The sequence below is a fragment of the Acinonyx jubatus genome, chromosome X, assembly GCF_027475565.1.
Source record: "Acinonyx jubatus isolate Ajub_Pintada_27869175 chromosome X, VMU_Ajub_asm_v1.0, whole genome shotgun sequence".
Taxonomy (NCBI): Eukaryota; Metazoa; Chordata; class Mammalia; order Carnivora; family Felidae; genus Acinonyx; species Acinonyx jubatus.
In genome coordinates, this window is record NC_069389.1 from 78,396,151 (window position 1) to 78,456,720 (window position 60,570).

At 40.0% G+C, this 60,570-nt stretch overlaps 1 protein-coding gene and 1 non-coding gene across 2 annotated transcripts; both read left to right on the forward strand.

The window, feature by feature from the left end:
• The first annotated feature begins 833 nt into the window (after positions 1-833).
• Positions 834-26,557, forward strand: ARL13A (ADP ribosylation factor like GTPase 13A). Its single transcript, XM_027053840.2, is given in 10 exon segments — positions 834-978; positions 2,679-2,784; positions 3,002-3,074; positions 3,456-3,526; positions 9,154-9,403; positions 10,280-10,385; positions 10,922-11,109; positions 11,759-11,849; positions 23,411-23,680; positions 25,866-26,557. Coding segments are annotated over 7 exon segments (822 nt in total). The 5' UTR covers positions 834-978; positions 2,679-2,784; positions 3,002-3,015; the 3' UTR covers positions 23,468-23,680; positions 25,866-26,557.
• A 20,062-nt stretch (positions 26,558-46,619) lies between these two features.
• On the forward strand, positions 46,620-46,722 carry LOC113597522 (U6 spliceosomal RNA). The gene has a single exon (XR_003418295.1). It is a non-coding gene; the product is annotated as a U6 spliceosomal RNA (small nuclear RNA).
• The last annotated feature ends 13,848 nt before the right edge of the window (positions 46,723-60,570 follow it).

Below are 60,570 nucleotides of genomic sequence, written 5' to 3' on the forward strand. Positions count from 1 at the left end.
TCTTGTGCTAACTCAGTGCCGCCCTTTCACAACCCCTCTTTCTCTCCCTTTTGTCTCTCCACAGAAAGTGTTCCCTTTCCTCCATTCCTATGCCGTTTTATCTCTTCCAATTCACATACACGCACCTCAATCCTAACAAGCTGCCTCCCCCCACCTGTGGAGCTCCTTCTGCCACTCATCAGATCAATTTCCTGAGTGTTTAAAGTGATCTGACCTCAATACAGCTGTGTTTGGGGGACGAGGAAAATCCCGGTCCCCCCTACTTTTCCACCATCTTAATTCCCTCTCCTGAAGTTTATTTTTAAAAACTTCACTAAAAAAATGAATAAGATATAGTTTGACCAGAAGAGATAGGCCCAGAGCAGAGGTGGTTTCTCTGGTACCTGAGATCATCTCACTCAGCCTGTGGAGACCTTTAACCTAAGATACAGACCCTGAAGCCAGAACATCTGGGTGTGAATTCTGGCTTTACCACTTACTATCTGGGTAACCTTGGGAAAATAAATTCTTTGTGAACCTCATCTCCAAAAAGTAAGAACAATAGCCCCTACTTTTTGTCAATGTTGTAATGAGGATTAAATGAGTTAATATGTATACTGTGCTTAAATGAGTGCTGGCACATACTAAGTTGTATATAAATAAATATATACTTTGTATACTATATATAAATACTTTGTAAACTAAAAAAAAAAAACCCATGATGACTAAAAGTTAATTTAGTAATAAGCTGTAATCATACAAGATAGGAAGATGTGGGTTTGGTTGCTATGAACCAGGCAGTGGTTGCCATAGATATGTCAGAACCTTGACAGCCATTGTTAGGCCATTGCCTTACCCCTCATAAGCAGGCAACTGAGCTGTATTAATCTGGCAAGAAAGCTATGAAGCTAAATACACCTTCCTATTACTCTACACATCTTATGTCTTTCATACAAAAAGAACCAACTTGTAATCAGATAAATAATTAACCACCTCAAGGTAAGCAAAATATATCATTATCTCCATTCTACAGATAAGAGATCTGAACATTTAATTTAGGTGATTTCATCCCAGGATACATAGGAAAGATACTGGAAATGAAAGAAAGGACTAGGAACCCTTAGTCTAATTGTTTTCTTCCTCAGTTATCCTATTTATTTATCCTTCTTTAGAATGAGTCCTTGAGGAAAAACTCGTGTGATGTCAGTTTTACCTTTCTTAGTGGCACTAACAAATACACAGAGCCTGAGATCAAGCTAGGAAGCTCTGCCAATTATCAGGAACTAGACATGAAGCTGCTACTGGCCTCATCTCAAAGGGAGATAGCTATCATGGAACCCAGGCAATCAGGCTCTGGTGTTTCAGGCTCTAGGTCTTATCAGCTTCATAAGCAAAGCAGGAGTAAGGCTGGATTTGATCACAGGCCATATATAAGATTTCCTTTTCATTTGGCATAAGCCATAGCCATTCTCCAGGGGGTCCTTATGGGGAGGCAAGTGATTTTCCTAGGGAATAAATTGTACTCTCAGTAATGCCATGAAGTGTGAGTCTCTATTTGGGGATAGCAATTCTCCAAAATAGTGAATGATTCTGCAGAACCCTGCTGAGTTATCCATTGATAAGTTGGACATGCACTGTGCTCATTAGATAGCTAAGCAAATCCCATCTGAAGTATTTGCTAACCCAAGCAGCACTTCCCCCAGCTCCAGGCTCCAATGTAATTAGTGATTATGAAAATGTAAATCAAAATCACAATTAGATACCACTTCACACCCTCTAGGATAGCTATAAACAAAAAGACAACAAGTGTTGGTGAAGATGTGGAGAAATTGGAACCCTCCCGTAGTGCTGGTGGCAGTGTAAAATACTGCAGCCACTTTGGAAAACAGTCTGGCACTGCCTCAAAAGGTTAAACATAAAGTTATCATATGATTCAGTAATTAGACTCCTAGGTATATACCCAAGAGAGCTGAAAACATATGCCCATACAGAAGCTTGTACACAAATGTTTACAGCAGCATTATTCCTATGAGCCAAAAAGTAGAAGCAATATCAACTGATGAATGGATAAACAAAATGTAGTATATCCACACAATGGAATATTATTCAACCACAAAAAGGAACAAAATACTAATATATGCTACAACATGGATAAACCTTGAAGTGATTGTCTAAATTGCCCTTTTTACTTAGGCAATGACTTCCAAATATGGATGCACTTTGAAATCACCTGGGGAGCTTATGCAGCTCTCTGGAATCTTTGAGAGTGAGGCACATGGACTGATGTTTGAAATCTATTAGACTAGGTAATCTCTAAAGTCTCTTTTTTTTCAGCTTATTCATTTATTTTGAGAGAGAGAGCATGAACAGGGGAGGGGCAGAGAGAGGGGGAAAGAGGGAATCCCAAGCAGACTCTACCCTCAGTACAGAGCCTGATGTGGGGCTTGACCCTACGACTATGAGATCATGTCCTGAGCCGAATCAAGAGTTGGTCACTTAACCGACTGAGCCATCCAGGTGTCCCGATTTCCAAGGTCTCTTAAAGAACTAGAAATTGTATGAAATCTATGAGACTGGGTCACCAACACCCACATTTTTGAAGCATAAACAGTAAGAGAACCAAGCCCAATGTACTGTTGTTACTTAGACTAGGTCTCCCAATAGGTCCTACTTGAAATCTAATGTGATTCTTTTCCAAGGCATCAGCGCATACCCTGTACCCATCCAGGATTGAATGAAGATATTCCTAACAGACATTAACTATGACTGAAGAAATAGGCCACACCTGATGTTATCATGCCCATGGTGGGTTGCTTTAATAAGAAATCCCCCACTTTGCAGGTACCTATCAGTGGAGTTGAGAATAACCAGTTTCTCCCTCTAAGACATTTATAGACAAGATTGGATAGAATGAAGTTACGGACTTCTGTTGTTTATCGGCACCTGTGTACTCATAAGCTGACAGGTTCAGTGCTAATAATGGGGCTTATTTTTCATTTACTTGTTTCACTTAATATTAAAGAACCAAGCTGAATCATGTGCCGGCTATTGACATCCTGCTGGTCTCAGCTAAAGACAGCTGAAGAGACACAAAGGTAATTTTGCAGTTATTTCTCTAGACCTATTCCACCATTTCTTCCAACATATCTTTCCACAGTCCCTCAGGGGACAAATCTTCATGATATATATTATGAAGGAAAGTGATTAAGCAACATCTGCAAGACTGGAGACAAGTTTGGGGGAGGATGGCCAATTCTACAAGGCAAGTAAATCAGGGAATAAAAGTATCCTTAGAGGTTTTGGGAAGGGGTTCCCATACCACTTTATACCGCCTTGGGTGTGCTTTTTATGGTACATGCATTGGGACTACAACAGGCAGAGCCTCAGTCAATCAAGGAAAAGTAGAATTCTTTGTTTCTCCTGAGAACGAACAGTGCTTTTTAAGGCCTTGGCTCATTTTTCTTTTCCATTTCCAGGAATGTGACCATCATTATCATTGGATTAGACAACTCAGGCAAAACCGTTCTTGTGGAGGCTTTCCAAAGACGTAAGGAATTAAGAGCATTAGATACTAGTTTAGGTCTCCCATGGGCCCCAGAGACCAATGAAATAACCATTCCTTCCCAGCTGTATTTCATGGCCCTCAGGTTCCTTCTTTTGCTCTTTTGAAGATAAACACTTCCCACACACACACTCCTCTCGTTGGGTATTATCAGCCTGTTTATGTAATGTCTGTCACCTCTCCCTTTATAAGATACCCTAATTGAAGGTCCTCTCATAGTGTAGTGTGAATGAGCTCAAACTATGTTAAGTACTGCAGTCAATTATAAAGGATAGCATGTTTGAAACAGTGTCTAGTTTCAGAACTCAATTAAAGTGGAATTTGGTCTAGATAAGAGAGACAAGTGTGGGATGATGAAGAAGTTTAATAACATGAAACTCTTTGTGACAGTTAATATAGAGGGTTGGAGCTTGAGAAATGTTGTCAGTTCAGAGACATGCAACTTTAATACCAGATCTCCAGTTTAATACCCTGACACTTCAAGAAGAAGTTACACAGAATTTCAGGAAGCTACTATTCTAGTTGTGAAGACCCATCTAACTGCTAACCAGTCAATCAGGGATCCCAGCATAGGATGCCCTCCATTAATGTTTATTAAATAAAAGAAGGGGCATGATGATGTGGCTGAACTTTATATAACCTGGGCTCTCAGCAAGATACAGGAAAGGGCTAACTTGACTCCTCTACTACTTGTCTACTTGAAGTCTGCATCAATTTCCTTGAACCACAGTAACTGCCTGCTGGCTAATTTTGCCATCTCTAGTTGTCCTCCACCCCCAGTATTCAATCCACATGGTTGCCTGAAAGACCTAATGCAAAACCCTGATCATGGAGCTTCCTTATTCAAAACCATTCAATTCCTCTCCAATGTTATCAAAACAAAACTTAAATTCGTTAGCAGTATACAAGGTCCTCCACGATTTGGCCCCTGACTTCTCCTCCAACTTCATTTCCCATGCTCTCTGCATATGCTCCCTGATAGAGCCAAAACAAATTATTTGCCATTCTTCTGTGATCATACCATTCTAGTTCACATGCACACACTCTTTACATGCTATCTCATTACCTAGCATTTCATTCGCTCCAATACCTAACTGCTTAATCAAATGCCCTGAGTCACAAGCTTAAGCTTGACCCCAGTATGACCTGGGCTACCCCTAATGCTCAGCACCTCCTTCCTAGATCCCACTCTATTCTGTGCCTCCCTCTATCATGCACTTAAGACACATCACTGTACAACAGTAAATCCATCCCCTAGACTGTGAGCCCCTTAAGAAGTAATGGATCTTTTCAGCTCTGTATCTTTAGTCTGTACTTTTAGTACCGTCAGGCAGGCACTCAAAAAGTATTTGTGGAATGAATGTTCTCCCCCATTCCACCATTCTCCTCAGGCAACATATTGCCTCTTTACAACTTCTCCATTCCCCTCCTTTCCCCTAATAGGCAGCAAAATGGATTCCCTGTCTCTCCCAACTTTCTGATAGGCAGAAAAATGAAGAAAAAAAAAAAGGTAAACAGTAGCAGGAAAATCAAGGAGCCAAGATAAATCACAAGATTACTGATAAAAGTGGGGATAATTTTCAGAGCCCCAACTCAGCCCCACCCCTAGATTCCCATCCACTCTGGGTGAGGCCTGGGAATCTATTTTTTAAAAACTCCCCAGGTGTTTCTGATGGCCAGCCAGCTTTGGGAAGCATTCATCTGCAATTAGCCATGTACTATTTTGTCTGTGAGAATAGTACCTGCTTTTCATCCTAATTCCTAGAGGAAAAAGCCTGTAGTCTATTTAATGCGTTACTGTATAACTTGCCTTGTGGCTGGTGACTAACTTGGGGGCTGATTCATAAACCAATAGGCTTATGGTTGTAACTTCATTCAAAGAATAGTTTTTAATGGTCAAGAAGCAAAGTGCTACTGATTTCACATTGTGAAGAATGTCTCAGGCCATCTCTGTCCATGCAGGACAACCAGAGTCAATCTAGTAGGTTGCTCTGTACCCAAATACAATAGATCACCTCACCTGCTCCTGCAAATGTTTATGATTGTTAAGAACAGACAACAGCCTAGGAAAGAAATTCCATTCTACAAGTCATAACTTGTGTGAACATTTGATGATTCCAGCTATAAAATATTTTGGGACATAAGCCATTATTATCAAGGATACCATTCACTATAACTTTTTGTCTGGCATAGTCACGTGGGGCAAGAAACCCCCAACATGAGCACAAGCAGATGCCCTAGATGAGGGCATTTAGAGCAGTGCCTCTCAAATCGGCTATACATTCAGTCACCTGGGGAGCTTAAAAAAAAAAAAGGATGCTTAAGCCCCACCCCAGATCTATGGCATCAAACCTTCAAAGAATGAGGCCTAGCGTCTTAGGTTTTAAAAGCTCCACAGGTGATCATGGAGCATAGTGAGTACTGAGAGCCAAAATTCAGAAGTACCTGGAGAGATTTCATACCTACTGATCCAGGTGCCTGGAGGTTCAGTTACTTTGGTCTGGGTGGACCCACAGATTCAAAATCTTAACAAGTGCACCAGATGATGCTGAGACACAACAGGCATGAGTTTCACTGCTTTCTATGGCAGTGGGTCTCAAGCTTTGAAGTGCAGAAAAATCACCTGGGGATTTTCTTAACTAAAGGAGTTTGTTAAACATACAAATGCCAGTGTCCCAAACACAGAGGTTCTGATTCATTTGGTATAAAGTAGAACTTAACAATCACCCCCATGTAACTCTGAAGCAGACAGTCCCAAGACTATCCTTTATGAAATACTCTTCTAGGGATACAGAGATGAATTACACTCAGTACTTGTATTCAGGGAGTTTATAAATTAATAGAGAAAATAAGAGAAATGTAAATTATCAGGGAACAACTTCTCATGGCTTCTAAGGTTCACCAACAATACATTGCATTACTGAAGGAATTGGTAAGTTTTCAAGTAAAAGGAAAAAAAATCTAGGGGAAATGATTTGCTCTGACAGGGAAAAAATAATATAAAGCTTGCTTGGATGCAGGAAACAAGATTTGAAAATTACCTTTAGTTTCACTCATTATTTTTAAGTAGTCTAATACAGACATAGCAAATATCACACCAAAGTTGTAACTGAAAACTATGTTATCTGAAAACTATAATTAAAAAGGTGAGGGGCACTTGGGTGGCTCAGTTGGTTAAGCATCCGACTTTGGCTCAGGTCATGATCTTGCGGTCCATGAGTTTGAGCCCCACGTTGGGCTCTGTGCTGACAGCTCGGAGCCTGGAGCCTGCTTTGGATTCTGTGTCTCCCTCTCTCTGCCCCTCCCCCACTCGTTCTCTCTCTCTCTCTCTCTCTCTCTCTCTCTGTCAAAAATAAATAAACTTAAAAAAAAAGATGATTGACATGAAAACAGGAATTATAAGATCACATTAAAATGTAATGATAATTGGGGCGCCTGGGTGGTGCAGTCGGTTAAGCGTCCGACTTCAGCCAGGTCACGATCTCGCGCTCCGTGAGTTCGAGCCCTGCATCGGGCTCTGGGCTGATGGCTCAGAGCCTGGAGCCTGTTTCCGATTCTGTGGCTCCCTCTCTCTCTGCACCTCCCCCGTTCATGCTCTGTCTCTCTCTGTCCCAAAAATAAATAAACGTTGAAAAAAAATGTAATGATAATAATACACACACACACACACACACACATACATGTAAATGTGTGTGTAATCATACATTTCCAAAGATCTGAAAGCATCTTACTAACTTCTCAGCTAAATGACTCATTCTTGCAATGCCATGGAAAAATGTCACAGGTAGGTCTAAGACTATATATAAATAAGCTACCAATGTTGGTGTGAGAACTTCCAGGTATGAGTGTATAGAATCTATAAAATCACTTTAGTACTAATGTGGGGAGAGAGCTAGGCCAGGACTGTCAGTTCAAAAGACTGAAATGTGTATAAAGATTGTCATTTTGAACTGCATTTCTATGAGAGCTGTAAGAGGTATGGAATGCCCTATGGGATACTATGTTCTGGCAATAGCCTTGAAATGGTAAATGTATCTGAGTTAGGATGGTTTCTTGGAGGAGATATGAGGAAGAGAACTTCATACTTGTATCCACAGTAACAGGCACCATAAACATTTGTTGAACACCTACTGTATGTAAGGTAATGCAGAGCCCCGCCATGACAGAGCTCATATTTTAGGTGGGAACATAGGACGTGCACAGAATGAGGTTAACAACAAGTTTAATATACCACGTGCTCAACAAGAGAGAAGTGAGAGCTGGATAGGTCAGAGAAGCTTCCTAAAGAAAGTGCTACTTGAGCTGGGCCTTGAAGAATGGGTGGGAGAGAAGGGCCGCTTGTTCATTCACTCACTCACTCATTCATTCATTCATTCATTCATCAAAATCCATTGAACAAATATTCATTTGTGCTAGCTGTATGCCACCTTCTGTGCTCAGCATCATGAGTATAATAGTGAATGAAACTGAAAGGGTTCCTGTCCTGTTGTAGTTTATAACTCACATAACAAAATCATAAAATTTCTAACACGAATATGTGCTGTGAGAGTGGTTAAGCCCAGAAGAAAGACACCTGTCTAGACTAGAGGATGGTGGTGTGAGTTAGGGAAAACTTTCTAGAGAAAACAAGATCTAAATTGATATAAAAGGAAAAAAAAACTAGGTTTATTTATTTATTTTGAGAGAGACAGAGTGCAAGCAGGGCAGGGGCAGAGAGAGAGAGGGAGACAGGGGACCCAAAGCAGGATCCCTGCTGACAGCAGAGAGCTCGATGCGGGGCTTGAACTCATAAACTGTCAGATGATGACCTGAGCTCAAGTCAAATGCATAACCAACTGAACCACCTAGGTGTCCCTAAACTGATATTTTATTATTTATTTATTTATTTATTTATTTATTTATTTATTTATAAAAAGTTATTTAATGTTTATTTTTTGACAGAGAGACACAGCATGAGTGGGGGAAGGGCAGAGAGAGAGGGAGACACAGAATATGAAGCAGGCTCCAGGCTCTGAGCTGTCAGCACAGAGCCTGATGCAGGGCTCGAACCCATGAACTGTGAGATCATGACCTGAGCCAATGTCGGAGGCTTAATTAACTGAGCCACCCAGGTGCCCCTAAATTGATATATTTTTTAAAAGGCATTAACCAAATAAAGAGTAATGGAAGAGTGTTCTAAGCAGTGGGAATAGCATCTTCTGAAGGCCCAGAACAAGACAAAGCATGACATTCTTGTGGAATGGCTGGGGGCGGGGGCCGGGGGGGGGGTGGGTAGAACATGAGCCAAGCTGCAGAAAGAGGAAGAAACTGGGTGTGTACCAGGAGCACCGTGGACACCAGTGAGGTCTGGGAGGTTGGGTGGCAAAGGAGTGTGTATTCTATCCTGGGAGCAGTGGGCACTCACCAAAGGTTACTGAGCCAGGAAAGGGTAGCATGACCAAGTGCTGGTTTAGGAAGATGAATCCGTGAGTGTGAGCAGGATGGCAGGATGCCTCAGTGGGATTCCTCAGGGAAGGCTCTGGTCAAGTTTCAAATCACTGCTTAACAAATTCTCACATCTAACCCTATTCCCCTGCTTTGTGGTTGCTTCTCCTCTCTTCCCCTATGCATAGTACTTCCAAGTAGGATGAACAATTGTATGAAATCTGAATTGACTACACTCCTACTGCATGAGTATGAAGTTTCCATCTATGACTTGAGTGGAGACATGAAGGGTCAAGAAACCTGGCCGAACTACTATGCACAGGCACACGGACTTGTTTTTGTCCTGGATTCCAGTGACTTGGGACGCATGCAGGAAGTGAAGATCATCTTAACGCGTCTGCTCTCTGATAAAAGAGTGGCAGGGAAACCTATCCTACTGTAAGACTCTGCTTTTGTGACCAATTTCCCCTTCCCATTTTGTACCTTCAGAAGAGTAGATGGAGGAAGGGTGGTCCCTTTGTCATACCCAGCTTGACCTTCTCCTCCCTTGGGCTCAGTGAAGGGAAGTGGGCCAGTCCTCTGGGGGCTGTTTTTAAGAGCCACTTTCTATCACAAATTGCCATGGGGGAGCATGTTACCTACCTATAGAAAGGTAATTCTGAAGGCAAGCATCAAAGGGAAATGGAGAGTAATATCTGGATCTTCCACCCCCTTCCCTCAACTCTTCTGGAAGACTGCCTTCCTGAATTTTTTTCTTTTCTGGCTTCAGTTTCTAGCCCTGAGAAGATAGCAGAAAACAATCCTTATTTTGTATAATTGATGCCAATGGACTCCTCCTTTGGCTAACTACCCAAGAGTTATGTAACTAGCACTCATTTCAAGGTGATAATTCCGGTGGCCCATCAATCCTCACTCCTCCCCCACTCTATTTTTGCCTTTTTCATTCCTCATTAGCACCCCCAACTCAAGCATGAACAAAGGTTGGGAGAGTGTGTAAAAACTCCAAATCTGTTCATATCCTGGTTAGCAATTCTAATTAAAGTTTTGTGGCATAGTGCAGAGGAAGTGAGAGATGAAGCCTGGGAATTATCTTGAATTAAAATTATTTGTGCTCTTCTTTCCTCCACTGAGAGTTGGCTGGAAAAATCTCTGACTCATCTCATTGGTTATGTCTTTGAAGCTAGTTCCTGGATATGTAGTAGTTGTACTAGAATTCGTTCTCCTCCTCTTTCCCTTCTTTGCTTGCCCTTGGACTCTATTTCTGTTACACTCTTCCTCTTCTGTTTCCTCCTTCTCTCCTATGCCCTGCTCTAGCATGGCAAACAAACAGGACAAGAAGGATGCCCTCCTACCCTGTGATATTATTGAATATCTATTCCTAGAAAGGCTAGTGAATGATAACAAGTCCCTGTGCCGAGTGGTAAGTATCTACCCACCCCCTTCATCCCCTCCCTTACCCTCTTGAGCCAGTTGATGCATCCCTGGGCCCATTCCATAATCAGCCACATATGCCAGGTCTCAGGCAAAGCCTCCCCCCCAGGCAACATCTACAGTGATGATTTTTGACTCGACACTGACAGTAAATAACACATTCTTATAACACCTTCACATCTGTTTTCTCATTAGGACTTCAAAATAGCTCTTTACAGTTAGAAGTTTCAGTATTGGATACTTCATTTTATGGATAAAGAGGCTAAGGCTCAGAGATTATGAGTGACTTGCCCAAGGTCAGACATCCAGGACATTACACCACAACTTATTAAAAGACCTTAACATTTGTCTTTCATTTACTTTCTCAGGAGTGAGTGCTAAGTCTCTCCTAGGAAGTCTTAGAGCCTCTCTAGACAGAGCAGAGCTTAAGTGTACCTCTGTTCTTGGCTGATAATAATTAGGACTTTGGGCCTCCGGGGTCCCAGGCTCCTGGGTTACAGCCTTCTCTTCTCTTTTTTATCATAGGAACCCTGTTCAGTCATCAAAAACCTCCAAAGAGGGAACCATCAGCCCATAATTGAAGGGCTGCACTAGCTATTAGCTGCCACTGGGGATAAATATGAAGAGCTGTGTACTCGCCGACAGCCACTCCCCTCAAGCATCCCAACCTCCAAGGGCACCAGAAGCTCTGGGGAAAGACCCTCATCAGACAGGTACTGAGCTGCCTCTATTAGGTGTACTGATAAGAACAGATGCAGGAGTCCATATTCAACATATGCAGGAACTTCTGGGTAGTGTTTGGATTCTGTGCAGTGCTGACCAATGTCTCAAGATCCACTGGCCCAAATGGGGCTAGAGCAATGACCACAAACATTCCAACACTGTGAGGTATACCCTCCCTTCAGCACAACTTGAGTGGTCATGTTAGTGGGATGAGTTGTATAAAAGTAAAGCCAGCCTATTAGGATTAGAGCTTCTCCAAAACAGGGTTTTTGTTGTTTCATTGGGCCACACAGAGGAGAAAAGGAGCAGGAACCACTTAAGAAATTTATTGGAAACCTTCTATGGCTGAAAGTCTTGGAGCCACCCCACATTCTTTGCTTTCAGTTCTCTGATCCTCCCGATAATAAGAAAAGATGAGAGAGAACAGGAATATGGAAAAGAAGAACACAAAGGAAAAAAAGAAAACAGGAGTTGATTAAGGTTTTGAGGAATAAAAGGTCTAAATGTCCTCTTGCTCTGTCCTTTCCTCCTTTCAATGTCCAGAGGTATATGGCAGGGATGGGGAAATAGCTGCATTCAATTAAGGAGCTTCAAGTGTGTCTGTTTGCACTATTGCTTTTTCTCTCCTGTCTTCCCCAGCCACACTACCAGGATGGGAATGTCAAAAGAAAAAAGACAGCATCTAGGACAATGCTCGATGGAAGCTAGGCCCCGAAAGCCAATCCTACAGGTAAATGGCTCTTTAAATGTTACTGTCCAAGGGACCAATCACTGAACTATCAGAGCACCAACTGACTTTTTTCTCCATTTTCTTGTTGTACAGAAAGAAGGTTTAAGATTAAGGCCTAAAAAGAACATATCAGTAACATTTGCTTTAGATGAACCTATGGAGGAAGGTGAATGTTCTGGGGGAAACAGAACTTGGAACACTGCTGAGCTTTGTGACAATCGAAGTGATGACTTACAGCCCCCAGCTCCACGCATTGAAGATGATCCTTTTATTTTATTTTATTTTATTTTATTTTATTTTATTTTATTTTATTTTCAATATATGAAATTTACTGTCAAAATGGTTTCCATACAACACCCAGTGCTCATCCCAAAAGGTGCCCTCCTCAATACCCATCACCCACCCTCCCCTCCCTCCCACCCCCCATCAACCCTCAGTTTGTTCTCAGTTTTTAAGAGTCTCTTATGCTTTGGCTCTCTCCCACTCTAACTCTAACCTCTTTTTTTTTCCTCCCCCCCCCCCCCGTGGGTTTCTGTTAAGTTTTTCAGGATCCACATAAGAGTGAAAACATATGGTATCTGTCTTTCTCTGTATGGCTTATTTCACTTAGCATCACACTCTCCAGTTCCATCCACGTTGCTACAAAGGGCCATATTTCGTTCTTTCTCATTGCCCTGTAGTACTCCATTGTGTATATAAACCACAATTTCTTTATCCATTCATCAGTTGATGGACATTTAGGCTCTTTCCATAATTTGGCTATTGTTGAGAGTGCTGCTATAAACATTGGGGTACAAGTGCCCCTATGCATCAGTACTCCTGTATCCCTTGGATAAATTCCTAGCAGTGCTATTGCTGGGTCATAGGGTAGGTCTATTTTTAATTTTCTGAGGAACCTCCACACTGTTTTCCAGAGTGGCTGCACCAATTTGCATTGAAGATGATCCTTTTAAAGGTAATGCTGGACCAGTGGTTAGTCAGGAAAGATATATAGGCCTTCTCTCATGATTTATACAAGAATATTCCTATTTTGAGTCTGAAGCTCTTTTCTCATACTATGGTTAGTAGTTAGAAGAAGTTAATGAAGTACAGGGAGAGTGCTTGGGGACCATCATGTAGTAGCCCAGTATGATGCCCCAGCACTCCAGCACTGGCTGACACAAGATTTTTGTTTGCACAGCTATCAGGTTATCTTAAAGGTTATGATTTCCAGTGGTATAAGTACAAATTAGTACAACCTTTATGTACTACTCACTACTTTATGGTGAGTAGTTTGGTTGTCTGTCTCTCTTCTGCTCTCCCTCTCTCAATATGTATATATACATATTAAGAACTTTAAAAATGTGGAAACCCAACATTGTGTACAATAGCTAAAAGTTGAAAACAAGCAAAGGGCTAACAATAGGGAATGGCTGAATAAATTATGGTGCATTCATACAATGGAATATGATGTAGACATTAAAAGGGATAATGTTGACTTATATTTACTGACATGGAAAGTTTTCCACAACCTGATATTTTGTTAGAGAATATGGTAAATCAGAGTCTAGCATGTTTAGAATGATGTGTATACATGCACAGAATATCTGGAGGGAAATCACCAAAACACCAGCACTGGTTTTCTCTAGGGGTAAAATACTAGGTGATTTTGAGAAGTAAAAGGCCTAGGTGACTTTCTTTGGATTTTTGCTTTTTTGGAAATTCCAGGTTTTATAATAAGCATTTACAATGTCTCCCAATACAATAAAGGCATTAAAAAAAGCTATGAGGCCTTGAAGGCCCATTGTTGTTTTTTTGGGGGGTGGTCTGCTTATTTTATTCAGAACAATGTACTTAAGAGTCATCCATGTTGTTGCCTGAATCACAAGAGTTTTTTTAATATTAAATATAATTTATTGTCAAATTGGCTTCCATACAACACCCAGTGCTCATCCCAACAGGTGCCCTCCTCAATGCCCATTACCCACTTTCCCCTCTCCCCCACCCCCCATCAACCCTCAGTTTGTTCTAAGTATTTAAGAGTCTCTTATGGTTTGCCTCCCTCCCTCTCTGTAACTTTTTTTCCTCCTTCCCCTCCCCCAAGGTCTTCTGTTAAGTTTCTCAGGATCCACATATGAGTGAAAACATATGGTATCTGTCTTCCTCTGCCTGACTTATTTCACTTAGCATAATACCCTCCAGTTCCATCCATGTTGCTACAAATGGCCAGATTTCATTCTTTCTCATTGCCAAGTAGTATTCCATTGTGTATATAAACCACATCTTCTTTATCCATTCGTCAGTTGATGGACATTTAGGCTCTTTCCATAATTTGGCTATTGTTGAAAGTGCTGCTATAAACATTGGGGTACAAGTGCCCCTATGCATCAGCACTCCTGTATCCCTTGGGTAAATTCCTAGCAGTGCTATTGCTGGGTCATAGGGTAGGTCTATTTTTAATTTTCTGAGGAACCTCCACACTGTTTTCCAGAGTGGCTGCACCAGTTTGCATTCCCACCAACAGTGCAAGAGGGTTCCCATTTCTCCACATCCTCTCCAGCATCTATAGTCTCCTGATTTGTTCATTTTAGCCACTCTGACTGGTGTGAGGTGGTATCTCAGTGTGGTTTTGATTTGTATTTCCCTGATGAGGAGTGACGTTGAGCATCTTTTCATGTGTCTGTTAGGCCCATTGTTGTTAATGGCCACTCCTTCTCAATGTTCCTTGGGACCCCATTTTCAATGATGGTCAACTGTCAATATTATGTCACCTCTGCTCTCCAAAGTATCTAGCCCTTCAAGCCACCCCAGAGCCTTGGGTTGTTATACCTATATGGAGGGGCCTAGACTTGGCCAGACCCATTGAGGAAGAGAGAGGCACTGCTCTGGGGATGAGGGGTGTGGATGAGAGTTGAGTGGGAGAAATCTTGTAGAAGAGCAGAGGAAGTGTTTTTTGAGATGTCAGAAACTACCCCTAAATCTCGGTCTAAAATTGAAATCCATTTTTCATTTCTATAACCTCAGAACCCAGGGGGAAAAAAAAACTGGATACCTGGGACACAGAGGAGATGTTACTGGAAAATCCCTGTGAAGCTTCCTCTGGATCCTGTGGTTAGTATTCCTTATATGAAGGGGAGAGGGGAGACAGCAAGACTGAGAGAAAGTATGGGGCCAGAGGCAGAGGGCAGGTGCCTGGAGGGGAGCAGTCTTACACCCTCTTGTGCATAAGGGCCAACACCCTCCCAACCAGGAGTGATCTGGGAATGACAGGAAATCTGGTGTTTAGCTTCACTTGCACTGACTGGCTGTTTTCTTTCTCTTATTAGACTTTTAGCAGGGTATTAAAGAGAAAACTGGAGGGAAATCAAAAAAAAAAAAAACATCTCATATCCCTCCCTCAGCAAATGGGCTCATCTCTAGAATCGTTAGTACTGCTCAGTTTTATCACTTCTACTTACTAATACCTCTAAAGTCCCCCTACAAGTCCACCTATCTAACATCATATCCCTGAGGATTCCCATTGTTCCTGTACATCTATGTTCTAGCCGTCAAATGAAGTTTATACCTGTGGAGAGGCTTAAGAAAAGTTAGGTGACATCCATTTGAGAATGAAGATGACCTTGGCAAAGAAGAACAGAGGCTTTAGGTCTTTGCACCCAAATGTTCCTCATGAAGCCTATGAACAACATGTTATGGGTGAACCAACTGAAATCGAGTCTTAGAAGTGGAGGGTCATTTTGTGATTACATTTTTCCCCTAAGGTTCTTGGGTGTAAGAGGACTGGCAGAAATAAATAGAACTTTTGTGCTGAGAATTATGCCCTGCTGAATCATTTTCAGTCATGCACCTGAAAACAAGTCGGTTTTAAGCTCCCTGCCATGGTCTGTGAAGCCTGGCAGCAATTCCCTTGCTATCCCGCCAGGAAGAACAATTACTGCCTCTCCCAACACTTTGGTTAGGTATGCAAAAACTGTACAAACTTGAACACAATCAGTCTTCCATCCCATGGAGGGTAGTGGTAGTATTTACTATTATTACAACTATTACTTTCACCATCAGTATCACAGCCAACATTTATTGAGAGCCTTCTGGATGTCAGGCCTTAGGCACAGGCCTAAGTTCTTCACATTCATGATCTTATTCACAACAACCCTTAGGGGTAGGCAGTACACCTGCCTGCATTTTACATATTAGGGAACTAAGGAGCAGAAAAGTGAAACAATTTGCCCAAGGTCCCACGCTCTGTAAGAAGCAGAGCAGGGATTTGAATCCAGGTCTGACTCTAGAGTTGGCATTAGGCCAGAAAGATCTACTTATGCTTTTCTCAAATTCCATGCAGAAAGAGAAAGCTATATCCAGAAAAGTGCAGAAATGTAGCCATGCCCAAGTCAAGAGAATTACATTGATAGAAATAAGCATGACAATAGTTGTAGCAGACATGGATGACTGAGTACTTCTATTTTGCCAGGTGCTGGGATAAATGCCTTACATACTATTGCCTTTCATCTTCCCAAGCCTATGAGGCTGGTACTATTTATAACATCATCTTACAAAGGAGAAACTGATGTTCAGGGAGGTGAAATCATTTGTCCCAGGGCACCCATTAGGAAGTGGCATAACTGGTTTTCAAACTATGGTCCAACTCCATAACTCATGCTCTTAACTTCTAAGCCTACTAGTCCATACTTGTTTCTGAAGGATAGAAACCTTGCACAGAATGATCGGTCTTACAACCCCATCTAGAGGGTATGACACTAAGATTGCATCATTTGCTATTATGCATTACACATGACCTTATTTCCAAAAGAACTACCCCAGGCACCTTGTGGGTTTTTGACAGGGTTCTGAGACAGAGCCTCTAATCCAACCTCAGTTGTTAAACAGATGAAGGAGTTTGGGGTACAGAGAGGTTAAGTGCAAAGATTGTACAGCTAATTACTGACAGAGATACTCTTAAAATCCAAATATCCTGTGTGCCCAAGCCAGTACTCTATCTTTCCTGTCCAAAAGTACTGCTTCCTCCTTGGGTCTTCTCTGGCTACTCCTGACCCACCTACTTTCCTCCAATTTGCCTAATAAATGTCACTGAAGAATTATGTTAACAATCATTCTCACTCAGGGATTCTTCAACTATTTCTACTGAAGAAGGGTTTTATCAGACAGAAAATGTAATTCAACAAACCAGTGTTCTTAAGAAAAGTGAATCATCTACATTTGCCTTTCTGGCATGTATATTTATGAGACAGGCATAATTTCTCAGCCAAAAGGGAAGTGTGGTTAAAAGGGGGTGAGAGTGCTACCTATAAATGTGGGCAAGTTGGAGAATTTAGGTTGAAACAACCTGATAAATCTCAGTTTCAGTATATTGGCACACTTCCCCTTGTATAACGTATGTGTTCCTGGGTGTCAACTAAATTTTCCTATACACAGTCTATCAATCACAAAGTTATTTAAAGAATATCCCCTCAATACAGTCAGCATACCTCTATTTACTTGTCAAGTGAACCTTAATTTTGTTGCAGCAGGCTGTTACTGTACTTCCCAAATCCCGTATCAAGCTGGGTAACCCTGGCAATTTCCCCCAGTGAAGACAGGAAAAAGGACACCTACCTCACAGGGTTGTTGTCAGGATCAAAGGGGAAAGTCCATATAAAAATGCTTACCATAGTGCCTGACATATAATAAGTAGCTCATTAAATCCAAGCTACTATTATTATGATTAGGGGAGGGGCTTAGATCATTAGACAGCTATGCCCTCCTTCTGGGAGAGGTATCCTCTTTTCTGTAAAGGACAACCCAAAGAGAGAGGTCTTGGATTCTAATGTAAAAAGAGCATGGAGAATTTAAGGTAACTCTAACCACTGCCAACCACTGCCTCCCATATTCTTGTCTTTGAAAATCCTAAATCTGCCAAAAAGGTCTTACAAATCCATACCTCAGCATAGCAGCCTGGAGATCTAGATTAAGGATACTTTCTTGACCCTAGGTGGGGCAAATTTACTTTCAGGCAAATGGTTGCCTTGGAGTTTCTCTTCTTTCATTGTCAAGGTCTTAGCCTCCCTCATCCAGGACTTTTAAAGCTTAGCTCCTGCCATAGCACTTTGTGAGCAAAAAGACCCTGGTCCATCATTCAACAAGCCCCATGTGGCTCTGAGTACTTCTTCATTTTGTCTTGCAAGACAGGCCTTGGTTTTCTGACTAGAGAATTCAATATGCAGAGGTGGAGGGGGCGTCCCTTTGCTTGGAATGGATTTCAACTCCTGACATCTAGTCACCACTCTTCATTTATATGTTGTTTCTACCTGCCAAAAGTACCCTGCCAGCAGTACTGGTATCCAGTGTGATCTGCAGAACACAGGTCATAAAGTGAGGACACAAAAAGAGTCAAGAAAGAACAGCGATCATTTAGGGTTAGAGCATGCAAAACAGTAGTAGCTAACATAGCAATAAATCCCCTGAATATTTGAGTGTTTGGTGTTTGGGCCATACCTGTTGTGTTTTGAATATCATTCTTCCCTCCCAGTAACCAATTAGAATCACTCATTTTCAAGGCAGTTTCTACTAGTGAGATTTAACCAAGTTCAATGAATACAACACCACTCTTCTCAGGAGAATCCTGACAACTAGCATTCTTAACCATAAAATGCCATTGGCCATGAGTGGAGCAGGGGTCACCTGGACTCACTGCTTTGTCACTAACCCCTGTAAACCCTTTACTGGGTTGACCCAGTAACTGGGTCAATGACCAAAACTGGGATTTCTGACAGGAAGGGGTGTGGAGTATGAGAGTTATTGCCAGCTTTCCAGGAATGGAAATCATCTCTGCATCCTACTTTATTTTCACAGGTATTGCTAAAACAACTGTAGCCATGGCACCCTTGGCCTATGCCTTATTTCTTTAGCTATAACAATCCATCCTCCTACTCTCCTTGCCTTTTCTCTCATATCAATCTCTGTGCAAAACGCAGGTGGTGTTATCCCAGGTGAGTGAAAAATCAGCAAGAACTTCCTGCTGTTGGCACAGAAATAGTATCAGCTGGGGGTTGTGGGAGTCAGGGGGCTTGTACTTCCATCCCTATGCCTATGAAGTGCCTGGCTCAGGTCCAGGGAGCCCAGGAGGTTCTGCTGTCAGGTGGTGGGCAGAGTGATGTTAACAAAGCACTCAAACCGTGCTGTGTGATGATGACTCAAGAATCCCACGCAATCCCACGCAATCCCACGCTCATGCTAGTCGCCACTTACAGGAACTAAAATAGAACTCTGGTGCTAAGAGACAGCAAGCCTTTTATATCTGCTTGGAAAAATGAGCCCAGTCCTAAGAATTGCCATGCTATTCAATACATGGAATGTGTTTCCATTTGTTTGTGTCATCTTCAATTTCTTTCATCGGTGTTTTATATTTCACAGAGTATAGGTCTTTTGCTTCTTTGGCTAGGTATCTTATTGTATTTGTTGCAACTATAAATGGGATTGATTCCTTAATTTTTCTTTTTGCTGCTTCATTATTGGTGTTTAGAAAGGCAACAAATTTCTGTACATTGATTTTGTATCCTGTGACTGCTGAATTTGTTGACCAGTTCTAGCCAAATTTTTTGTGGGGTTTCTTTAGGGTTTTCTATATAGAATATCATGTCATCTGCAAATAATGGAAGTTTTCCTACTTCCTTGGTGATTTGGATGCCTTTTCTTTTTGTTGTCTGATTGCTGTGGCTAGGACCTCCAGTACTATGTTAAATAACAGTAGTGAGGGTGGACATCTCTGTCTTCTTCCTGACTGTAGAGGAAAAGCTCTCAGTTTTTCCCCATTAAGAAGGATATTTATTAGCTGTGGGTTTTTCACATATGGCCTTTATTATACTGAGGTATGTTCCCTCTAAACCTACTTTTTTCATGGTTTTCATCATGAATGGAAACTGTACTTTGTCAAATGTTTTTTCTGCAGCTATTGAAATGATCATATAGTTCTTATCCTTTATTAATGTGGTGTATCACGTGGATTGATTTGTGAATACTGAACCACCTTGCAACCGAGGAATAAATCCCACTTGATAATGGTGAATGACTTTTTAAATGTATTGTTGGATTTGGTTTGCTGGTATGTTATTGAGAATTTCTGCATCCATGTTCATCAGGGATATTGGCCTGTAGTTCTCTTTTTTAGGGGAGTCTCTATCTAGTTTTGGTATCAGGGTAATACTGATCTCAGAATGAATTGGGAAGGTTTCCTTCCATCTCTATCTTTTGGAATAGTTTGAGAGGAACAGGTAATAACTCTTCTTTAAAATGTTTGATAGAATTCACCTGTGAAGCCATTGGCCCTGGAATTTTGTTTGTTGGGAGTTTTTAAAATAACTGATTCAATTTCTCTGCAGGTCATCAATCTGTTCAAATTTTCTATTTCCTCCTGTTTCAGTTTTGGTAGTTCATGTTTCTAGGAATTTATCCATTTCTTCCAGGTTGTCTAATTTGTTGACGTACACTTTTTCATAATATTCTCTTATGTTTTTGTGGTGTTGGTTGTTATTTCTCCTCTCTCATTTGTGATTCCGTTTGGGTCCTTTCACTTTCCTCTTTGGTAAGTCTGGCTAGGGGGTTATCAATTTTTTCAAAGAACCAGCTCCTGGTTTCTTGATCTGTTCTACTGGATTTTTTTTTTTTTTTAGTTTTATGTCATTTATTTCTACTCTAATTTTTATTACTTCCTTCCTTATGCTAGCTTTAGGCTTCATCTGTTGTTCTTTTTCTAGCCCCTTTAGGTATAATGTTAGGTTGTTTGAGATTTTTCTTAATTTTTTTTTTAATTTTTTTGTTTAACATTTATTTATTTTTGAGACAGGGAGAGACAGAGCATGAACTGGGGAGGGTCAGAGAGAGGGAGACACAGAATCTTAAACAGGCTCCAGGCTCTAAGCTGTCAGCACAGAGCCCGACGCGGGGCTCGAACTCACAGACCGCGAGATCATGACCTGGGCCGAAGTTGGCCACTTAACCGACTGAGCCACCCAGGCACCCCAATTTTTCTTGATTTTTGAGTAGGCCTGTATTGCTATATACTTCCTCTTAGGACCATTTTTGCTGTATCCCAAAGGTTTTGAACCATTGTGTTTTCATCTTCATTTGGTTCCATGTATTTTTTAAATTTCTTCTTTGATTTCTTGGTTGACCCATTCATTGTTTAGTAGCATGTTATTTAACATCCATGTTTGTGGTCTTTCAAAATGTTTTCTTGTAGCTGACTTCTAGTTTCACAGTGTTGTGGTCAGAAAAGTTGTGTGGTATGACTTCAATCTTTTTTTATTTGCTGAGGCCTGATTTGTGACCTAATATTTAATGTATTCTGGAGAATGTCCCATGTGCACCTGAAAAGGATATGTATTCTGCTCTTTTAAGATGCAATGTTCTGAATATATCTGCTAAGTCCATCTGGGCCAGTGTGTCATTCAAATCCCTTGTTTCCTTGTTGATTTTCTGTTAAGATGATCTGTGCATTGATGTAAGTGGGGTGTTAAAGTCCCCTACTGTTGTTGTATTATAATCAATTAGTTCTTTTATGTCCATCAATGACAGTTTTACATATCTGGGTGCTTTCATGTTGGATGCATAATATTTACAACTGTTATGTCTTCTTATTGGATTGTCCCCTTTATTACAATATAGTGCCCTTCTTTATCTCTTAACAGTCTTTGTTTTAAAGTCTAGATTTTCCAATATAAGTATTGCTACTCTTTGACACCCATTTCACCCATCTCACTTTCAATCTGCAGGTGCCTTTAGGTCTAAAATGAGTCTCATGTAGGCAGCATGTAGACGGATCTGTTTTGTATCCATTATGATACCCTATGTCTTTTGATTGCAGCATTTATATTTGGACCTCTTTTAGGCCAGGCTGCTGTGTTTTGAACTAGGCTAGCTTATACTGAAAGAAAGGAACTGCTTTTTGATAGGCTGCCAAAAATTCCTTATTATAAAAGAATTGCTACATGCTACTCATGTCCTTTGTCACCTTATCACAGGTAGTGCTTGAGCACATATCTGGGTATCTAGGTGAGCACTATTCTATCCCTGGAGTCCTGGCCTCAACACCTGCCCAGACCTGGTTTTTCTAGAATTAGTTTTCAATCAGTATGTCTTGTTTTTAAAAGACTACATTTAGAGTTTTTAAAAAATTGTTTTGAAGTAATTTTAGATGTGTGGAAGTGTTGTAAACAGAGTTCCCATATACACTTTATCCAGGCTCCTCTAACATTAACACCTCACATAACTTTAATTCATTGATCAAAACTATGACACTAACAATGGTACAATTTACTAAACTACAGACTTTATTCAGATTCTGCCAGGTTTTCCACTAATGTCCCTTTTCTGTTCAGGATCCAATTTAGGATACTATGCAGCATTTATAGTACATTTAGTTTAAGAAAAAAAATATATTCCTAGAAACAAGTTTCCTTTTAGGAGGTGGAAAGGGTGGGCCAGTAGAGGTTCTGGGCAATTTATGATCCTGAGCTATTCTACCCATAAAGGAACTTTATCAGTTCTGCACCAAAGCCCTTAATTCATGACACCTTATCACAGTTATTTTCAGAAAACATGTCTTAACGTTAGCACTTCTCACAGAAGTACCAAGGGATTTGACAAGTGGGTTATTTTAGCAAACAATATTTTGAGGGTGACAAAATGAAAGGGATGGCCTTATCTGTTTTCTTTGCTTCATTTTTTTCTCCAAACTGTAAACTTTTTACTAGAAGTTGCAATATTTGACTATAATATAAATGCTGAGAAACACCAACACCAACAGGGAAGACACTCTTTCCAATGTGTGCTTGGTTTTATTTGCCTGAAATTAAGTATTGAAATCCTACAGAAACCAAACTGATTAGGTTATTTTTGCCTGTTAATCTCAAGAGAGGGAAGGGAAAGCAGGCTATGCCATCCATTTATTCCTTCAAAAAATAATGGGATTATTAAGAATACTCTCACTGGTATTACTAAGAATAACTCTCACCTTAATGCACACAAACTATGTGCCATTCAATGTGCAAGGTGCTATACAAATACTGTTTTACTGAATGGGTCACAACAATCCCATGAAGTAAGTTATTATGCTATTATTACCCTTATTTTACAGGGAGAGGGGCAGGAAACAGAGGGTTGGAGAGGATAAGCAACTCACCCAATGTCACACAGCATGGAAGTGATGGGAGTCAGGATTCAAGGCCAGGTCAGACTGATTCCAAAGCTGTCCTCTTGGCTAGTATACTACATTGCCTCTCTGAGCACCTGTAAATTTCAGACACTGGACTGGGTGCTAAACAGAGATACAACAGTGCACACACTATAGCTCTTATGCCCTCAAGGCTCACAGTCTAGGTGGAGGAGAAAACTATTAAACAGCTGAGTATAGATATACAACCCTCTCTTTGCAGGTATTCCTTGTATTGGTTACAAATAAAGGTGCTCAGTAAAATACAAGTAGTAAATGCCAACACTTTTAAATATAAATTCCTTTTATATTTTAAAAATAATTTTTTATTTTAAAAATAAAATAAATACATTTATTTAAAAATAAATTCCTTTTTTAGGTCCTCAGAGAAAACACCTCTCACCCTCCATGTCCTCTGAGGATCCCAAACAATTAGGAATGGACTTGATATTGACATGCTCCTCTACTGTATGGATCTGGGCTAGATGTCAGCATTGCCACCCCACTTAGTCTCCTTTGAGAAGAAACAATGGGAAACATAATGTGGAAATACATACAATGACAGAATCAAATCAGCTGATGGAAAATTTTTAAGTCTGGGACATAATTATATTCCATTTCAATTGTCCTTTTGGACTTGAATTAATTGGTAAGTTCTAAGGGAGCTTTAATTGGTTCATGACTGCATTTTATGGCCATGCCACTTTGAAATACATCTCTCAGGAAAATGACAATGATGATCCTGTAAATTATAAATTGGCAATGTGATTTTGAAGGTGAAGGGTTGGAAGACTTACATCTCAGCAAATAACAATCATTCTTTTCTCCCTTCCAACCCCCAAACCATCAAATACCCTAACCCTGTGGTTCTCAAAACTGGCTGCACATTGGAATTACTGGGGGAAACTTCAAAATTACCAATGTGTGTGTCCCATCCCAGAGGCTGTGATGATTTAATTAGTCTGGGGTGTGGCATGGATTTTGGAACCTTTAAAAGATCCCTGGGGAATTTTCTTATGCAGACAAGTTTGGGAACCACAGCCCTAATTGGAGGATCATAACCCTGACTGCACATTAGAATCACCTTGAAGGATCTTTTAAAACTCCAGATGCTTGAGCCACACCCAGGATCAAATAAATTAGAATATCTGGGGGTAGGGCCCAAGCCCCAAGAACCGGGAGGTCCATCATGCAGCTAAGACTGGGAACCACTGCAGTAGATAAAACTCCACACCTGCAATAAGGGCAATGTCAAAATTTCATTCATAGGTTCAGCAACCCTAAGACAAGCCTAACAAGAAGAAGCCAGTTCTGGGGGAACCTGGGTGGGTCAGTCAGTTAAACATCAAAACTGGGCTCAGGGCATGATCCCATGGTTTGTGAGTTTGACCCCACATCAGGCTCTGTGCTGACAGCTCAGAGCCTACAGCCTGCCTTGGATTCCGTGTCTCCCTCTCTCTCTGCCCCTCCCCTGCTTGCACTTTCTCTCTCTCTCTTTCCCTCTCTCTCAAAAATAATAAAAACATTAAAAACAGAAGCCAGTTCTGGAAGACAGGTAAGAGGCAGGCTGAGAAAAAACCCTTAAAACAACTGTCATACATTAATAATAAAATGAGCTCACTTTTTTCTTGCCCTATATGAAGGTTAATTTTACGGCTTGGCTAGGGTTACTAGCAACTGATGGTATCTCAGCCCCACTCTCTACCACACCCACCAGAATAACTGTTGAAACCATGGGAAGGAGAATGCTTTCAAGGGATGAAAATCTTTTCAAAGGACTGCAAATCAGTGCTTAGAGACCCTGGGTGGGTCTAGACAAGGAGGAAGCAAAAAAGCAAGCTATTTGGCCTATGTATTACACAGCTAGTTTTTTATCTGCAATTTAATGTGCACGTTCACTCATCAAGCCAAACACTGGGCTTGGAGACAAAAACCCCAGACCGGGTTTTCATCCTTACTTGCACATTAGAGCCCTCTAGGGAGTTTTTAAAATAATGATGTTAGGGCCACACCCAAAATGAATTAAATCGGAATCTCTGAGGGAGTGACACACAGGAACCTTTGTTTTAAAAGGTCCCCAGGTGGGCGCCTGGGTGGCTCAGGTCATATCTTGTAGGTCGCAAGTTTGAGCCCCTTATCAGGCTCTGTGCTGACAGCTCAGAGTCTGGAGCCTGCCTTGGATTCTGTGTCTCCCTCTCTATCTGCCCCTCCCCTGCTCGTATTCTTGTCTGTCTGTCTCTCCCTCTCTCTCCAAATTTGATAAACACATTAAATAAATAAATAAATAAATAAATAAATAAATAAATAAATAAATGGTCCCCAGGTGATTCCAATGCGCAACCAAGGCTGAGGAACAGTGGCTCCAAACCACTGGCTCACAAACTTGAGTGAGCATCAGAATCACCTGGGGAACATGTTAAAACATGTTGCTGGTCCCCACACCCAGAGTTTCTCAACATCTTCCAGCCCCCAATTAAATCACCAAGTCAGAGAATACATTTTAAAAATTAGAAAAATGAATTACTGAGTCAAGAAACAGTGATCAATAGATGTTAAAATTTTTGGTTGAGATGTTACTGGGGAACAGGACAATCATATGGTACCAAAGAAACACCCCACAGATTTCTAGTTAATTATAAAGAGAAAATTACATGGAGCATTCTGAGGGCCACGACCTAACTGATCACCTTTACTAAGAATGGACAACTGACACTGCATGCCTCCAAATAAGATATGACATACAGTACATGACATTACTTATGAAGCATTCTTGTCAAAAATGGTTTAATTTCAATCTAACCAAGACTTTTGACCCAAGAACTTCTCATTTACAGGAAATTCAGAGCTGGAAGGAGGACCCAAACACCACCATAAGGAAACAGAGATCATCCTATCCCAGGATACAGGATCACTGCTAAAACCAGGAGAGTCTCAGGCAATCCAGGATGGTTGGTGACACTACAACCAGCCAGATTCCTAATGTGGGTCTCTAAAAGGTAGGGCCATTAAAAAAAATGGAGAGACTGTTCTAGATTCAAAGAAACACCACATCCAAATGCAACATATGAACTGGCCATAAAAGACACTTAGGAGACAGCTGGGGAAATGTGAATACAGAACACTGCTACTCAGCCATCCAATAGATGTAAATGAACTATGTCACTAAGCACATTGTTTTATTCAGCTGACATTGTTCTGTGACAAAACTTTCTCAGTGAAGTATGTTGTGAACTGATCCACTGTGGTGCAAGTTCCTTATCTCCCTGTAAACCATCAAGCAGTCTGCAAAACATACTCCAGGAAGCACTGGATTAGATATTAAAAAATATTAGTGAAGATCAGTGAGGAGCTGTTAATTGCTTTTAGCAGTACTTATGGTATTATGTATCATATACTTATGTGGAAAAACATCTTTATGCTTAGAAGATGTATGTTGAGGTATTTAAGGTGAAGTGTCATGATGTCTACAACTTACTTTCAAATAGTTTATCAAAGAACAAATATACACAGAGATAAAGCAAATATGGCAAAATGTTAACTTTGTTGAATCTTGGTAAATATACTGGTGTTCGTTGTACTATTCTTTCAAATTTGTTGTATATTTGAAAGTTTTCATAATAAAAATGACAGAAGCATGATTTAAGATCACCTCACAAGATAATAACACCAACAAAATTATCAGGAAGCTGATTATCCCTGGCCAATTCTGTATTTATTCATTACATATTCATTAGATATTCCTTGTGGAATATCTAAGAAACAGAAAGAGAAGTAGAATTAGCCAGGAGAGGTAATAAAAAGCACCTTACAAACTGAGGAAACAGTATAAAAGACATTTTTCTTTTTCAGGGGAAGGAATTCAATATGTATAGACAAATGCGCTGCCCAGATTATGAAGGGGCTTTGAAGCTACATCAAGAATTTTAAACTTTAAAAAAAAATAATGTTTATTTAAAAAAAAATTTTTAACGTTTATTTATTTTTGAGACAGAGAGAGACAGAGCATGAACGGGGGAGGGTCAGAGAGGGGGAGACACAGAATCTGAAACAGGCTCCAGGCTCTGAGCTGTCAACACAGAGCCTGACGCGGGGCTTGAACTCACGGACCGTGAGATCATGACCTGAGCCAAAGTCGGCCGCTTAACCGGCTGAGCCACCCAGGCGCCCCTTAATGTTTATTTTAGAGAAAGAGAGAGAGACAGAGCATGAGCAGGGGGAGGGGCAGAGAGAGAGAGAGGGAGACACAGAATCTGAAGTAGGCTTCAGGCTCTGAGCTGTCAGCACAGAGCCTAACGCAGGGCTTGAACTCACAGACAGTGAGATCATGACCTGAGCCAAAGTCAGACGCTTAACCACCTGAGCCACCACCCAGGTGCCCCAAGAATTTTGGATTTTTTAAAAGCAATAAGAAGTTAATTACAGATTTTAAGCACTGGGAAACCACAATGAGATTGACATTTTGGAAAATTCACTATGGCTGTAGAGAATGGAATGGATGGGGTCAAGAGTGGATACAGCAGCATCAGTTAAGAAGATGGCCTTTTGAGCAATAATGTGGTGACCTACAGAGATGGAGACTTGGTGCTATGTTAGATGGGAGCAGGAGGTACAGGAGAAGAAGGACTCAGAATTCTAAAGCTTTTGGATTGAGTGAGTAGATTGGTATATTCATCAAAATTGGGAATATAGGAGCAAGAACAAGTTTGGGGGAAAGATGTGAAGCATGCAGAATTAGATATGTTGAGTTTGGTGTATCAAGAAGATATCCAGGTGGAATCCCCCTTGCAGGCAGTTGGGTATGAGAATGAGAAAGATAACTCTGGTTTCTGGCTTAGGTAACTAATAGATAGTATTGCCATTTACATTATGGGGAACAAAAGAGGAGAAATAAAAGTCATTTTCTCATTACATGAAATGAAAAATAGGGAAATGAAAATAAAACTTATCTAACTGCCGTAAGTCAACACTGTTTTCAATCACTTTACATTATTTCCTTCTAGTATTTTTTAAAATGGATATGTATATAGTAACTTTAATAGCCACACTTTTCTGAGGAGGCTTCTCTAGAAGTTACTTAGGATTGAGAATTAAAAATAGTAGTTGACCCAATATCATTTTGTAAATCAGATTTTTGTACACATACTTAGGCTGTTAAAAAGATTCAAAACACAATCTAAATCGTTGGACAAGTAACCAAGAACAACTCCAGAGTTGAATAAATCATGGACTAGAGAAGCCAGTTTCAATATCCAGTTTATTATAGTATGTACTGGATCATTAGGGGATTCTAGAACTTTCTGTGTCCATACTACATAGCACAATTACAGGTATTTGGTCTCTTCTTTGAAGATCTTCTTTCCCATAAGGTGTCTACTATAACCAATTCTCTCTCCATAGATGAGAGATCATTGGTGCTATTGCTCCCAGGGGTAACCACATTTTTAAAGGGTATTCTAGAACTTCACAGCCTAGAAAACCCAAAGGAATAAAGCCCTGAGATCATGAAGTTACCCTGCAATGACATTATAGCTTCCTCTGCTTTTTAAAAAAGCTAGATTTGTTTCTAGTTCTAATCCTTGACTAGTTCATAAATGCAGAACATTATCTAACAAAATCTCTGCAAAAATAGAGACCCAAGTCAATTTGATATTATTACCAGCTGTAGTGAAAAGCTCAGTTATCACCACACTACAAACAGAGGAGAGAAGACCAAACGACGACCAAGGGAGCCATGACAGGCTGACTGCAAAAGGAACAATCTAGATTCAGGGCCAAGGAGTGGCTACACCAGGCAAACACACATGAAAGCAAGGAACCCTGAAAGCCAAGGTTATAAATCTGCATCAGATATGGTTGACCCCTGATCAACACTGGTTTGAACTACACAGATGGACTTACACACGGGTTTTTTCTTTCAGTAAATACCATACAGTAAATGTATTTTCTCTTCTTAATAACATTTTATTTTCTCTAGCTTACTTTATAGTACAAATACTGTATGTAATACATATAACATATAACATACAACATATGTGTTAATTTACTGGTTCTGTTATCAGTAAGGTTTCCAGTCAAAGGTAGGCTCTTCATAGTTAAGTTTTTGAGGAATCAAAAGTTGGATGCAGATTTTCAACTTGTGGGGGGGGGCGGTCAGTGGCCCTAACCCGTGTCGTTCAAGAGTCACCTGTAACACTCTTCCTGATCATGATCCAAAGACTGGTTTCTCCAATAATGCTCTCAGGGTCTGCAATGTAGCAATATGCCAAACCTGGAAGTTACTGAAACTTCAGCCTTAATAAAGAGCCTGCAGTCTCGTAGGAGGCTGCTTATCAAGCGAAGAGGAGCACCAGCTCACAGTGCAGGGTGTGAGGGAACAGATCCACAGGCACAGCTTTTCTGAGGACAAAAGGCTCACCGAGGAGCTTCTTAGCAGAGTCTGGAGGACAACACATCCTGTAGAAACAGATGATTATCAGTTCCTAGAAACCAAGGAGAAACTATAGGAACACCATTTTTTTAAAAATGTAAGCCCTTCCCAGGGCGCCTGGGTGGCTCAGTCAGTTTAGCATCCTACTTCAGCTCAGGTCATGATTTCACGGTTTGTGAGTTTGGCTCCGCGTTGGGCTCTATGCTGACAGCATGGAGCCTGGAGTCTACTTCAGATTCTGTGTTTCCCTCTCTCTGCCCCACCCCCACTGGTGCTGTGTCTGTTTCTCTCAAAAATAAACATTAAAACAAATATAAGCCCTTCCCTGTGTTCCAACAGCTCCCTGTGTTTCTCTCTACAATAACATTTATATTTAATGTAATTACCTGGGATTTTTTTTAACCATCTTCCTCAGTGGAGTATAATCATTTCAAGGGTAGAAATGAGGCAAAAAGTGCTGATTGTTTATCTCTGTGTTCCCAGTTTGTGACACAGAGTAGGGGTTCAATAGTGAATAGAGCAAGCAGCCCAAGCCATATACTTTTCTGTATGATTCATATGACAGGAAATTAATTAATAAATATTATTGAATTAAATTATTCTATTGAAATTTTTCAAAGTAGATTACCTTTTTCCCTTATTTCAAAAGCAGTCAAGCAAAAATAAGCACAAAAGTTCACCACTAAAATCACAAAGGATAATCACTGCTGACTTTTCGGGTTATATCTTTCTAAATATGTATATTTAAACTGGTTTCTTAAAATGGAGTCACATTGTACATATTGTACATACTGCTTTACAAGCAGTTTCTTCAATCATGTCCATCTCTCCACTATATGTAAGGCTACCTCACATTTATCGGCTATATGGTATTCCATTAAATATGTGTAACACACTTTATCTAATCCCTTGCTACTGGAAATGTAAGCTGTTTCTAACTTTTTGCTATTTCAAAAAGTCCCTCCATGAATATCCTTAATAGTTATATCTTTGCACACATTTTTAGTTATTTAGTACAATTGCTGAGTTGAAGGGCCTGTATGTTTGTAAGACCCTAATATATGTATCTCTAAACTGTTCTACAAAAGGTTATACCAATTTACTCTCAAACTGACAAAACAGAAGAGCTCTTGTTTCCCTGGCTGACTCTGAATAGTTCTTCTTTTTTAAAATATGAAATTTATTGTCAAGTTGGTTTCCATACAACACCCAGTGCTCATTCCAACAGGTGCCCTCCTCAATACCCATCACCCACCCTCCCCTCCCTCCCAGCCCCCAACAACCCTCAGTTTGTTCTCAGTTTTTAAGATTCTCTTATGTTTTGGCTCCCTCCCTCTCTAACATTTTTTTTTCCTTCCCCTCCCCCATGGTCTTTTGTTAAGTCTCTCAGGATCCTCGTAAGAGTGAAAACACATGGTATCTGTCTTTCTCTCTATGACTTATTTCACTTGGCATAACACTCTCCAGTTCCATCCACGTTGCTACACAAGGCCAGATTTCATTCTTTCTCATTGCCATGTAGTATTCCATTGTGTATATAAACCATAATTTCTTTATCCATTCATCAGTTGATGGACATTTAGGCTCTTTCCATAATTTGGCTATTTTTGAAAGTGCTGCTATAAACATTGGGGTACAAGTGCCCCTATGTATCAGCACTCCTGTATCCCTTGGGTAAATTCCTAGCAGTGCTATTGCTAGGTCATAGAGGAAACAAAATCAATTTACAGAAATCAGTTGCATTCTTATACACTAATAATGAAGCAACAGAAAGACAAATAAAGCAACTGATCCCGTTCACAATTGTACCAAGAAGCATAAAATACCTAGGAATAAACCTAACCAAAGATGTAAAAGATCTGTATGCTGAAAACTATAGAAAGCTTAAGAAGGAAATTGAAGAAGATACAAAGAAATGGAAAAACATTCCGTGTTCATGGATTGGAAGAATAAATATTGTTAAAATGTCAATACTACCCAAAGCTATCTACACATTCAATGCAATCCCAATCAAAATTGCACCAGCATTCTTCTTGAAGCTAGAACAAGCAATCCTAAAATTTGTATGGAACCACAAAAGACCCCAAATAGCCAAAGTAGTTTTGAAGAAGACCAAAGCAGGAGGCATCACAATCCCAGACTTTGACTCTGAATAGTTTAAACAGCACTGTCTCATTGAAATTAGGAACAAGACAAGATATTCACTATTGCTTCTATAATGGAACATTTTCTTATCCAACGTAATAAGAAAGAAAACATATTAGAAGGAGAGAGATAAAACTATTTTGATATGGTGATCATATTGCCAGCTATCAAGAAAATGCAAGAGAATCAACAAGAAAACAAATAAAACTAATAAAAGAATAAGGTAGCTGGACATAGGTTGGCAATAACCAGTTAGAAAAAGTAATGATGGGGCACCTGGGTGGCTCAGTCAGTTAAGCATCTGACTCTTGTTTCAGTTCAGGTCATGATCTCACAGTTTGTGAGTTCGAGCCCTGTATCAGGCTCTGCACCACTAGTGTAGAGCCTGCTTGGAATTCTCTCTCCCTCTGTCTCTGCCCCTCTCCTGCTCATGCTCTCTCTCTCTCTCTCTCAAAATAAATAAATGAACTTTAGAAAAAGTAATAAAAAAGGTCCCATACATAATACCAATAAAGGTTTACAATGTCTTATATTAACCTTAAGAAGAAAGACCCATGTCGTAACACACACACACACACACACACACACACACACACACACACACACACCTTTACAAAATTACATAAGACTACAATAATGGAAGAGACATACCACATACTTGGACATAAAAAATACTGTAAGGGCGCCTGGGTGGCTCACTTGGTTGGGTGTCTGACTTTGGCTCAGGTCATGAGCTTGTGGTCAGTGAGTTTGAGCCCCGTGTCAGGCTCTGTGCTGACAGCTCAGCTTTGGATTCTGTCTCCCTGTCTGTCTGCCCCTCCCCAGCTCACACTCTGTTCTGTCTCTCAAAAGTGAATAAATGTTAAAAAAAATTTTTAAAAAACACTGTAAAAATTTCAATTTTTCCCTAAATTAGTAAGTTCAGTGTACTTTCAATCACAGTCCCCAAAAAATATTTTTGATAAGTTGATTTTGGAGCTGTTAGAAAATACCTGAAAACGTTAAAAACATATATCCTTTTTAAAAAGATGTTTATTTTGAGAGAGAGAGAGATAGAGCAAGAACAGGGGAGGGGCAGAGAGAGAGGGAATCTGTCAGCGCAGAGTCCAACACAGGGGGCTCAACCTCTCAAACCATGAGATCTTTACCTGAGCCAAAATCAAGAGTCAGATGCTTAACCGACTGAGCCACACTGATGCCCCAAAAGCATATATCCTCTAACCCAGTAACTTGACAACAGGAATTTATCTACTATATATATTATCACCTACACTTATTCATCACATATGCCTATACACTGCACACATGTGCAAAGGTATAGGTACAAGGATATTCACTGCAGCATTGTGGTAACAATAGAGTAGAAACAACCTTAAAATTCAGGAGCAAGGAACTGGTTAAATGACATTTATGTAAGTTAAAACTATATTACCTATTTAAAAAATTAAGTAGACCTATAAGTATTGATGCACATTATACATTATTGTAGAACAATCTCCAAAATCTACTGTTAAGCGAAAAGCCTAGTGCAGAACAGTGTTTTAGTCTGTTTCTATTTGTTAAAAAAAAGAGGGATAGTATATATACATACATGTATGTGTACACACACACACACACACACACACACTTGTACCATCACAGAATATCTCTGATAGGCTACACAAGAAACTGGTAAGAGTGGTGACATCTGAAGGACTACGGGTCAGGAGCAAGAAAGAGACTCATTATCCCCTCCATACTCTTGTATTATTTGAATTCTCCTACCATACGCACATACTGTCTTTTCAAAATAAATTTTTCTTGACTTTTTGAGGCCATGTTTATTTTACTCAGTAAGAGTGTTTAGCAGAATCCTAGGTTTACTCTTAATCACTGCATTCTTAAATATATTGTCTTACATAATAAATATTTTCATTTTATTCAACAATGAAATAACATAAAAAAGTATTCGGTGAAGTTTTCCTTCCCAACTGTAGACCTATCTCTGCAGTTCTCTCCCACTATAGATAGCTGTCATTATCATTTTCTTATATAATTTACCAGTTTCTTTACGCCTATACAAGCAAATATAAATCTATATTCTCATATTTTGTCCTTTTTTTCCAAAGACAGTTTACTATTACATAAACAATTCTGCATACCTTCCTATTCCCACTTAGTAACATACCTTAGAACCAAAATCACAAGCCACAAAAGAAAAAAGTCTGGACATATTCAAAATTAATACTTTTGTGCTTCCAAGGACACCATCAAGAAAGTGAACAAAGAACCCACAGAATGGGAGACAATTTTGGCAAATCACGTATCTGATAAAGGACTTGTATCTAGAATATGTAAAGACATCTTAAAACTCAATGATAAAAAGACAATCTTATTAAAAATGGGCACAGGATCTGAATAGATATTTCTCCAAAGAAGATATACAAATGGACAATAAGCACATGAAAAACTGCTCAATATCATTAGCCACTGGGAAAATGCAAATCAAAACGACAAGGAGACACCACTTTTCACCCATTAGGATGAAAATAATAAAAAAAGACAGACAGTAACAAGAGTTGGTGAGGATATCAAAAAGTTGGAACCCTCATACAACCTCTGATAGAAATATAAAGTAGGGCAGCTTTTTGGAAAAGAGGCTGGCAGTTCCTCAGAAGGTTAACATAGAGTTACACATGACCCACCAATTCCACTCCGAGGTATCTTAGATACCCAAGAGAAATGAAAGCATATGTCCATACAAAAATGTGCACATGAATGTTCACAGCAGCATTATTCATAAAAGGCAAAAAGCAGAAACAACTCACATGTCCATCAACTGATGCATGAATATATAAAATACGATACATCCATGAGGTGAAATATTATTCAGTCATAAGAAGGAGTGAAATACTTATGCATGCTGCAACATGGATGAACCTTGAAAACATTATGATAAGCAAAAGATGCCACTTTCAACGAACCACATGTGGTATGACTCCATTTGTATGAACTTTGCAGAATAGACAAATCTATAAATACAGAAAGTAGATTAGTGGTTGCCTAGGGCCAGGGGATTGGGGAAAAATGGGGAGTAACAGGGAAGAGGTACAGGATTTCTTTTTGAAGTGATGACAAAGTTCTGGAAATAGTGGTGATGGCTGTACAAGTCTGAGAACATAGTAAAAACCACAGAATTGTGCACTTTAAATAGACCAATTTTATATGTGAATTATATTTCAATAAAGCAGTTTTTTAAAATAACATGCCTTAGAAATCTTTCCATATCTGCACATGGAGAACATCTGCATTCCTTTTTATGGCAGCACAGTATTCCGTTGTACGGATATAGCATAGATAGTTTAACTAGTTTCCCACTGATGGACGTTTAAAATATTTCATTGTTTGCTGTTACAATATTGCAATAAATAACTATTTTACATATGTGTCAGTGTATTTGCAGGATAAAGACTCAGGAATGGAATTACTGACTTAAAGGGTATATATATATTTATAATCTATATTGCTAAATTTCCCTCTCCAGGGATAGTACCAATTTATACTCTGACCAGTAATTTTTTAGAGTTCATAGTATTGCTAACAGTGTAGTATCAAACTTTTGAACTTCTGCCAATCTGAGATGTAAAAAGTGGTATCTCAGGGTACATTTAATTTGTACTTCCATTACAATAGAAGAGACTGAGCATCCTTTCATGGTTCATAAACACATTAAATTTTCTTTTCATGTCTTCTGTCCATTTTTCTTCAGTGCTGTTCATTTTTTTTCTTATCAATCTCTAGGAGTTTGTTATAACTTAAGGAAAAAACTCTTTGTCTATGATATGAACTACAAATTTTTTTTCCAGTTTGTATGTCATCTCCCATCTTTGATTTTGGTGCTTTTTATCATGCAAGTTATTTATTTTTAACTATTTTATCAACATGTAATTCACATACCATAAAGCTTACCCATTTATACAGTTCAGTGATTTTTTATTTCTTCTTTCAGGGGTTTTTAATTTTATTTTTATTTTTAGGAGAGAGAGAGTGCATGTGCAAATAGGGGAGGAAAAGAGGGAGAGGAAGAGAAAGAATCTCAAGCAGGCTCCACACCCTGCACAAAGCCTGACATGGACCTCAGTCTCATCAACATGACATCATTAACTGAGCCAAAATCAAGAATAGGATGCTTAACCAACTGGGTGCCCCAGGTTCAGTGGTTTTTAGTATATTCACAAAGTTGTGCATCTATCACAACAATCAATTTTGGAATATTTTCATTAACCCAAGAAGGTACCACGCACTCTTTGGCCCTCAGTCTCTACTTCTCTACAATCCTCCGACCTTCAGCCCTAGGCAACCACAAATCTACTTTCTGTCTCTTGAGATCTGCCTACTCTGGACATTGCCTATAAATGGAATCATAAAAGATGTGGCCTTTTATGTCTGGTGTTTGGGTATCAGTCCCTTATCAGATAAATTATTTGCAAATATTTACCCTCATTCTATGGGTTGTCTTTTCATTTTCTTGATGGTATCATTTACAGCACAAAAGATTTTTAACTTTGATGATGTCCAGTTATATACACACACGTATTTGATATATATGTGTGTGTGTATGTATATGTATATATTTTGTTGTTGTTGCTTAGGTTTTTAATGTCATATCTAAGAAAGTTTTGCCTAACTGAAGGTCACAAAAATTTACTCCTATGTTTTAACTATTATATTTAGTTCTATGACCCATTTTGAATTTATTTCTGTGTATGGTGTAACAAAGGGAGAAGTTACTTTTTATGTAGGCAAACTTAACCTTTTATTATATGGCTTCTAAATTTTCATAGTTAGAAAGGGTTTCTGCATTCCAAGATTATAAAGAAATTTTATGATTTCCTGGGATACATTTATGGTTTCCCCTTTTTACAGTTAAATCTCTGACTGCTTTGTAATTTATCCTGGTATAAAGTGTGAGATATGGATCCAACTCTGTTTTTCACCCTGGCTACCCAGTTGTCCACCATCATTTACTGAACAGCCCATCTTTTCCCCACTGAGACACCCAAGTGCCCCTCAAAAACATTTTTAAACAGTATAATAAAATTAAAATAAAGGACAATTGGAAGAGGTAAATGTGCAAGAATAGACAAGGAAATAAGATTGTGAAAATATATCGGTCTCATGCTTTTATTTTGGGGAGAAGAAGCTCTTTGACAACTTTCTTGATTCTTTTCCATGGTTACTGGTCTATTTAGGTTTACTTAAAATTAGTATTATCCATTTGCATTTCCCCAGAAAATTGCCCATCTAGGTTTTCAAATATATTGTGAGTTGTACAAAGTATTTTCTTATAATTTTAAAAAATTTGGGGCACCTGGGTGGCTCAGTCAGTTAAGGGTCTGACTCTTGATTTTGGCTCAGGTCATGATCTCACAGGTTTGTGAGTTTGAGCCCCACATTAGGCTCTATGCACTGATCATGTGGAGCCTCTTTGGGATCCTCCCTCTCTCTTTGCCCCTCCCCCACTCGCACTTTGTCTCTCTCAAAATAAATGAATAAACCTAAAAAAATTCTTCATATCTGTAGTTATGCTCTTTTTCTCTTTTAAGACTTTATATTTTCATGTTTTATTCTTTCATATTCTTGATTAGATTTATCTGTTTTATTTTCTTCTTCCAATAACACTTTCTTGTTTATTTGTCATGTCTATAGGTTCATTAATTTCTGGATTCTATTCAGCATTATTGATTTCTCCCTTCAGTTTCCTTTAGGTTTATTACTCTTTTTCCAGCTCATTGACTTGAAAGCTCTATTCATTTATTTTTAACTCTCACTTGTTCCATCCAGGTATATCACCTATACTTCATACCCACCTATGTTGTTTGAATATTAGAAATTGTTTTCCTTATGTAAAAAGGAGAGGGAGGGAGAGGGAGAGAGAGAGAAGGAAGAAAACATTTGAAAAATCAAAATAATTGACCAGTACCAGGACTGGAGTAAAGCAAGAGGCATTTACTCTGGGTGAAAAATTTAAGAGGGTGCCAAAAAACTCAGTAATCAAGACAAAAATACGTTAATGCAATATTTTGGAAAATCAAATTGGAAACAACCCTCAGCCTGGATGCCTGCTTTGATAAATAAGGTTTCATTGGAACCAGGACTAGGATTAGAGTAAGGTCACTGAGGCAGGGTTTAGCAAGCACAGGAGTAGATCTTGTTTTTTTTTAAAAAAAAAAAAACAATATGTTTTTCATCATAGATTACTTGGACTAATTTTGATTTCTGAAAATACTGCATTAAAAATGTACCTTAATGACTGAGATTTTGTGCACCATCTTACTAAATTTTGTGTTACTAAACTTGCCCTAAGCGAGTTGGTTTACTTGCCTTACCCAAGACCTGGCCCTATAGCTGACTGTTGATGATAGTATAATGACTCTTTTCTGTTTCTTTATATTATATTATATTACTCTGCGTTTTGTAAGTCTGTATAGTATGAATTACTTTATATATTATATTACTTTATATATGTTACATATTATATTACTCTATGTTTTCTAAATCTGTATAGCAAGTATGAATTACTTTTATCATCGGGAGAAAATAAAAAGGGAAGTCAAGACTCACTCAATGATGTTCCTTGTGGTTTCACCATGGGGCTTACAGGAAACAAAAATCAGTATGCAGATAGCCCTGCAGTTTTGAATGCCTTGAACCACGTAGTAATCTGAAGGAAGAAACACATTGCTATTAATATGATTAACCTATCATGGTCTGGGTTATCAGAAACTACCAACTGGCCAGCACGTAGGATTTCTTGGGAATAGAGAAATAGGATCAGAGCCAGCCTGCTGGGAGCACCCTTAGCATAGTATGGGAATAAGGGACTAAAAGTGGTGGACATCATGAGAATACCCAACTAGTTCTGTAACAGGAAAGCTATCCATCCTTACGCAGTCCCACTTGGGCTGAGTTCACCACAGCAACAATGAACCGCCCATCTTCCTTTGACTTTAGTAACTGTGGCAAAATATTCTCTGCTTGACCAGTGTGGAATTCACAGTTGGTGATGCCTGCAGAAGAGAGGCCCACGTGACAGAATTCAAAACTCAAGCCCAGCATTAAAGGAAGTGGGGGGCTTCAGCTTTACAGAAATGTACAGGAGCCAGGGCTCTGCCATCTTCCCTTTGGATCTGGTATACCTCTGAATAACAGTGAAAGAAATGCTTTTGGACTTGCCTTGTTTTTGCCAAAGCACTTTTCCTTCCTTCCTTTCCTCAGTAGGCCTTTCATCTTGAGTTATTTTAAAACTTAGTGACACATAGCACATAAGTACTTCTACCATGAAGAAAACCTTGACTTTTACTCAAGTGCTCTTTCTGCTCTATTAGAGATTTTCACAGAGCCTCAGGAGTCGTTTGCAGGTAGGGTACAGGGAACAAAGGGATCTGTGTTCTATACTGTAGTTTGGCATACGATTTTGTTCAACTAAAAGGTTCTGTTGCCAAAAATTATTTGAAACCTATCACATATTATGATGCCTCATAAGTTTAATGTCAAGAAGGCTCTTCTATATTATCCAAAGTTTTGTCAAGTTCTCTTCCTATCATCGAGGCTTGTTCATCACCTTGATGAAAAAAAAGGCAGGGGGAGATTAGCTATTGGGACCTCTTTCAGAAAAACCATCAGGACCCAATTCCAACCACTCCAGGACACCCTCCTTTCGCTCTGCGCAGGTCACAGATCTAGCAGATGCCCTTTTCCCACATAACCCTTTACACAGCACAGAAACACTGCAGCTCTTAATTTCTCTCCAGACTGTGAGCAGTGTACCACTGAAGGCTGCAGTCCACCTGGCATGCTCTACTGCCTGCTCCACCAACTCCATCCCAAGGACCTGGGAGGTATACTGAGCCAAAGAGAGACCAATCACACCTGAGGAAGTAAAAGGATAAGTGGAGGGTATTTTAAGATTTTGAACCACTGGCATTATGCCTGCACCACTACCACCACCTCCCCACCTGGGCCCTGGGTGCCAGGCAGATAGGGTTTGGAAACTAAGAAGCATGTAGATTCTGCCCTGGGCTGTCACTTGCCAGTTCCACAGCAGATATCAAGGAGGATGGTGTTAGAGTTCACTCCACTCAGCTCCCCTACTATCAGATACAGCACCTCAGCACCAGCAGTGTTAATCTGGAAAAAGGCATCTGGAGAGATGTGGATCTTCAAGCCCAAGAGATCTTCAAAGAGGTGGGGATCCCCAAACAGGAGCTGGTAGGGGGACTGCTGATGGCTGAAACACATCATGGTGCTGGAAAAGAATTTTTGAAAAAAGTATTTTGGGATGGCAGACCATTCTATCTCTGGTGGTTGGCAGGGGACAGCATCTCACTCAGGTGACTCAGCCCCATGGCATGGCCCTGAGGAGTCTGTAGAAGTTCCCTCTCAGGGGAAGGAGGTCTATGCGGACACTCCCTCATCTGAATCTGGCCTGCGTTCTCATGCCAGTACACCTGGCTGGTGTACAAGGGCTAGTATTACTTAGCTCAGTTCCTCAACAATGAGCAGCCCAGCCCCAGCAATCCACAACCCAGACTATGGCAAGCCATCAGCCTCCTGCTTGCTGTTCAGCTATCCCAAGTTTACCTTTCCTGGAAGTAAAGTGATGTCAAGTCACAGACTGCTCCTGGCCTGGTGGTGAAAAACTTCTTTACAGCCTCCTTCTGAACACAAAAGGTCCTTCTGTCCAGACCACAAAATCAGGAATCAAGCAAAGACTCCTCTCTGACAAATTTTCTCTCCAAGCCCTACAGTAATCAGCCCTGCAATAGTCAGACAAGAAGGCACATTTCTCAAATCCTATTATAAATAACACTTAACATAAAGCAATGTTCTATATGACAAAAAATACGCTATTTTCACATCTCAGGAGAAGCACTGCTTTACTTATCAGGTTTTGACAAAACCTATATAATAGACACAGTGCTTACTCTAGTTTGAGCTTTTTTCATAGTTTTCTAAAGAAAGTGTGAGAGTTATTCTTGTTGTAAATAAGGAACTAAATTAAGCCTCTGCCCCATCATGAAGAAGCAATAATTTTTCAATTCTCTTCATACTTCTCCACTGCAAATATCCCAACCACCCATGGAAACACCACCTCAAAGATGTGAGTCCTCAAAGAAAAGAAAGAGGTCATGGAAGGGAATGATCATGGTAACTAAGTTCTTCCTTTGAGTTCAGAACATTTTAAAATTCTTACATCACTGAAGAGAGCCTAAACATTAGCTTGACACAGGGGTGCCTGGGTGGTTCAGTCAGTTGAGCGTCTGACTTCGGCTCAGGTCATGATCTCGCAGTCTGTGAGTTCGAGCCCCGTGTCAGGCTCTGTGCTGACAGCTCAGAGCCTGGAGCCTGCTTCAGATTCTGTGTCTCCCTCTCTCTCTCTCTGACCCTCCCCCGTTCATGCTCTGTCTCTCTCTCTCTCTCTCTCTGTCAAAAATAAATAAGCATTAAAAAATTTTTAAACGTTAGCCCTTCACAAGGATAAATCACAATAAACTATGTTGGAGCTCTACAGTTAAAACGCCAAGAATTATATTTTGGGGGTAAATACCCAGTAGTGTGATTACTAGATCCCAGGGTCGTTCTATTTTTAACTTTTTGAGGTACCTCCATACTGTTTCCCATGGTGGCTGCACCAGTTTGCATTCCCACCAACAGTGCAAAAGGGTTCTGCTTTCTCCGCATCCTTGCCAACATGTGTTGTTTCTTATATTATTTGTTTTAGCCATTCTGATAGGTGTGAGGTGATATCTCATTGTGCTTTTCATTTCCATTTCCCTGATGATGAGTGATGTTGAGCATTTTTTCACGTGTCTGAAGGCCATCTGTATGTCTTTGGAGAAATGTCTGGTTCATGTCTTCTGCCCGTTTTTTATTACAAGAACACTAATTCATAGGGATACATGCATCCTGATATTTATTGCAGCATCATTTATAAGAGCCAAATTTTGTAAGCAACCCAAGAATCCACTGATAGTTGAATGGATAAAGAAGACATGATATACATATAAAATGGAATACTATTCAGCCATAAAAAGGAATAAAATCTTGCCATTTGCAACAACATGGATGGAGCTGGAGAGTATAACACTAAGTGAAACAGGTCAGTTGGAGAAAGACAAATACCAAATGATTTCACTCATATGTGGCATTTAAGAAACAAATAAGCAAAGGGGGAAAAAAGAGAGAGAGACAAACCAAGAAACACTCTTAACTATCGAGAACAATCTGATGATTACCAGAGGCTAGGTGGGGGTGGGGGACTAAATAGGTGATGGGGATTAAGGAGTGCACTTGTGATAAGCACAGGGTGATGTATGGAAGTGTTGACTCACTATATTGTATACATGAAACTAATCTAACAACGTATGTTAACTATACTGGAATTAAAATCAAAATAAATGAATTAAAGGCTTTTTAAACATAATACAATTATAATATAATATATAATATGTATACTATTATATAGACATAATTTTAAATTGTTTTATTTTCCTTTTACATTGAACCTCCTACCTTTATTAAGTCTTCTTTTTTAACTCCAGTAATACCTGTTTCACAATCTACTTTGATATTAATAAAGTTGTATCTATTTAAATAAATGCATACATACATACATAAAAATAAAAGGCTAGGAACTGTGTGACAACTATACTCAAACTTTTTTAATTACAAAAAGGTCAGGAATCAATGACATGGGTTCAAGCCCTAGGTTGGCTATTCACTGGCTCTTTAACCTTGGGTACCTCTATGCCTCCATTTGCTCATCTGAAATGAGGGTTTCAATACCTCTCCTCTTACCTACTTCACGAATTGGTTGAGATGATCACGTTAAGTATAGGAATGTTTTAACGTGGGAACATTTGAAAGTCTTAAGTGCATTACAAGTGTAGAGTATTATTTGAGTTATGAAATTCTGACTATATTCTCATCTCTATTGAATTGGCTTTTAGAGTCAGTAGAGTACCTACCAACTTCCATGGGCAAAGTTCTTGTGAAAATACCTGGGAGTCCTCACATGATAATTAACTTGGTAACCCCACCTCAGTCTCTGTGGTTTGCTTATGCGAGCAGCATGGTTAAAAATATCCTTGCCACCTCCTCATCCTCACCTCCAACCCCTCCTCCCAACCCACACAAATACTCAGTGGATGTGTAGTTTCTGCTATCTGCCCTGAAACTTCCAAAACCAACCGGAGGATAGTGAAAATAAGGGCTGCTACAAAAGCTGCCCCTTATTAATTCTGTGAGTCCCACCTGTCTTAATTCCTGAGGATGGAAAGTGATGATGGCCATTGTGTCCTCAGCTACTGGTGTGAACTGTGAACTCACACCAGTACCCACCTTCATGAAACAGAAGGCAGGGCTCAACTGGGGACTGTCGAAGGAATACTTCATAGTACTAGGAAGAAAACAGGATTATTATGCAGGCAAATCTAACAAGTTCTGCAGCTGATTATTCATGCTGAGTGATTGCTATGGGTTAAATTGCATCTAGCCCTATTCATATGTTGAAACCTTACCCGTAGTACCTCAGAATGCCACCATATTGGAGATAAGGTCTTTAAAGAGGTGATTAAATTAAAATGAAGCCACCAGATGGGTGGGCCCTAATACAACCTGACTGATGTGTCCTCATAAGAAAGGGAATATTGGGACACACAAAGAAACATCAGGGATGCACAGAGGAAAGATCATGTGAAGACACAGTGAGATGGCCACCTACAAGCCAAGGAGAGAGGCCTTGGAAGAAACCAAACTTGCCAACATCTTGAACTTGGATGTCTAGCCTTCAGAACTGTGGGAAAATATATTTCTGTTGTTTAAGCCACACAGTCTGTGGTATTTTGTTATGGCAGCCCTAGCACACTGATACAGATTTTGGTTACCAAGAAGTGGGATGTTGCTGTAACAGATACATAAAAATATGGAAGTGGCTTTATTTTTTTGTTTATTTTAGAGATATACAGAGAGATTGCTAGCAGGAGAAAGGGGCAGAGGGAGAGAAAGACAGAATGTTAAACAGGGGAGCCCAATTCGGGGCTCAATCCCACAACCCTGGGATCACGAACTGAGCGGAAAACGAGAGTCAGATGCTCAACTGACTGAGCCACGCAGGCAGCCCTAGAAGTGGCTTTAAAACTGGGAATGGGCAGGAGTGCCTGGGTGGCTCATTTGGTTAAGCATCCAACTTCGGCTCAAGTCATGATCTCATGGTTCGTGAGTTTGAGTCCTGTATGGGGCTCTGTGCTGACAGCTCAGAGCCTGGGGCCTACTTCAGGTTCTGTGTCTCCCTCTCTCTCTGCCCCTCACCTTCTCATGCTCTGTCTCTCTCTCCCTCTCTCAAAAATAAATATTAAAGGGGCACCTGGGTGGCTCAGTCGGTTGAGCATCCGACTTCGGCTTGGGTCATGATCTTGCGGTCCATGAGTGCGAGCCCCGCGTCGGGCTCTGTGCTGACAGCTTGGAGCCTGGAGCCTGTTTTGGATTCTGTGTCTCCCTCTCTCTCTGACCCTCCCCCATTCATGCTCTGTCTCTCTCTGTCTCAAAAATAAATAAACGTTAAAAAAATGTTAAGACAAATAAATAAATAAATATTAAAAATTTAAGGAAAAAACTGGGAATGGGCAAAGACTGGGAGAGTTTTGAGGTGCATGCTACATAAAGCCTAGATTGCCTTACAGAGATTTTTGGTAGGAATACGGATATTAAAGATGATTCTGGTGAGATCTCAGAAAGAAATGAGGAGCATGCTATTGGAAACTGGACAGAATTTGACTGATATAAAGTAAAAAAGAACTTGGATGAATTGTGTCCTAGTGTCGGGTGGAAGGTAAAAATTGTAAGTGCGGAACGTGCATATTTAGCTAAGGAGATTTCTAAGCAATGTTGAAGGTGGGGCCTGGTTTCTGCTTGCTGCTCATAGTAAAATATGAGAGGAGAAAGATACATTGAAGAAGGAATTGTTAGGCAAAAAGGAACCATAACTTGAAGATCTGGAAAAATCTCAGCCTATCCATATAACAAAATGTGAAAGCATGTTCAGGAGGCAACACCAAGGTTATGGCTGGATAGTCTTTTGAATAAGAGGTCACAGGTGTGACTCATGGATCCTAATCAGCCAACTCAGCAGAAGCCAGGAATAGAGATGGAGTTCTATCAGCAGAAACACTGCCAGCTTAGACTAAAGGGGAAAGAGACAGGACATAATGAAGGAAGGCTTTCACACTTCTGGGATTCCACAGGACCGGACAATAGACCTATGTGACTGCCAAAAGGTGTTATCCTTCAAGAAGAGGGAAGAATTACCTCAAGGCAATTCAGAGTCAGCAGGGCTGCTGCCACCACTATAGGCCCAGATGAAAGAGGCCCTAGGGGGAAAAGGCTGAATCCTCAGTTTCAATGGGCCAGACTGCCAACTTCCAGGGCCTCAAGGGTGAGCCTGCCACACACACCATTGGGCCAAAGAACAGAGCATCAACCCAAAGAGGATAATTCTTGAGCCTTAAAATCTAATGGAATTTGCCCTGCTAGGTTTCAGACTTGCTTGGAATCTAGGACATCTGTTTTCTTTCCAATTTCTCCCTTCTGGAATGGAATGTCTACCCTATTGTCTGTCCCACAGATTGTATTTTGGAAGCAGGTAATTTGTATGGTTTCACAGGTTCACAGCTGAATAAGATTTTTGCCTTAGGATGAATTACACCTTGACTCTCATCCACATTTGATTTAGATGGTACTCAAATAAGATTAGGGATTTACGGTTGATGCTGGAATGGGTTAAAAATCTGGGGCTGTTGGGGGCACTTAGGTGGCTCAGCCGGTTAAGCATCCGACTCTTGGTTTTGACTCAGGGCATTATCTCACAGTTCATGAGTTTGAGCCCCATGTTCGGCTCTGTGCTCAGTATGTAGAGTCTGCTTAGGATTCTCTGTCTCCCTCTCTCTATGTCCCTCCTGGCTTGCTCTCTCTCTCTCTCTCCCTCAATAAACAAACAAACAAACAAACATTAAAAAAATTAACATCTACACGTTTACATTACCCGGATTCCTACTCTTAAACCTCTAACCTATCTAACCAACTATTTAACATATTCACTCAGATGTCTAATACGGATTTCAACCACACCATTCTAAAACTGAACTACTAACTTCTCCCCACCCAATCTGCTCTACCAGTCTTTCCTACCTCAGTTGACAGTAACTCCCTCATTCCAATTGCTCCCCCCAACAACCTGAAGCCATTTTTCACTCCTCTCTTTCTCTTACATTTTTCATTCGACCCTTCAGGAAATCCTATTGTTCTAGCTTCAACATACATCCATCTCCACTGCTACCTACCACTGCTCTATATCATCTCTCACTTTCCCTCCAATAATCCATACACAACAGCCAGAGTGAGTCTGTGAAAGCTAAATCCTATCATGACATGTCCTCGCCATCAAAACCTCCACTGGCTCAGAATAAAAGCCAAAGTCCCTGCAATGACCCCCCCAAGTCACTACATAATGTTGCCCCTCTTCATCTTACCTCATGTCCTATTGTGCTTCTGGGCCTACATTCAGTTTCTCTAAAAAACCTGTCACATTCCCATCATAGGGCCTTTGCCATGGCTTTTCTCTTTTGCTAGAATGCTCCTCTCTCAGACCTCTGCATATCCAACACCCTCATTGCCTCTAAGTTTTAAATGCAAGGTTTCTCATCCTAAGCACTACTAATATTTTGGGCCAGATAATTCTTTGTTGTAGGGAGCTGTCCCATGCATTGTAGGATGCTTAAGAGCATCCCTGGCCTCCACCCAGTAGATGTCAGCAGCACTGCTGAATCATCCCCTAGTGATTACAACCAAAAAGGTCTCTAGACATTGCCAAATGTCCTCCACAAGGCAAACCCCCACACCCACAGTTGAGAGTCACTGATTTATTCAAATACCTTCTTCTTCATGAAGCCTAGGTTAACCCTATTTAAAATTACAGCCAGTACTCCCTTCAGCAGCACATATACCAAAATTGGAACGATACAGAGATTTAGCATGGCCCCTGTGCAAGGATGCTACAAATTCATGAAGCACTCCATATTTTTATAATTTCAAAGGATAAACACAAAATTTGCTACTTGTAGAATCATGATTTAACTCCTTACCTCTAAATAAACTTAGTTAATATTTTTAAGTTCTAGAACAACAAAAAAAAAGTACAACCTATGCTTCCCCCAACCCAAGAATTTCTTATCCTCCTGATCCTGCTGTACTTTTCCATGGCACTTATCTTACTCTGGCTGAGCTGCTAGAACAAAAATACCACAGACTGAGTGGCTTATAAACAAGAGAAATTTATGTCTCACAGATCTGGCAGTTGGGAAGTCCAAGATCAAGACGCTGGCAAATTCAGTGTCTTATGAGAACCTGTTTCCTCACTGGTAGCCATCTTTTCACTGTAACCTCACATAGCAGAAGGGACAAGCTAGCTCTCTGGGGTCTCTTTCACAAGGGCACTAATCCTAATCATGAGGGCCTAATCACCTCCTGAAGACCTCACCTCCTAATACTATCACCTTGGGTGTTAGGATTTCAACATATAAAATTTGGGGTGACACAAACATTCAGATTATAGCCACACTTGTCACCTTATAACATAACGTACAATATACTTTATTATGCTTTTTTAAAACTATCTCTCTAAATGTAAGTTCTACAGGGAAGGGACAGATTTTCTTCCTTATTGTATCCTAAGCACCAAGAATAGTGTCTGGCACTTGAAAGTACTCAATAGTATTTGATGAATTAATAAATGAAAGGAACAACAAGGATAATGATAGAGAAGACAAGACCAAAACAGAAAAGACAAGAAGATGGAAAACATGCTGAAGTGACAACTGAAGCAAGATGAAAGAAGCTACATCTGGATTGCCTATAAAGGGGGACCTGATAAGATACAAGGCTGATCTGCTCCACACAACCCAGGCAAGACTCAAACCTGAAGATACAAGTAAGGCACAAGGCTAAAAAGAGGGTCTGATTGAAAGCCTAGACACAAAACTGGTAAACATCTTCATCCTACCAAGAACATCCATTTTTCTGTAGCAAGAGACTGGAAATCTTTTTCCCCCGAGAAAATGAACCCACAAAAGCTCTTAGTTTGGAGATACCAGGCACTGTTGTAGTGGTAGAGGGGTGGAACCAGGAACATTCCATGCAGATCTGCATTCTACATGGTGGGAATCCCACTCCTCTGGGATGCTCCAACTCTAAAAGTCCAGCAGCCAGGCAAGAAACTTGGAGATAATTCTCTCAAGAAACTGAATAGTCCCAAAGTAAAGATCTCCTGAGACACATATGGGGGACACCCTGACACAATCACTAGCAGTAAAGCCAAGAATCAACAAACCCACTCAAGCTGAACTGCCAATCAGGTTTTTAACGCCTCACTCTATTTTTTTTTAAGTTTATTTATTGGGGCACCTGGGTGGCTCAGTTGGTTAAGCATCCCACTTCGGCTCAGGTCATGATCTGAGCTTCATGAGTTCGAGCCCTGCATTGGGTCCTGTGCTCATGGCTAGGAGTCTGGAGCCTGGAGCCTGGAGCCTGGAGCGTGGAGCTGCTCAGGATTCTGGGTCTCCCTTTCTCTCTGCCCCTCCACCACTCACAGTGTCTCTCTCTGTCTCAAAAATAAATAAATATTTTTTTAAAAAGCTTATTTATTTTCAGATAGAGAGAGAGCACAAGCAGGGGAGGAACATTTTGAGAGGAAGACAGAATCCCAAGCAGGCTCCACATTGTCAGCACAGAGGCCAATGTGGGGCTCGAACTCAGGAACTGAACCATGAGATCATGACCTGAGTTGAAATCAAGAATCAGAAGCTTAACCGACTGAGCCCCAAGGCCTCACTCTTAAATATGAACAGAATAGTCAACCAAGTATTACCAGCTGTTTGATTGAAGTCTCAATTGTGAAAGACAGTGACAAAAACAGGAAAAAAATTCCTGAAGGAAACAGACAATTCAAAGAACAGAAGAAATACACACACACACACTTAATCATATTACTAAAAAGAGAACAAGATGTTATACTAAAGGAACAGAGAAGAAGAAAAACCTTTTGAAAATTAAAGGTAGCACGGTAGAAAAAATTTCAATGAAGATGTTGTCATTTATATCAAGAAAATTTCACATAAATGAAAACAAAAAGGCAGCGATGGAAAATAAGAGAGGAATGAGTAACACATTATGGAATCAATCCACGAGGTCCAAAATCCAAATAATAGGAGATACAAAGAAAATATAGAAAATGAGGGGAAGGAGGAAATAATACAGGAAAATTTCTGAAAGTATTAGCTTCCTGACTGACAAGGCCTAAAATGTACCCACCACAATGAATGGGGGAAAAAAAAGCCCACATGGTCAAGAAGTTTCAGGGATAAAGAGATTCCCTAAAAGTTTCTAGAAAAAAAAAAAGAGGAGAGAAATTACCTATAGGACCTAAAGTAGCATTTAGACTCATACAACACTGGCAGCCAGGACAGGAAAGCAGCAGAGGGCCTCAGGAGCCTAGGATGGAAGATTCTCAGAAAAATGTCTTCTGGGGAAAAAACTGAACTCAAGTTGTTGAGCATAGGGAGAATACAGATGAATGTTTGACAGAGCTCTTAGAGCATTTGCGGAAAAAATTAGCAACAGGTTCATAAAAAACTAAACCAATGGAAAAATGAGGTAATTATTCATGTCAATAAAAAGTTATAAACATCCATCACATCATACACTATATATACACACATATATACACACATACACACACACACACACACACACACACACACACACACAAAACAGAGGGATGCCTGGGTCGCTCAGTCACCTGAGTGTCCGACTCTTGGTTTCGGCTCAGGTCACGATCCCAGGGTTGTGGGATGGAGCCCCGCATCAGCCTCCCTCAGTGCAGAGCCTGCTTGAGATTCTCTGTCTCTCTCTGCCCTTCTCCCCCACGTGCTCTCACTCTCTCTTGCTAAAAAATAAAAAAGATGAAGTGCAGTATTATGTGAAAAAAAAAACAGGTGCAGAACAGAGTCCATATTAAGCTACCTTTGAGCCAAGAAAAGCTTATTTTTTAAAAATAAGCGAAAACAAAATTTGTTACTTATAGAAGGAGGTGGGGAACTGGGTAGAGATGAAAGCTAGACCTTTCTAAATATACATTTATTTTGCAGATTTGACTTTGCAACCATGTAAATATTTTACAAATATAAAACAAAATTTAATCAAAATGAAAAAACTACAAGCCCTAAAATTTGAAAGCAAGCAAAATGAAAAAAAAATTAAAAAGAACCCATATATCAAGTATCAAGTTAGTGGCTTAACTACAAAGAACATAGAGAGGTACTATTTCAAGAGGCATGATAATTAAAAAAAAAAAGAACTGGACATACATCTTGAGCTCTTTTCAGTTATCATTTGTTGGTAATAATATTGGTACTCTTGTTTGGAAATTATTATATATATATATAGTAGGATACATATATGTGTGTGTGTGTGTATATATATATATACATTAGGATACATATAAGATATATATATATGTAGTAAGATATAATAAATAAGTAATTATTTTAATGTTGACAGGACTAAAATTTTCATTGTAAGACAAAAGACAAAAATCAAAGGATTCAAGTAAAAGTTCTGTCATTCCAAATTCGATTTGAATATATCACTATGAACTAATATTTTCTCTTTAAAAAATATTCCCTAGCTCTGCCCAGTAGAAAGGCCTTGAAGTATTACCAATCCAGTATAAATAAGCACCCCTAAGCACCCATACTGTAGCCTCCAAATACCATTTCCCACTAAAAGAGACAAGGATTCCTTGAAGAAATGGCTGATTCCCAGTCTCAAGCAGAAAACACATTAGATGTGCTAGAAATATCTTAGCTTTACACAACTATCAGGGCCATCCTAAGGCTCTAAGACAATGTAGAGAGGTTCTGATTGGTTAAAAATGGAACTTGAGTATCAAAAAATAATAGTAAATGCAATAGACTAAAACATATCAAGTATGTTAAATATCCATGAGTTTACAGTGATACTGAAACAAACAAATGTAACTAATCACCGTTTGAAGAAGATGAAAGAACCAAGGATTTAGCCTGTATTGATTGTATCAGTACATCAGGGTAACCAAATAAGGATAAGGAATAAGGAAAAGTGATTTTTAGAAGAATTCCAACTAATAAATGAAGAAAACATGATAGACTAGGCAATGATCACCAATGGCTGCTAAAACCATTACGTGAAAAGCTAACAGAATTTTTTTTGAGGGGGAGAGAGAGAGAGCGAGAGAGCATGAGTGGGGGAAAGGCAGAGGTGGGGGCAGGGAAGAGAGGGAATCTTAAGCAGGCTCCACGACCAGCGTGGAGCCCAACACAGGGTTCAATCCCATGACCCTGAGATCATGACCTGAGCCGAAATACAGAGCTGGACGTTTAACTGACTGAGCCACTCAGAGGCCCCTACAGGAAATTTTTCAATGAGTGGATCGAGCTGATGACACTGAATCCACTGTTCAATCTTAACATCACCAAGAGGGCCTATCAGACATATATGCATTAAAAATATTCTCACCTCAAATTAAATCTGAATCGAATCAACATTCTAGATCTACCAGTTTACAGGAAATACTGGCGATAGAGGAAGAACATTAAATGACATCATGAGAATTCAATAAGCAAAACCCAGCACAAGAGGAGCATTGTACAGTTCAGTTGGTTGAGCGTCTGACTCTTGACTTTGGCTCAGGTCATGATCTGACATTAGTAGGTTCGAGCCCTGTATCAGACCCTGTGCTGGCAGCATGGAGCCTGCTTGGGACTCTGTCTCCCTCTCTCTCTCTATGCCCCTCCCCTACTTGGTCTCTATCTCTCTCTCAAAATAAACTTACAAAATCCAGAACGAGAATTTCCACAGGAAAACCAATCAGTTTCTTCAAAAAATAAATTGTAAGAACAAAAAAATTAAGAAGGAAGGGTACTTACAAATTAAAAGAGAAGAGACATGTTAATTAAATACAAAGTGTACACCTTGTTTGAATATTGATTTCAACAAACCAAATGTAAAACTCAAACCATTTATGTGATAAATAGGTGTCAAATCTGAACATTTATTGGATATTTGATTATATTATGGGTTAAATATTTGTTTCCAGGTGTAATAGTGTTATGAAGTTATGTTTAAAAAATTAAGTTATTTTTTTTAATATTTATTTTTGAGAGAGTATAAGCAGGGGAGGGGCATAGAGAGAAGGAGACACAGAATCTGAAGCAGAATCCAGGATCTGAGCTGTCAGCACAGAGCCCAACGCAGGGCTTGAGCTCGTGAACCACAAGATCCGAAGTCGTCATGACCTGAGCCAAAATTGGACGCTTAACCAACTGAGCCACCCAAACACCCCTGAGTTCTTTCTTCTAGAACTCACACTGAAGTATTTACATTTTATATGATACAATATCTGGAATTTGCCTCACACTAATCCAAATATGTTGGTGGAAGGTGAGGTGGGTGAGAGTATAGATAAAATAAGATTGTACACATACTGATAATTGTTGAAGCTGGGTAATGGATATGTAGGGTTCATTATACTACTCTCTACTTTTATATGTTTTCAGTTCTTCAAAATATAAAATGAAAGGAAAATTTGTACAATAAAGGAAAATAAAATCATATATGTGTGCTTGGCTCAGGAGTGAATATCTACATAACTATAACAATGTCAATACTAAATATTTATTTAACCAAGAATTGTGCTATAAACATAGAAGAAGAAGGGTAATTTGGGAAGAAAGACAAAATAAGAGAGAATTCTTATACACCATAACTGGAAGTCAACAAATAATACGTAACTTCGATAAATCAAAATACATGAGAATAATGTACTATTTGGAAATATTGAACCCCAGAAGAAATAGCTAAAATAATTGCTGTTCTTTCTGGGGAGCAAGATTCAAGAGCATGGAAGGGTAGGGCAGAAGAGCACCATTTTTCCTTACTAACCTGTTAGTAGTATTTGTCTTTGAAAACTATGTACTTCTATTTCTTTAAAGGATTTAAAAAAATTTTAAGTGTGTTTATTTTGAGAGAGACAGCACAAGTAGGGGAGGGGCAGAGAGAGAGAGAGGGAGAGAGAGAATCCCAAGCAGGCTCCATGCTGCCAGTGCAGAGCCAAAGGTGGGGCTTGAATCCACAAAGCTGTGCAGTCATGACTGGAACTGAAAGCAGGAGTCAGATGTTCACCTGAGTCACCCAGGTGGCCCTTTGATAGTATTTTATTTAAAGACTGCTTCTTAGGTCTTGGTGCTCTGGCTGTCCACTCCCATAAAATCCATATTTTGACTCAATATTCAAGAGTAGATATTTAAACCTCAAATCAGGACAAACTAGGGTTATCCTATTGTCTTAATGGAATGGAATGTCACTACCACTAACACAGAAAGAGAGATGAAGGTATAAAAAAAAGTGAGAACAACCTAGTGCTATAATATATACAATATTACTTTTATTACAATGGGCATCTGGCCTTTATTTGACTCATGACACCAGGGTCGTGGGATCCAGCCCCATGTTGTGTTCCACACTGAGCGTGGAGCTTGCTTAAGATTCTCTCTTTCTTGGGGCTTAGACGGTTAAGTGCCTGACTTTGGCTCAGGTCATGATCTAACAGTTCTTGAGTTCGAGCCCCATGTCAGGCTCTGTGCTGACAGCTCAGAGCCTGGAATCTGATTTCAGATTCTGTTTCTCCCTCTCTCTCTGCCCCTCCCCTGTTCACACTCTGTCTCTGTCTCTCAAAAAGTGAATGAACGTTAAAATTTTTTTTTAAAAAAAGATTCTCTCTTTCTCTCCTCCGCCCCTCTCTCCCATTCACATTCTCTCTCCCTCTAGAATAAATTAGAAAAAAATATGTGTCCTATTAGAAGGTACCACCCAAGTGTTAGAAACCTGAATCATTAGGAGGGTGGGCGTTGGTAAGAAGCAAAAGGGAACCAAGAGTGTCAGCTGGGAGTCCTATTCAGTCCTTATGAGCAAGGCTTTTGACTTTTTTTTTTTTAAGTTCCACAAGGGCAGGTACCATATCTGCTTGAGTCATCATTGGATCCCCAGCACCTAGCGCAGTGCTGGACACACAGGAGGCACTCAATAAATAGTAGGTGCATGAAAGAAAAGGATATAAAAAATGTCTTAGAGGCCAACCTTATGATGTAGATGCCGTTATCACCTACATCTCTCTTGATATTTCTCAGTTCTATTCTGCCAAAAACACTAGTCTTCCAAATATTTCAGACACTCGCCACTTGTTATACTGCCCTCATCAGTACCTCTCTCCTAATACCTCCTTCCTATTAAATTCCTTGGATGCCTGACATGTGCAATAATGGATTCAGTTCCCTGTCTTGCTCTCCACCCTTCTGGAAATGAAACACTTAGCAATGTTCTCTTTCTGTGTTACAAGGTATGCTTACAAAACAGAGTCCCTCCTCCCCTGTAGCACCAGTAGCCACTCTATTATTAAAATGTCAGGGACACTACTATTACAGATTGCAATGCCTCAGGTCATCTTCAACCAGCCCTTGTTCCTCATTACCTGTGCCACTTGATTGTGTTTCTCAGGGATGTTTTTCAAATGGTTAGACCACACACAGATGATGTTTCTGTCTAAAGAAAGAAAAATAATTTGATTTACATTGTTTTCTTGATAAAAGATTATTTAAAAGAAAATGTCTGGCAATTTAAATTCCCTCCTTCAGAGAGGCAAACACAGATTTGAGGCAGCAAAGTGCCTATTCAAGCTCAAGGCTATTTTTCAGAGAAAACCTGTTTCCTGGTCTAGCCATTATGAAGCTTATTCTTAATGGAGCTAGTCTGCAATATTTTCTCACATGCTACAAATGCACAGTATGACAAGGTCTGCTTTCTGTTAAGATTTTAACAGGGAAATAAAAGGTAATGGGTTTTGTTTTTGTTACTGAATAATAGAACACTGACGTCATATACTCATTTAATTCAGCACACAGAGGGGGGAAAAGCCAAGTGCCTGCCCTAATGAACTGTAGTTTAAGCATATGGGTATTAAACAGTGTGACTAATATAAAATGATGGTGTTTCAAGTGGATTTGTTGAAAATGGGTAAATGGAAAGTTCAGGAATGGAATCTTGGAATGAGTACTGGGATTAAATCTCAGAAATATGCCATTGTGATTTCCCTTACTACCACTCACCCCTACCAATTATTTTAAGGCAGATTTATGACAGAAAGCTCTAGTTTTTAGGGATGTAGGACTATGAAACAGAAAAGCCAACTCTGTAATAAAAAGGAGACTGCTCCCAGTACAGAAAGTAGCATAAAATGATGATGACGATAATGTGTGGGCAGCAGCAACATTAACATTTACTAAGTGCTAAATGGGGCTCAGGCATATGACTTTTCGAGGAAAAAAGGGTGAGGGTTGTGATTCCTAGCACTATGTTACAATGACTACCCACCAAAAGGAATCCAAAATTAACTTTGTGATCACGTTCTGCATCAAAGAATTCATCTTTCTCCTTTAAGGCCACCATGTTTTCCACCCCTCTCCACTCCCACTGACACTCTTCCTAAACCTTCCCTCTCCTCTCAGCCCTTGGTTTGTTATTTCTACTAGTCATGGTCTTCAACTGACCTCTCCAGATTCCCAAGTAGTGCCCCACAGTCTTTGGATTGCCATCTGGACCTCAGTTCACAGAGAAGGTGGACTTGTTTCAGTAGCCATTGATGACAGGCTGGAGAAGGCAGGGCAGGAGAGGCACAACAGGACAAATGAAACTGAAGAGCACAGCAGTAAAAGGGATGTAAGAATGTTCTCTCATGAGGGCAAATAAACGATGCTTGCTTGGAAGGTATGGCATATGTGAAAGTCCATAGCTGAGGTCAAGACACTCCAGATACTCCATAGTGCAAAGGAGTTTCAATCTTGTCATGAAGTATGGGTCAGCAAGCTTTCTCAGTAGAGAGCCAGATAATAATTTTAGGTTTTGCAGGCCATGTGGTTCCTGTCACAATCACTTAACTCTGCCATGCAGTGCAAAAGCAGCCACAGACAATTCATAAACAAGTGAGCTCAGTTATGTTCCAATAAAACTTTATTTATAAAATAAAGCTCAGGTGTGGGACAGATGTGGCCTAAGGCCCATAGTTTGCCAACCTCTGCCATAAATTAAGTTCTGCCTCTCTGAGGCCTCATTAGGTTTCCAAAGTCTGAAATCCTTCTAAGGAGAAAATACTATAGTGGTTGAGAAAGTAGGCTTTGCACTGAATAGACCTGAGTGTGAACTTCAGCTCTGGCACTTTCTAGATGTGTGTCTTGGGGCAAATTATTTAATCTCTTGTCTGTAAAATAATAGTGCCTACCCCTCAGGGTGACTATAAACAGTAAACTAGACAGTGATGTGTGCTAATCACTTAGCACAGGGCCTGGTCCCCAGGAAATGCCCAATAAGTGCCTGGTGATACTATTAGCTTAATAGCTAATAAGGGGACTTAGCAGATAAAGGATAGGGAAGTGGTGGCTTACAAAGGGTATAATAGATGGAAAAGACAACAGAGCCCCTCAGGTCTGGGTATAGATGTTGTCACATTGACACCATTGAGCATTTGGAGGTAAGACTCTAGTCTCTGTAAAATCTTCTTCTGAGCTTCAAATTTAATCTAAAAGGAATATATATAATGAAACAAGAAGTCTTATGCAATATCACCTCAAAGAATGGAAAACAAACAGGATAAGAGAAGGTTGTCCCACAGATTCTTGTGTCATGGTCTGAGCAAATAAGGAACCTATAATGATGGAACAGTAACAGACCTAAGAAGGTATTGGGAGAAAGGTCAAAAGTGAGCTCTTGTATAAGCTCTTCATTTTATCTGACCTTTCAGACTGAACACTCAAGCTATAGGTCGGTGCTGTCCAGTAGAACTTGTTGTGATAATGAAAATGTTTTATATCGCTATTATATTCTATATAATATGGTAACCCCAAGCCACACATGGCTAATGAGCACGTGAAATGAAGCTCATGTGACTGAAGAATTTAATTTTTAATCTTATTTAATTTTAATTAACTTATACAGTTACCTTTGCTATAATATGGATTTCTACACTATGCTATGCAAATTACACAAAAGAAATCACAGGGTATTAAAAGTACACTTGTCTTGGGGCACCTGGGTGGCTCAACTGGTTAAGCATCCGACTTCAGCTCAGGATTCGTGGGTTCAAGCCCCGCATTGGGCTCCGTGCCAACAGCTCAGAGCCTGGAGCTTGCATCAGATTCTGTGTCTCCCTCTCTCTCTGCCCCTCCCCTGCCCGCATGCTGTTTCTCTCTCACACAAATAAACAAATGTAAAAAATTTTCAAAAAAGTACCCTTGCCTTGATGAGCACTAATATGCAGAATTGTCGAATCACTATAGTGTACACCTGAAACTAATTTAATAATGTATGTTAACTGTACTGGAACTAAAACTTTAAAAAAAAAAAAAACACAGGGCTCATGGTAAAAATGGGGTCAGGCACACACATTCCAAAACTTTATCAGTAATGCATATAGAAAAGATAGGAACTGGGGTGCCTGGGTGGCTCAGTTGGTTAATCATCCAACTCTTGATTTTGGCTCAGGTCATGATCTCACAGTTCATGAGTTCGAACCCCTGCATCGGGCTCTGTGTCAACAGTGCAGAGCCTGCTTGGGATTCTCCATCTCCCTCTCTCTCTGCCCCTCCCCCACTCACACAACTCTCTCTCTCTCTCTCAAAATAAATAAACTTAAAAAAAGAAAAGATAGGAGCCTAACAAAAAAGAGTAATACAGTTTTACACATGTTTAAATGGTTGAGAAATGTATAGATGCATACCACAATAAGGATGGCACTTTACCCCAACAAAGACCTGAAGTTTGCTTGTGGAAGTGTCCACTTGTGAGTTATCATGAAGTGGTAAAAGGCGGGTTATGTGTCACACACAGAAAGATATAGCAGCAGAAGTGGCTGAGTGTGGTTCATAACACACTCAGTGCGCAACGGTACGCGGCAGACGTTTGAGGTATGTGTGCATGTTCACTTCAAGTATTCTTATGCAGCTCAGTTCTGCCGGGTGCAGTTTCCTTCTTTCATCTGGTGTTTCTCGTGGACAAAATCACTCCTAAGCCAACGTGAAATGTGCATTATGTTCAAATTGTTCCCTGATCTATCAATCCCTTGAACAAATTTCAATTTTTAAAACAAGCATTCTAGCAGAATTTACTGTATTTAAAATCAAACAGCCACATGTAGCTTAGTGGCTACTGTGTTAGAAAGTGCAGGTATTGATTTTAAGCACCTGCTTGGGTATCTGGGTAGAGCTGTGCAGTCAGGTTTCCTACAAGTCTGGCAGCATTCATCCTGATGGAATGGAGAAGTGAAGACTTAAGCTGGGTACCAACCTTGAGCTGTTCCTCATAGCTCAGCCATCCAGAGTGGTGTCACAACATCAGCCAGTCTTAAATAAAATGATTCAAGCACTTCATTCATTATATAAATATGTACTGAGCTCCTACTATGCATAAGTACTTACTGCCACCATTTTTTCTGGCATTTTACTTATTCAGAAAACCTAACTCTCATGTCCCTGGGGAGATACAGTCTGGGAGAAGAGCCCATTTTGGTGCTGTCTACTTAAGAAAACAGAACAGATGGGCAAAGTTAATATAAGAAAAATCCAGATTTATCAGGAGGTAGTTAATCATATTACAAAAGGCTTCACTGTTGGGTTCCTTTAAATAGCTCACCTCCCTAATGCTTTTAAAATATAGTTTGATTTAGAAAATACATTTGTTGTATAAAATGAGGTATGTTTGTGTTTTCATCGCTGCAACAGGACTATTCATTTGTACGTTCTTTCTCTGGATCCCTGATTTCCAGCATACCTTCCCTGGACCTTTTTAGAGACAAGGTCCCAGTTTAAGATTTCATTTCTGTGAAAAACACACTTAGAGGCAAGGAGAATATTTTCTGCCATCACAAAGCATTTCCACCAACATTCCTCCAATGTCTTCAAGACTGCCCTGGGTATTCTAACTTGGGTGCCCCCTAGAATCCTTGCAATGCCATGTTAGTTACATCAGGCATACAGAATTTTAGTAGGCCCAGAGATTCACACTTGCTAAGGGGAAAGGATATCAGCCTGGGCCTTACCTTTCCTCCTAGGAACCATCGAGTGGTCCAAGATGGCTTGGTTTCTTGTGCCTTTTCTGTCCTCTTTGACACTTCTTGCCTATCATATGCATGAAGTTTCCCTTACATGCTCTGCCCAAAAAGAGCTGTGACCAACCTGGAGGTTTTATGGCACACCAAGGGAGCAGTCCTCGTTTGGAGATGAGACCAAACTTGGAGAAGAAATACCTTAGGCTATGCATTGGGACTCTTCTCATAATCCCTGCCAAGCACCAAAATACTGAAATTCACCTGCATGAAAGGTGAACAAACAGAAGTTGGGAAACAGAAGCACGACTCCCAAAACCCTTCATTCATTTACAAACCCTATGGAAACTCAGCACCCAGCACAGTGCCTGGCAGAATCAATACTTGGTAAAAACAGGCCTGCTGAAAGGAACTGAATTACTGCATGCCGGGCACTGGCTTAGGTTCCCAAAATAAAAAGATGAGAAAAATACATTCTTTGTCCTCCAGGGAAGAGATCAACATACTTGGATACACTTCTATGGCTAATCCCTGTCCATATTCTACCTTCCCACCCAAAAACCAATCATCCCACTAATATTTAATAAGTGCTGACTATGTGCAAGGCACTGTGCCACACAAGATATGAGAAGGGACACGAAGGTTACAATCTAATTGAGAAGATCAAGTGCAGATGCAGGAAACGACAATAATAAATAATGTAATATGCTTAGTTCCTGACAAATGCTCAAGAAAAACTTCCCAGAGCAGGTAAGCCTTGCATCAGGTCTTAAAGGATGGCAGGTAGGTGAATCAGATGTTTGTAGGACAACAGCTAGATGAGTCTGGCTAAAACAATAGTTCATTTTAGGGAACAGAGGAAATGAAGCTGAAAAGTTACATCAAAGTGAGATCTGGAAGAACTTTAATGCCTGAATAAAACATGGACTTTATTGTGAAGGCAACAGTGAGTTGAGGGAGGCTTTATGTAGAAAAATAAAGATGAAATGGGGAGGTTAATAAAAAGCAAGTTCATGGGGCACCTGGGTGGCTCAGTCAGTTAAAGCATCTGACTCTTGATTTTGACTCAGATCATGATCTCACAGTTTGAGGCCCATGTAGGGCTCTGTGCTGGCAGTGTGGACCCTGCTTGGGATTCTATCTTTCTCTCTCTCTCTCTCTCTCTCTCTCTCTCTCTCTCAAAAATAAATAAATAAACTTTTTTTAATGTTTATTTCTTTTTGAGAGAAACTTTTTTTAAAAAAGTTCATTTTTGAGGCATGTGTTTGCAATTGTAAGGAAAATGTCAAATGGAAACATCTAACAAGTAAATAGAGAAGCAGTACTACAAGTCATGAGAGAAGTCAGAGCTAGAGATTTGAGTGTCTATAAAAAATACAAGCTGTAAGATTCTTTAAAAAAAATAGCTTTCAGTGAAGAGAAGAGCAAAAGTCCAATGACTACGCCTAGGAAAAAGGCAATATTTGGAGAACAAGAAGAGATGTTGGTGACCCAGGAAAACCAGGACAACACAGGGCTTAGAGGCCAAGGGAGATGCCTTTAAGTAAGGCACTGACATACCCAGTATGTCTGAGGCCAAAGAAAGGTAAAGAAGACAATAGTAAGTGGAGGACAGGAGGGACAAATGAAGGTTTCAGATCCTAGGCATGCAGACCCTAGAGGGAGGCAGACCTGGGTGGTCCCCTGGCTC